This window comes from Mus caroli, unplaced genomic scaffold (assembly GCF_978045245.1).
Source record: "Mus caroli unplaced genomic scaffold, Mus_caroli_1 scaffold_11, whole genome shotgun sequence".
Classification (NCBI taxonomy): domain Eukaryota; kingdom Metazoa; phylum Chordata; class Mammalia; order Rodentia; family Muridae; genus Mus; species Mus caroli.
This window is the reverse complement of record NW_028227266.1, coordinates 54,264,898-54,336,986: the sequence shown is the minus strand read 5'-3', so window position 1 is coordinate 54,336,986 and position 72,089 is coordinate 54,264,898. Positions and strand designations below refer to the sequence as shown.

Sequence of the window (72,089 nt, the reverse complement as noted above, 5' to 3'; positions counted from 1 at the left end):
ATTTATGAAAAATGTGTATTTCCTGTAAGTGTTGTCTTTGTGCTCTCCTGCAGTATTCTATGATTTGGATGGGATGAGCAGGTTTTTTGAGGCTTTGCTGTGCTAGAAACTTCCTATGTCAATCATAGGAACATTGAGGTCACCCGAGTTTTAAAACATGAAAGTTAGTGTAGGTAATTTGAGCATGGAGGCACCCCTTTTTTAACATAACATTTTTTTTGATTCTCTGTGACTTTCACTTCCTGCTCTTTGATGACATTCACTTCCCAGTCCCTCCATGTCTTCCTTCCTGCCAAGAAAAGTAAATATAAATATAATAATAATGAAAAGCAAGTCCAATTTTTGTCATTTATAAACTCACTGGAGCATGGTCAACTCTGATGGCAAGCCCCTTATCTAGAACTGAGTCACCCCCCCCTACCCATCCCAGAAGCTATGAATTGTGGTCAGCTACACTTCAGCATTCTCATCACCCTTCTTAAAAGAGTTCAATTCTGTCGCTTCCTGTCTAGGCTGTTAGTTTTGGGTAAGGGTTGAGGTTGGGGTGAGGGCAGGGGTTGTCAGAGAAGCTCCCATATCCCTCCTCAACTGTGCATCTGTGGTCATCCATATCACTTCATAGGAACCTCTTTCTTCACAGCCAGGGGCACACAGATCATGGGCCATGGATGCACTCATTAAAGGGGACTCATAAGGACAGGTTGTTACTAAGTTTCTTTGCCCTGTGACAGTGTAGCATCCAGAACCCTTAACAGGGTGATAGGGTGGTCTGATTTGGGCTGTATCAGGGAGTGTGAAAAATAGTTCTGTCACAGAGTATCCAAGTTCAGACAGATGTTTTTACATCAAAATCATATGACTAATACAGAATCTTTGTCTTGACTCGTCGTTCCCATCCTAATTATAATTACATAAGTACGAAAAGAGGAAGTAAACCATTTAGAATTGGAACTCCCTGTGTTCGGGACCTAAGAGTTTCTTTTCTCTAAATTGTAGGTGCAGCCAATCAAGAAACGATATCGTATGTATTGTGGAGCTATTTCCTTAAGACCTATTTATGATGAGAGTTGTATAAGCACTGCCCATCTTTTGTCAGGTGTCTGTTTCTATCACCAGCTGGCAGGGACTGTCAAAACTTTCATTTAAAGAAACACCCCCATCCTCCCCAAACAAACCTATAAAGTGATATCCTAAGGAAGAAATTGTGAGCATGTGTACTCTGCATGCATTTAGTTGTGATAAACATAGTTTGAGATCTTATGCATCAGAATGTATGTATATCTATATGTCTCCTAGATAGAAATCCCAATTTTTAAAAACCAATTCCTATTCTTTTCTTTTATCATTTCTTTTCTTCTCTTTTCTTTTCTTTCTCTATTTCTGTCTCTTTCTTTCTTTCTTTCTTTCTTTCTTTCTTTCTTTCTTTCTTTCTTTCTTTTTCTTTCTTTTTAAAGATTTATTTGTTTGTCTTATATATGTGAGTACACTGTAACTGTCTCCTGACACACCAGAAAAAGGCAACAGATCCTATTACAGATAGATGTGACCCACCATGTGATTGCTAGGAATTAAACTGAGTACCTATAAAAGAGCACTCAGTGCTCTTGCACTCTTAACTGCTGAGCCATCTCTCCAGTCCCTAAACCCGAATTCTAACATCGATTTTCTCAATAAAGAAAGTACACACTTTCCCTACATTAGTTCAGACCTCATCACAGTCTTGTATGCTGGCTCTATTTGTTTGTGTATTGCTCCATTGAAGTAACCAAGACACAGAGGTAAGTGAGTTGTCTACCTTCATAGGCCAAGATCACCATTGTGTACACAATATGGGCTCCAGTATCAGTATATGAAATCAAACTTCCACTGACTGCCTTATCATGATTCCGTCAGTCAAAATAGATGAATTTCAGCCATTAGATGTACCTGGATCAAGTCAAATATGCAGAGATAGAAAACCATAACAAAATCCCACTTAAGCATCCATTTACCTGGGTGCAGACTTTGCACAAGTGTGAGAGACAGAGAGAACCCACATATGCTGGAAAACAGCTTTTATGGTAAAGTGCATACTTGGGATGTAGGAGGCCCTCAGTGTGAGCTTCAGTGCCACACGAATCTGAGTGGTAGTCTCATGACCATTATCTCAGCACCCCAGAGGCAGAAGCATGGGATCTGGACTCCATGGTTATTTGCAATGCTACAGTTTCTGGGCATCATGGGCTGTCCAATAGTCCATGCCTAACAACAACAAGAACAACAAGAAAATAGGAAACAAAAATGACAAACAGGGAATGAATGAGCTGACCTGTCTAGTGAGAGCATTCCTTGTAAGAATGTAAGATCCAGCAAAGAAGGCAAACTGCATGTGTGTCCCATCTTAATTTCATTTGTTGTAACAGATCACAGTAAGAACTGGTGACAGACTTTAGGTTGTCATCATGAGCTCAAAGCATCACACAGTTTAGAGCCCAACTCCAATCAATGCAGTTGGAAATCTAGTCACAAGAATTCTTTTAACTGGCCCCATTTAAAGACCAGCTAGACTCTGCTTTAAACATATTTTCTTTTACTGTTAGTCAGTCTCCATGTTGAGACTTACTAGCAAGTAAGATCAGAGGAATCTCATCCATCCAGTATATGTACCCAGCACTGAAGACATGGCTGCAGGTCATACCAAGGTGTGTCTGCATGTCTAGGCATCAGCAAAGGAGGCTTTGAGTTCAGGGGAAGCAAGGGAAGTTCTACCCCTGGGTAGAGAGTGAATGGAAACTCATCTTGTATAGTAGAAGCTGGACTTACTGAGGAAGAAGTGACCAGGGCATGTGCACACTCAGTGTGAGTGCAGCCATGGCCCTTGCTCTTGGTAGGCCTGACCTGGCTATAGAATAGTTGCTAAGGTAATGATCCCTGAGAGGCAGAATGCACACACTCAGTTTATTGAGCAACAGTTGTCGAGGCATCTTGTCTTGTCAGTTTATGTTGAGGGTTTATTTAGAGTGAATCAGTTGAAAGATAGTGCTATTTCCCTGCCAACCACCAAGTGATAATCTGGTGTCTGAGTCGTTGTGGTAGATATGATCCCAAAGCACTGATAGGCAGCTTGAGGCTGGTGGTGGTGGGAGGTGTACTTATACCCACAAGGCCCCTGGATTGCTTCTTTTGCAAACTCATATTCTGTGTCAGGGATTCGAAAGTAGAACATCCCCCCACATCTTACTTTTTACTTCTGTCAGGCAATTTGTTCACAGTGACATAAAAGCAAGTGCTCCAGTAGCTTCCAGTGAAATGTAAGCCATGTAATATAATTTTCTCCTGCTGTGGCCCACTGCAGGCAATACTATATGTTCTCCATGATCTGGGAAACATCATGCTGAGTTAAGAATGAGAAGCAAGCAATCACTGTCCTTTTGGCTCAAGGCCACGCAACCAACCCTTCTGCATGCACCCTGTCTAAACTCGCTGCTGGGTCTTGTCTGTTCCTTTCTCATACTTAACAAATGTCATGAGATTTCTGTGTTGCCAGTGCTTTTAATTAAACCTCTATTATTAGGTATTTTCAGACTCATAAGGCTTATGAAGAGTCCTTCATTTCCAGTGCCCTAGTGCAAAGCTTAGAGGAAGAAGGAATTGTCTAAACCTCATTGCATGCATGTGGTTTTTCAAGTGCTCTAGATACTGGTCATCTGGATTATACTGTTGCCACACTGATTCATGCTGCTTTTCTCTTGGTCCTGACCTTACCTATATTGACCATGTGATGTCTACACCAAGTGTACACTGATCTCTGTGATGATCCAGAAGGAAGCAATGAGATAAAATATTTAAACTCAGAGCAATGCTTATCTGCCCTCTGTCATTTTTATGCCTTTAAGGTTGAACTTCATTGTTGGGTCTTCATTTCTTTTTCAGGTAAGAAAAAAAGAATGTTGAGGGATGTCCAGCCCTCAGGAGGCAGTGCAGAATTTATAAAGGGGCCTGATGGAGATATAGGAAACTCTAGCAGCAGCAGCAGTGAAGGTACGGTGAAACTCAGTAGCCAGGGAGTTATTTGCTGCCATTGTAAATGGTGTCGGATCCCATCTGTAAAATGATAATACCCATGGGTATTTTCTTTTTAACATGCTTAGAAACACTCATGGAGGGATAGCTGACAGCGTGAAGGTAGTGGTAGGAGATGGCTACATAGCTGAGCTGACAAAGGTCTCTCATTCCTGTTTTTATTTTATTTTTTGTAACTGTTTTCATTTCTGGGATTGAGAAGTAGAACATTCATCCTCATCTGTTCTTTTCCCCTCTGCATGACATAAATGTAGCAACTAACATGATATCTGCAGGTTGAAAGTAAGAGATGTAGTGTTCATGAATGTAAAGTACCTTGGGTAGGTAAAGAATGCTAAGAAACAACCTCTTGAGACACAAAATCCAACAGGGGATTAAGCTACTGCTCTCTAGTGGATTCCCCTGGCACTTCCCAAACACTGTAGAGCACTTTTGTGGGGTGAGGGACTGTAAAGAAAAGATTGACATGATTTGCTTTTGTAGATTCATCAAGCTTAGTGTGAGTTGTTGGGGAACTGTGGCTTCATAGTGCCAAGAATAGAGAAGTGAGGAGCTGCACAAAGTTCACAGAGGTCTGACTCTTATATCGAGTTGCATGCTGGCCGTCCTGTACGCTCAGTTCACAGGGCCCCTCTGTTGATCCTGTGTCATCTCCATGAATAGAGACCTTTCCTACAGTGACCATGTCATACCTGCCATTAGGGTACACAGATGTCTGAGATGGTTCAGGAATAATGCCCGAATCAGAAGGATGTGCTTGGAAATAAGTAATGAGATGTATGGTAACATACAGCTTGATCTTTAATTTACTTGTTTGTCTGCTCTGCAGCTGACCTCCTTTTGTTGTGCTTGCATTCCAGGACATTCTCTGGCAAGAAGAGCAGTATATAGAAACAGGAGACTGCGTACTCAGAGCATAATATCAGAGTTAACGAGAGTATGTACAGCAGAGAAGTCCCGCGGCCCTGCTGATGGTACTGTGGCCACTTGATAATTACTTTGAGTAACCAAATTGTAGTTGTAGATTATGTTGTCTTTTCTGTATAAAAAGAATTAAGATTCCTCGCACTGTTTTTTCATAGTGACATATTAATCTCCCTAATTCACCAGTAGAACTACAACCAAAAAATGTAAAAATCACATAAAAGTAAACTTCTCTTTCGGTTCTCAGTGAGTGATATAACCCAAAAGAAGTTGAGTTTGTTCTCATGTGAGGCAGGGTGGCTTCACAAACTACTAGGATCACCAAGGTGTGGGTCATTTACTGTCTCCATTTGCTTTCTTCCAGATATTCATATGTTCAAAGAAAACACTGATGTTGACTTGGGTAGGGAGAACAGCCTTCAAAGCAATGATCTTGGGAGTGGGAGATAATGGCATTCCTGGTGAGAATCAACTCTTCACTGATTTTCTTCCAGATGTAAGTTCTTTTCATAACGCCAGCATCGAGAATGACTCGTCAGGAGAGAGCAGCCTTGGAAGCAGTTATGCTGGTAGTAGTGGTAGGTAATGGCAGTCCTGGCCAAATCCAATGGGAGGGTCTAGGATCATTTGGGTTTTTCCTATTCCTTCTCTTTGGGTATCTACAGATGACTGTCAGTTTGAAGGGTCTTCCAACCAGTTAAGAAGCAATGATAAAACTCTATTATTGAATCATTATAGTTAATTCACCTCCTTATTATGAGGAAATTCCTGAGAAGAAGCATTTTAGTTGACAATGACTTTTTTTGTGGCATATAGTTAAAGAGATGATCCCACTGTGGTGGAGAAGATATGGCAGCTGGCAGGGAAGGTATCCTAGCCAGTTCAGGGGCTAGTCAGTCACATCATATTCACAGTCAAGAGGTAGTGAGTTAAGAGAAATGAGACTGGGCTCTAAAGCCTAAAATGTCCTCAGTGACTCACTTTCTCCAGGGAAGATCTACCTGTGCTGGAGCCAACCCTTCACAAGAGGCACTGCCAGCTGAGGACCAAGTGTTTGAACACTTGAGGCTATGTGGAACATTTCCCACTCAACCCAAATCACACAGTATAGTTTAAGGCCTTGTGTAAATGGATCCTCTCTTGCCACATAATCTGGACAGAAGGTAGAAAGACAAGGGTCCAGTTTCTTATTTTTTCCCTGCTACAAAGGAAGATAATATACTCCAAGGACAGAGGCATGACCATGACATTTGTCCCAGACTTTAATATAGGTTGTCATTATCTAGGTGCTCCTTTCCTGTGTCTTATGTTTTCTCTAGATATTCTCTGTGTCTGCCTTTATCAAAGGTACACTGTTCTACTTTGCTTCCCGTTGCTCTGAGACACACAAGAGCAAGAGAAACTTGGGGAAGAAAAGATTTATTTCATTGTATTTTAAAGTCTTAGACCATCATTGAGACGAGTTAAGACAGGAACCTTGAGACAGGAAGGTAAACAGAGATCATGGGCAACACTCCTTTCTGACTTGATCTCTGGCTTGCTAAGACACCTTTAATATACTTCTAAAGCCATGCTATTCAAGAATAGCACGCCACTCACATTTGGCTAGGACCTCCTATATCAAGTAGCAATCAAGACAAGCCCCACACAGATTTCTACAGGCCAATCTGATGGAGACATTTCTCCAATTTAGGCTCCTTCTTTTCAGGTGAGTGAGGCTGACAGTGACGATTAACCAATACCAGTCACCAGTTACAACTTGATACCCAAACACATTGCTGTTAAATTCAAATCATAATCTTCTCTTTCTTGCTTGTCCCCAAGATCTCACATTAATATCATATTACAAAAAAGTCCCATGGCCTTCAAATAATTCTAACCATTTGAAAGCTCTTGTTCTTCTTAGAAATCCAAAGCCCTTTAGCCATAAGCTCTTCTTTTCTATGTAAAAGAGGTCATATACCTTGTTTCGCTTAGAAGGAAGAAACTTAGAATAAAAACACAATATAAACCCCAGAGTCTAAGACACATGCAATGCTCAATATGTATAACTCACTCATCTCCTGAATCCTGGGTAAGTTGTCCCTCTGTGGTTCTATGAGCAGTAGCAGGTCTTGTCTTGTAGATAAGAGAGCTCCACTTCACACCTGATAGTAATCCCAGTAGAGTCTCTGCTGCTGTATGAAACAACTCAGGCCTACACTGTCTGCCCTTCAGCAGGATCTTATAACCTGTAGCCCACCTATGAAGCTCTGAGGACTCAATGGCTGAAGTCGAGTTCCAGATGCTTCCACAATCCTCAAAATAAACTAGTCAGTTGGATCGCAACAACATAGAGTTTTTCCTGCCACCCATTTCTGTATTAGTTTCTTTTGGGTTTCAATAACAAAACAGCAGCTGCAAAAGGAACTTATGGAAAAAAAGAATGCATCTTGTCTTGCAGTTCCATAGGTAGAACCTTTAATGGTAGGACAATCTGGGGATCAGAAAAGCCAGAACAGGAAGTTGAGAGATCAATTCTTCAACCAGATGTAGAAATTAGAACAGGCCTGCAAGTGGGGGTGAGGCTATCCACTTTTAAAACATACTCCCAGTGATGCAGTTTGGTCAGGAAGACTTCCAGACCGTAACATGCTATAACCTTCCTAAAATCCCACCTTCAACTGGGGACCCAAATGTTTAAATACATCTATTTTGAGATGTATTTCCTCTGGAAACCACCATATTCTGCTGCTGTCCCCACTTTCCCATGGAAAAGTGATGTTGAAGAAGGCATGAAAGTCCCGAGATTCGACTGATGGTATTGAGGGGACCCATTGTTTACATTTTGTGTTAATAATAGTTGTATATTTTCTGGTATCTCCTCTGTGAATAAGATGAAGATATCTTGAAAATTCTTTTGATATGTGAAGTGTTAATTTCCCTAACTTACATGGAGAAGAACAAACATGGGACTTAAAACATTAAAATTACTATTGTGGTGCTCACTGAATGATAAAACCAAAAGGAAAGCTGAGATTGATATTTTGCAATGCATGTGTAATCCACTACAGGTACCAATATGTGACTCACTCTCTCCACTTACTATCTTCTAGATACTGATGATATGGTCGGCAGGGATGCTCCCAGCAGCCCAAGTGAAACATCTTTGGACAGCCAAATTTGGGAGAAATATTTTAGTGGTAAGTAATGACATTCCTGGTCATCTCAGATGGTCTAGGCACAGTCATGTTATTCTTTCTCCATGGCTTATAGTCAATTTAAGAGTCTTCCGAATAGGCAGAACCAATGATGAGGGTGTGTTGCTAAATCATTCTTTATGCTCTTCTCAATGCTTTGACCAAATATTTTATTATTCATTCTTATTCTTTCACCCTTTGTAATTAGAAAGTGTACTCGTTAGACAAAGAAATGGCCATGCCATCTAGTCCAGAGTTTAATGTAGTTTGTAACTGTCATCTAATAGCTGAGCCAAACTTGTTTCCTTCCCATGTTTCTGTCCTGCTGGTGTGTAGTGGCTATTCTTGGTTGTCAACTTGACTATATTTGGAATGAACTACAATCCAGAATTGGAAGGCTCACCAGTGACCCTTATCTGGAGGCTTGGAGATCCTTATCTGGATCTTGGTATGGAGATCTTGAGACATAGTGGCTATGGATTCCAGAAGATTAAATCTCCTAGTTTAAGGAGATTTAATCTGGGCTACACCTTTCATCTGGGATTAAAGGTGTGGTGGAACACACCTTTAATCTGGGCTACACCTTCTGCTGGAGACAATATAAGGACATTGGAAGAAGGGAGTCTAGCTCTTGCTCCTTCGCCTGCTTGCCGTGTGAGACTGAGTAACTGCTAGATCCTTGAACTTCCATTCACAGCTGCGACTGAACCATTGTTGGGAATTGGGCTGCCGACTGTAAGTCATCAATAAATTCTTTTACTATATAGAGACTATCCATAAGTTCTGTGACTCTAGAGAACCCTGACTAATACAGAATTTGGTACTGGGAGTGGTTCTAGAGTAACAGAAGTACAAGGATGAATCTTTTAAAATACTGGAATTGGCTTGTTGAGCCACCAGCACTTTCAACTACTGAAACCTCTCCAGATTCTCTCCCTCCTGGGAGCTCAGAGAATTTTGAAGACCCATGGTTGAAACTATTTTTCAAACTTAAAGAAGCTAATGCCCTTGATTTTCTTAATGAATTAGGTGATTCAGTGCACAAAGCTTTCTACAAGATGGGGAAAAAATCAGAAAATGATTTTACTGGCTGGCTGCTCTTAGTTTCTGGGGAAAAAATGATGAATGAAAGGAAGGAGTTGTGTGATAAAATCGAAAGGCTCCAGACACAAGTAAACGATCTAAAAGTTGCTAAGTGTGTCCTTGAAGAGAATCTTCTCTCTTGCAGCAATAGAGCTCAAGTTGCAGAAAATCAAACTGAAACCCTCATTATAAGGTTGGCTGAACTACAGCGAAAATTTAAGTCTCAGCCTCAGAATGTGTCGACAGTTAAAGTAAGAGCACTAATTGGCAAAGAATGGGATCCTATAACTTGGGACGGGGATGTGTGGGAAGACCATGTTGAAGCTGAGAATTTTGAATCTTCAGATTCTCAAGGGTTTGCCCCACCTGAGGAAGTAGTACCCTCAGCCCCACCCCTTGAAATAATGCCTTCCCCACATGAGGAAATTAATTTTGCAGAGTCTGATAAACCAGCAATGACTTTCACTACTGATGTTTCTCAAGGCCCACCAATAGTTTCTTCTAGACCTGTAACCAGACTCAAAGCAAAACAGGCTCCTAGAGGGGAGGTAGAAAGTGTAGTCCATGAGGAAATTCGCTACACTACTAAGGAGCTTAATGAGTTTGCTAATTCATTCAAACAGCAACCTGGTGAATATGTGTGGGAATGGATTTTAAGGGTGTGGGATAAGGGTGGAAGGAACATAAAACTAGAGCAGGCTGAGTTTATTGACATGGGCCCTCTGAGTAGAGATTCTAGGTTTAATACGGAAGCTCGCATGGTTAAAAAAGGTGTCAAAAGTTTGTTTGAATGGTTGGCTGAGGTGTTTATCAAAAGATGGCCTACTGGAAATGACTTGGAGATGCCTGATATTCCATGGCTTAGTGTTGATGAAGGGATTTTAAGACTTAGGGAAATTGCAATGCTAGAGTGGATATATTGTGTAAAGCCTAATTGTCCACAATGGGAAGGTCCAGAAGATATGCCCTTCACCAGCTCTATAAGACGCAAATTGGTGAGAGGGGCACCAGCACATTTGAAGGGTTTTGTTCTTTCCCTTTTCCTTGTGCCAGATCTTAGCATTGGAGATGCTTCTGCTCAATTAGATGAATTAAATTCACTGGGTTTAGTTGGATTCCGAGGTAACAAGGGCCAGGTGGCAGCATTGAATCGCCGGAGACAAGGTGATCCTAGTTATTATAATGGACAGCGTAGGCAAAAGAATGTTTATAATGACAGACCCAGTAACGGTCAGCACAGGAAAGGTGAAATTTATAATGGCATGACTCGCTTGGACCTTTGGTACTGGCTAGTCAATCATGGTGTTTCCAGGAATGAAATACATAAGAAGCCTACTGCATATTTGTTTGATTTGTATAAGCAAAAAAATTCTCAAACAAATGAAAGAAAGGCTACATTAGATCGTGGTAAACAGCAATCTCGGCCAGTGAATCAATTTCCAGACTTGAGCCAGTTTGCAGATCCGGAACCCCTTGAATGAAGGGGTGGCCAGGTTCCCCTGAGGAAGGATCCTGATAAGACACCCAAAGGTTTTGCTGTTACCCTTTCTCCAGTTCTTCCCCAGAGGGACCTACGGCCTTTTACAAGGGTAACTGTACACTGGGGAAAAGGAAATAATCAGACTTTTCGGGGTCTCCTGGATACTGGTTCTGAGTTGACACTGATCCCAGGAGATCCCAAGAAACATTGTGGCCCTCCAGTTAAAGTAGGGGCCTATGGAGGGCAGGTGACTAATGGAGTTTTGACTGATGTCCGACTCACAGTAGGTCCAGTAGGTCCCCGGACACATCCTGTGGTGATTTCCCCAGTTCCAGAATGTATAATTGGGATAGATATACTCAGAAACTGGCAGAATTCTCATATTGGTTCCCTGAACTGTAGAGTTAGGGCTATTATGGTTGGAAAGGCCAAATGGAAGCCTTTAGAGTTGCCTCTGCCAAAGAAAATAGTGAATCAAAAACAGTATCGCATTCCTGGAGGCATTGCAGAAATTACTGCCACTATCAAGGACTTGAAAGATGCAGGGGTGGTGGTTCCCACCACATCGCCATTTAACTCTCCTATCTGGCCAGTGCAGAAAACAGATGGATCGTGGAGAATGACAGTTGATTATCGAAAACTAAATCAGGTAGTAACTCCAATTGCAGCTGCTGTACCAGATGTAGTTTCGTTACTTGAGCAAATTAACACATCTCCTGGCACCTGGTATGCGGCTATTGATCTGGCAAATGCCTTCTTCTCAGTACCTGTCCATAAGGACCACCAGAAGCAATTTGCTTTCAGTTGGCAAGGCCAACAGTATACCTTCACAGTTTTGCCTCAAGGATATATTAACTCTCCTGCCCTGTGTCATAATTTAGTTAGAAGGGATCTTGATCGTTTGGATATTCCACAAAATATCACATTGGTGCACTATATTGATGACATTATGCTGATTGGACCAAGTGAGCGGGAAGTAGCAACCACTTTGAACTCATTGGTAACACATATGCGTATCAGAGGATGGGAAATAAATCCAACCAAAATTCAAGGACCATCTACCTCAGTGAAATTCTTAGGAGTCCAGTGGTGTGGGGCATGCAGAGATATTCCTTCTAAGGTGAAAGATAAGTTATTGCACCTGGCCCCTCCTACAACCAAGAAAGAAGCACAACGTTTAGTGGGTCTATTTGGATTCTGGAGACAACACATCCCTCACTTGGGTGTGTTACTTAGGCCTATTTACCAAGTGACTCGGAAAGCTGCTAGCTTTGTGTGGGGCCTGGAACAGGAGAAGGCCCTTCAACAGGTCCAGGCTGCTGTGCAGGCTGCTCTACCACTTGGACCATATGACTCAGCAGACCCGATGGTACTTGAGGTGTCTGTGGCTGATAGAGATGCTGTTTGGAGCCTCTGGCAGGCCCCTGTAGGTGAATCACAGAAAAGACCTTTGGGATTTTGGAGCAAAGCTCTACCATCATCTGCAGACAACTATTCTCCCTTTGAAAAACAGCTCTTGGCCTGCTATTGGGCCTTAGTGGAAACTGAACGTTTGACAATAGGACACCAAGTTACTATGCGACCTGAATTACCCATCATGAGCTGGGTACTATCAGACCCTGCAAGTCATAAAGTGGGACGCGCACAGCAGCAGTCTATTATCAAATGGAAGTGGTATATACGTGATCGGGCCAGAGCAGGTCCTGAAGGCACAAGCAAGTTACATGAAGAAGTTGCTCAAATGCCTATGGTTTCTACTCCTGTTACAATGCCATCTGCTGCCAAGCATGCGCCTATAGCCTCATGGGGTGTTCCCTATGATCAACTGACCGAAGAGGAAAAGACTAGGGCCTGGTTTACTGATGGCTCTGCACGTTATACAGGCACCACCCAGAAATGGACAGCTGCAGCATTACAACCCCTTTCTGGGACAACTCTGAAAGACACAGGTGAAGGGAAATCTTCACAGTGGGCAGAACTTAGGGCAGTACACATGGTATTACAGTTTGTTTGCAAGAAGAAATGGCCAGATGTACGATTATTCACTGACTCATGGGCTGTAGCCAATGGATTGGCTGGATGGTCAGGGACTTGGAAAGATCACAATTGGAAAATTGGTGAAAAAGACATCTGGGGAAGAAGTATGTGGATAGATCTCTCCAAATGGGCAAAGGATGTGAAGATATTTGTGTCCCATGTAAATGCTCACCAAAAGGTGACTTCAGCTGAGGAGGAGTTCAATAATCAAGTGGATAAGATGACCCGTTCTGTGGACAGTCAGCCTCTCTCCCCAGCCATCCCTGTCATTGCTCAATGGGCACATGAACAAAGTGGCCATGGTGGTCGAGATGGAGGTTATGCTTGGGCTCAGCAACACGGGCTTCCACTCACCAAGGCTGACCTGGCTACAGCTGCTGCTGATTGCCAGATCTGCCAACAGCAGAAACCAACACTGAGCCCCAGATATGGCACCATTCCTCGAGGTGACCAGCCAGCAACCTGGTGGCAGGTTGACTACATTGGACCACTTCCTTCGTGGAAAGGACAGCGTTTTGTTCTTACTGGAGTAGATACTTATTCTGGTTATGGATTTGCCTTCCCTGCACGTAAGGCCTCTGCTAAAACCACCATTCATGGGCTGACAGAATGCCTTATCTATCGTCATGGTATTCCACACAGTATTGCTTCTGACCAAGGAACTCATTTCACAGCCAGAGAAGTACGACAGTGGGCCCACGATCATGGAATTCACTGGTCTTACCACATTCCCCATCATCCTGAAGCAGCTGGCCTGATAGAAAGATGGAATGGCCTTTTGAAGACGCAGTTACAGCGCCAATTAGGTGGTAACAGCTTGGAAGGCTGGGGTAGAGTTCTTCAGAAGGCAGTATATGCTTTGAATCAGCGCTCGATATATGGTACAGTTTCACCCATAGCCAGGATTCATGGGTCCAGGAATCAAGGGGTGGAAAAGGGAATAGTTCCACTTACTATCACTCCTAGTGACCCTCTAGGAAAATTTTTGCTTCCTGTCCCCATAACTCTAGGTTCTGCTGGCCTAGAAGTTTTGGCTCCAGAGAGGGGAGTGCTCCTACCAGGAGCTACAACAAACATTCCATTGAATTGGAAGCTCAGACTTCCCCCTGGTCATTTTGGGCTTCTAATGCCCTTAAACCAACAGGCTAAAAAAGGAATAACCGTGTTAGGAGGAGTGATAGATCCAGATTACCATGGGGAAATTGGATTACCTCTTCACAATGGAGGTAAGCAAGATTATGTCTGGAGTGTAGGAGATCCCTTAGGGCGTCTTCTAGTACTACCATGTCCTGTGATTAAAGTCAATGGGAAACTACAACAGCCTAATCCAAGCAGGATGACAAAGGACGCAGACCCATCAGGAATGAAGGTATGGGTCAATCCTCCAGGAAAAGAGCCAAGACCTGCTGAGGTGCTGGCCGAAGGTGAAGGAAATACAGAATGGGTAGTAGAGGAAGGTAGTTATAAATACCAATTAAGGCCACGTAACCAGTTGCAGAAACGAGGATTATAAAGTAATATGAATGCCCAATTGTAAATTTACAAATGCGTTTGCGATTGTACGAGGGATAGTTATATCATGTTAGGCGTATTCACAACCTTGTTATTGTTTCATGTAAACATGGGATATTATTTGTGTCAAGTTGACAAGGGGTGGATTGTAGTGGCTATTCTTGGTTGTCAACTTGACTATATTTGGAATGAACTACAATCCAGAATTGGAAGGCTCACCAGTGACCCTTATCTGGAGGCTTGGAGATCCTTATCTGGATCTTGGTATGGAGATCTTGAGACATAGTGGCTATGGATTCCAGAAGATTAAATCTCCTAGTTTAAGGAGATTTAATCTGGGCTACACCTTTCATCTGGGATTAAAGGTGTGGTGGAACACACCTTTAATCTGGGCTACACCTTCTGCTGGAGACAATATAAGGACATTGGAAGAAGGGAGTCTAGCTCTTGCTCCTTCGCCTGCTTGCCGTGTGAGACTGAGTAACTGCTAGATCCTTGAACTTCCATTCACAGCTGCGACTGAACCATTGTTGGGAATTGGGCTGCCGACTGTAAGTCATCAATAAATTCTTTTACTATATAGAGACTATCCATAAGTTCTGTGACTCTAGAGAACCCTGACTAATACATGGTGTATTCATTAATAAGTATTTTTAGTTATTTTCTGTGTCCTACATCTTGTCAAAGGTACCTGTTAGACTTTGCTTTCCCCTAGTATGATAAACATATTGACTAAAAGTACCTTTTAGGAAGAGGCTCATTTCATCTTTGAGTTACAGGACACTACCAAGGAAAGTGAAGTCAGGGGCTCAAGACAGCAAGCTGGAGGCAGGAACATAAGCAGAGGTCATGAAGGAATGCTGCTTACTGAGTTGCTTTCTCTGGGTTGCTCAGTCACTATTCTTACAGAAGACTGCCACATCTGACTAAGGATTAACACCACCCATAGTGCTCTGGACCCTCCAATGTCAAGTAGCAATAAAGAATTTGCCCATAGTCATATTCACAAGCCAATCTGCTGGAAGCAACTCCTCAGGTTTGATTCCATCTTCCTAGGTGTGGGAGTAGACGATGAGGATTAAATGGCACTGTTCATATCAAAATGACACAGAAGCACGCCACTGTTGAATCATCGCCCTGCCTGGCTTTCTATGTAGTCTCATGTTGATATAAAATAGTGTACAGTGTTAAACGTCCCCAGTCTTCAAATAATGCCAACCATTTAAAATTCAAGTTGTCCTAAAACTTCCAATCTCTTAACTTCAGTTTCCTGGGAAAACTCAACTTTTAAATGCTCCTAGTTCAAAGAAGCAATAAGAAGGCCACAGCGAAAAGAAAGGAAAACAAAACAAAACTCACAAGAAAATAATACCAGAAGGTCAATATTCAACATGGAGGAAGTACTCCTCCTCTTCTGCTTTTAAAAGCTTTCAGAGTTGTGTTTCGCAGACAAACACCCACAGCACATGTGCCTCCTATTGGAGGCTCATGCCAGCTCCACTCCAAGTTCACTGCTTTCGGTATCCTGTCATCTCCAATATACAGAGGTCTCCCTGGAATTAGCTTGGATTTTCCCCCCATGGCCTTGCTTAGCCTCTCTTTAGGGACTCTGACCCACCCACTTCGTGCCACACCACAGCTTCTTTCCATGTGTGCTTCAATCCTGAAGCTTTTATGCTACCACAGCAAGTAGCACATTAGAAACTTACACATTACCAAGTTTCGGTGCCACTCGAGATTCATGCTTGGCCTCTCTGAGCCAGTGCTTCTGTGTGCTGACTTCAAGGACAAACTTCTTGGAAGATTTCACCTCAGGGTCCATGCTGGTTCTCTATTCATCTCATTTCCCAGCCCTGGCTACCCAAGAGCTATTATCCCTGTAAAGCACAGGGCTCTCTTCCAGAGTCCTAACCCAAACTTCATTCAAGTAGCTCCAAGGAGACTTTGCTGCTCTCTGAAACCCCACAAACCAAGATTTCTTCCTTGTCTTTCTTTTAGCATTATTTTCCAACATCCTACTCATGAGCTTATTCCATTTTAAACACTCAATGGTTCTTTCATGTCAAAGTTCTACATATCCATAATCCTCCATCAAGGAACATGGTCAGGTTTGTCACATCCATGCCTCAGCTTTCTGGTACCAATTTCTGCATTGGTTCTTTTTTGTTACTGTCATAAGATATCACAATCAAAAACAGAAGAAAAAACCTGTTTTGGCTTTTGTTCCAGTCCTACAATCTATTTGGGGGGAGGCTTGGAATAGATGGGGCAGAAAAACAAGCCAAGATCCCATTTTCAACTATATCCAGAAAACAGAAAAGATTGGATGGAAGTGGGGTGAGGCTACAACCTTACAAAGTTCAGACCTAATGATGTACTTCGCCAAGTAAGGCTTCAAGTCCACCAAGTACCACCACCTATGGAATTGAATATAGAAATGCATGAACTTTGAGTGACATTTGTTATCCAAAGCACTGTATTCTACCCTTGGCCCATAAGAATGTAAATAGGCATTGAGACATAAGCATGCCAGGGTTAATCAAAGTCATGCCTGTTTTTCTCCAAGATCCCATTTTGGTGTAATATAAAATAGTATACAATGTTAAAAGTCCCACAGTTTTCAAATAGTGTCAGCCACTTAAAAGTTCAACTTTTCTTTCAAAGTCCATAGAAGCAGTAAGCGGCTTCAGTAGAAGGACATGTACACGGGCATCTGATAGAGAATAGAGCAGCAAAGTCATGCAGCACCACTGATGCATGGGGATGCTGTAGTCAGTTTGTTATTAATAGTACTTGTGATTATACAACAATTTTGTGAAAAGAATGTGAAAATTATCTTGCAGGTTATTTCTGGCTTACCTGTACAAGTTCAGCTGCACAATGTAAAAGTGTTTAAACTCTTAGTTTGGTTTTGATTGCATGATATGAACAAAGGAGAGCTGACGTGGTTCTTGTGTGAGGCAGTGTGGCTTTTCCTACTATAGGCACCTACCATAGACTCTCTCCACTGGCTGTCTCCCAGATTCCATATGGAAGAGCCTGAAAATTGCTTATGTATGGAGACTAGCCTTCAAGGAAATGACCATGGTAGGGGTAGATATTGGCCTTCCTAGTCAGATCCAGTGAGAAGGTCTGGGTGCAGTAGGGCTATTTCTTTGCTTGGGTGGTTGAGGCAGAGAGAATGGCAATTAAAGGTCTTCCAAGTGGGCAGAGGTGGTGACTGAACCATGGCATATTAGTTGCTTTCCTGTTGCTGCCAAACTACCTGACTGAAAGCTTGGTAAGATTCCTGCTTATAGTACAAGGGGATCAGTGCACCACAGTGGAAAAGAGACACAAGGGGCTTTAGCAACTATAGCAGCTCCTTTTGAAATGTAATACTATTAGTCTTTTCAACTTTGTATATATTTATTTTTTTATTTTATTTTATCCAGGGAGCAATGCCATTTTATTTTTAGTTTTGATTTTTTTGATTAGATATTTTCTTCATTTACATTTCAAATGCTATCCTGAAAGTTCCCTATACCCTGCCGCCCTCCCCACCCTGCTCCCCAATACATCCACTCCTGCTTCTTGGTCCTGGCATTCCCCTGTACTGAGGCATATGATCTTCAGAAAACCAAGGGCCTCTCCTCCCATTGATGTCCAACTAGGCCATCTTCTGATACATATGCAACTAGAGACACAGTTCTATGGGGTACTGGTTAGTTCATATTGTTGATCCTCCAATAGTGTTGCTGACCCCTTTAGCTCCTTGGGTACTTTCTCTAGCTCCTTGATTAGGGGCCCTGTGTTCCATCCAATAGATGACTGTGAGCCTCCACTTCTGTATCTGCCAGGCACTGGCATAGCCTCACAAGAGACAGCTATATCAGGGTCATGCCAGTAGTATCTTGCTGGCATATGCAACAGTGTCTGTGTTTGGTGGTTGATTATGGTATGGGTCCTCAGATGGGGCAGTCTCTGCATGGTCCTTTCTTCCTGCTCAGCTCCAAACTTTGTCTCTGTAACTCCTTACATGGATATTTTGTTCCTCATTCTAAGGAGGGATGAAGTATCCACACTTTGTTCTTCCTTCCTCTTCAGTTTCATTTGTTTTGCAAATTGTATATTGGGTATTCTAAGTTTCCGGGCTAATATCCACTTATCAGTGAGTGCATATCATGTGAGTTCTTTTGTGATTGGGTTACCCCACTCAGGATGATATCCTCCAGATCCATCCCTTTGCCTAAGAATTTCATGAATTCATTGTTTTTAATAGCTTAGTAGTACTCCATTGTGTAAATGTACCACATTTTCTGTATCTATTCCTCTGTTGAGGGACATCGGGTTCTTTCCAGCTTCTGGCTATTATAAGTGAGGCTGCTGTGAACATAGTGGAGCATGTGTTCTTATTACCAGTTGGAACATCTTCTGGGTATATGCCCAGAGGAGGTATTGCTGGATCTTCTGGTAGCACTATGTCCAATTTTCTGAGGAACCGCCAAAATGATTTCCAGAGTGGTTGTACAAGCTTGCAATCCCACCAAGCAATGGAGGAGTGTTCCTCTTTCTCCACATCGTTGCCAGCATTTGCTGTCACTTGAAATTTTGATCTTAGCCATTCTGACTAGTGTGAGGTGGAATCTCAGGCTTGTTTTGATTTGCATTTCCGTGATGATTAAGGATGTTGAACATTGTCTCAGGTGCTTCTCAGCTATTATGCATTACTTCAGTTTCATGGCATCAAATACACTGTGCTAACCTGTGATATCATCAGCCATGGAATTGGTGCACATCCATACAGGCACTCCAGGCACTCAGATAGACATTCAAACAAAACAAAAGAAAACAAAGCTAAACAAAAACAAAAACAAACAAAACAAAAATTTAACCAATATGACTACCTGTCTTGATTTGCAGATTTCATGTAATCCATGAAGGAGAAATGAAATTCTATAAAGTTGTCTTCTGGACCTACATAATATATAGCATGAAGAAGCACACACTGCATTTACACAAACACACAATACAATATTAAGGTCACACATCATTAAAAATCATATACATTTAATGCATGTGGGATCTAGATGCTGGACAATGGAGTTAAAAGAGGTCTGACTGATACCTAGAAGGAAGTAGCAGCTGTCCTGATGTCAAAGTATTTTGAAGAAGTAGCAGAAACCTATCATTAACATTTATTTCATTGTCTCCTCAATAAAATGTTTTCAGGTAGCTTCAGATTCACATTATATATAAGGGCAAAACTTAGGTTCTATTTCTCTAGTTCTTCTCTTAAAATTGTTTTCCAGCCAAGAGGGTGATTTTGCATTAGCGTGACCATATTTATTTATTTATTTATTTTTAGGAGGAAACAAAAAGCCATAATTATTAAAACTCGAAGTACTCTTAAGAATATAACAATATCAACAATCAATCATAATAACTACCACACTCATATTTCAATAGAAATTTTAACTAATAAAAGGATAGGAAAGTATATTCTAATCAAATGGGGACAGGAACCAAGTACATGTTGGTACCCTTCTATCTAATAAAACAGACTTCAAACTGAAATTAATCCAGAGATAAACACTGCATGCTAATTAGGTTATTTAATTAAATAATTAATTAAACTAGTTAAACAGTTAATCAAGAAGTCCTTATTATTCCAATTCTATATACAGCAAAATATGGTATGCCCAATTTCATAGAAAAGATTCTATTGGACTTAAAGATACAGAGTAACATCAGTGAATCAATATTAGGTGATTTTGGTATTCTCCTTTTTCCAATGGACAGGTTATATAAAGAGACGTGACCATATTTATTAATGAACTATGTTCATTCAGCCTGATTGTTTAGACTAAATCCAAAGAATTCTGTCAACATCAAGCCAAGAGCCCCTGTTATGCACTAAGTGGTATAACTATGCAATAGCTAGAGCTATTTTGTGTTCTTCTAGTGGTGTCTGTCGACCGCCAGGTGAACCTTCCCCAAGTCATAGAGACACGTACATCTCTAATGAAGGTAAAATACCTTTTTCCTTTTCCTAAGACACAGAAAGGCAAGGTTTAGGATTCCTTTATATTCTATTTTATGCCAGCAGAGTGATGAATCAGGTAACATACACTGTAGGTATTCAAGAATAATTTCAGTAAGAGGAGGATCTGGGACAGGACCCTGTCATTCTTAATGAAGGACTATATACAAAAATGCCAGTGCCACCTTCTACAGATTGTTTTCAGGGAGCCTTTCTTATGACAGAAGGTTTTTTTGTTTAGATTAAAACTAGAGCTGTTTTCACTCTAAAGTTGGCCCATATTACCTGTTAAAAGTTTGTTTCTCTCAAAGTATCCTCTTAACTTTCTTCAGGAGATTTCTAAGACTAAGGCAGTTGGAAAGTATTTCCCCAAAGATTGATGTGGTAAAAGATTTTTATGTCCATGATAAGGATATCGAGGCACTGGGATTTTAAAGCATGAGGTTAGGGTAAATAATCCAGACACAGAGGCACCCCTTAATAAACAGGGATTCATCTTCCAAGAGCAGGCTCTCATAATAGTTTTCTGCTGTATCCCAACAAATCTTTAAGAATCTCCTAGTATAGGACAAAGAGGTAAGATTGTCTGATATGGGCTAAATGGGCTGCAGTGTGAAAAATCCTATTTTTATTTAAACTGTACCCATCCTCAGGTGCTTTGTCATAGTATCACACAATGAGACTAATATAGAATCTTTCACTTGGCTACTCTTCCCAGTCCTGTCTACCACTGCTCAAAGTGTCTACAAGAACCATAGACAAACATAACTCAATATGATCTGATCCTAAGAGATTTTTCTCTAAATTGCAGATTCAGTCCAGGAAGCAGAGAGTCCGTATGTATTCTAGAATGTCTTTCTTAAGACACATTGTAGATATGAATTAAGCACTTACTAGACCATTTTCTGAGTGACCTGATAGCCAAGAGAAGGGCAAGCATAATTTAGAAAACCTGGTATTCCAAGAGACACGCAGACGGTCATGTGTTTTTAGTTCTGTCATTTCTTTAGTAGCCTTTGGATTTTGTTCATTTACTTTCTAAGATTCATCATGCTAAATGTAAGTGCTTGGGCTATAGTGGTCATAGCACCAACAATGCTGTACCCAGAAGTTGTGTAAGTCTCACTAGGTTTACATGGATCTAAATGGATACCTCACACACTGTGTCCCATTGATACTCTGTAAATACTATGTCATTCCCATGAACTGAGACCTTACCATGCCATACTTCTGTTAAATGTACACTGATATTGTGATATTCTGAAAGTAACACTATTTCAGAAAAGTATGCTTGAAAGTCACTATTGAGATCACATGGTATCCACATACCAGTTGTTAGATTTTCTTGGTTTTGTTTGTTTGGTTTTTTTAAATTCCATTGATCTGAACCTTATTTGTTCTGAATGCATTCCAGTTAATGCTATATTGCGAAGGCTTCGTCTTAGGCCCACCGAGTCCTCCAATATGGTTCTTGAAAGATCAGTTGCGGACATCGCAAGAAAGGACTGTGCAATTAATAAAGGTACGGTTGATATTCAATACTTGGTGTGAAGTACGTGCAATACTAATGCTAAGATGGAAGAGGAGACTCTGAGAGCCCCACCAATATGTAAGGAAGTGTAGACTCCTGGAGAGTAAGAGAACAGGAGAAACCGTCTTCTTCAAAGATGAACTCCTCCCTCTACCCCTGACCTCATTGTCGGATAATGAGCGATCAGCTCTGAAAATCATATCCATACAAGTAGCATCACATAGACTGAACAGTTTGTATTTACATCCACCTCACAAAAGGATGACCCAGGAAAGGAAAACTAGCAGGAGTGAAAAAGTGTGTGATGGTTATTTTTAAAATGTAAAAATGTCAGTATCTTGCACTCATCAATAATGTATTGTGGATCAAAGGTGAATAATTTAGTGTCATTACATCTTGTGCCTGATAGTACATTAAATTTCTTGAACAATATGTACATGTCAAGATCCAAATTCTATATGCTATAGTATTAATAGTCTATGTAAAAATATGATAATGTGGCTAGCTGTATATTTCTTACAGTTCGTGGGACCTGAGTGAGAGTTCTCAGATCAATATGAAGGTGAAGGACAGAATCAACTCCACAACTTGTCCTTGACCCCAGACAGAAGCTACATAGCATGCATTCTTACATATACACTTTGGATGTGTACCTCCACGCACAGTGATAAATGAGCAAAGTAAAAACATAAGATGATGGTAAATGATTACAGAATCTACTTATGTTGTTGTGTAGAGGTCGGAAGAAGTTAGGGGAGATCTAGAAGGACTTGAAAGCTTCCAGAAAGTGATAATAATCTGTCATTCAACACAAGCTTTACTTAGTGTTGACTGTATCCAAGGTGGATTATGTGCCAGGGCTTTTAGAGTCATCTTATTTAGGAGAACAACATTTCTTCTGGAGATCTTGCACTGCTCTCCTTTTTCCAGGCTGTGAGTATGGTTTTATAGAGCTTCAACCATGTTTGTTAATTATACACACTGAGGCAAAACATTCAGACTATATCCAGATGTCCCTGTCCCTGCCAACATGAAAACCCCTACCCATGACAAGTGATGTCATGAGCTGAAAGTTCTTTCTGCCCCCTAGATTTGAATGGGGAGGAGCGAATGGAGGCAATACCACTGGATACTAAGGTCAGATGGCTTTTCCTTTTTCTTAGAAAGATTACTTTCATGAGACAACTTCTAGTTTAGATGAAATCATGTATAAGAGGCTGACAGGTTATTGTATGGGGAAAGGTCCAGTTTCTTCTGCAACTGTCCTCTTGTCTTTCTGCTGGGTGTCTTCTAAGATTAATACAGGTGGAGTGAGTTTCCCAAAATATTGATGTGGTAGAAGATTCTGAGGTCCATTAAAGGACAGTGAGGCAGTTAGACCTTTCAAGGATGAAGTTAGAGTAGATAATTGGGCTGCAGAGGCACTCCTTAGAAGGGATTCATCTCAGAGCACCAGGTTGTCATAATGTTTCCTTGCCATGTTCCAAAGTAGCTTTGAGGGAATTCTTAGCAGGGGAAAAGGGGATAGGTTTGCCTGACCTGGGCTAAATGGGCAAAAGTGTAAAAAACTACTTATTTTCTGCACACAGTACCCAGCCTCAGGTGTTTTCTAAGAGTATCAAGCAAAAGACTAATATAGAACTTTTGACTTTGCTATTCTTTCCAGTCCTGTTTACCACTTCCCTGAGACACTAGGAAAACCAAAAACCTGTGCAAACATCTCATTATGATCTCGGCCTAAGTGTGTTTTCTCTAAATTTCAGGTCCATACAAGGAAGAACCGATTCTGTACGTATTCTGGAGTGCCTTTCTCAGGACATACTGTAGATAAGATATGTGCTCTTACTCGTTGTCTTTGTCAAGTTCTCCACTCTGTATTTCCTTATAAACAGATTTATTTCCATTTTCGAGAAATAATCTTGTTTCCCTTTCCCATTTCCTTTAATCTCTCCCTCAACCTCCAACCGATCCAACTTAGTGCACTTTTCAATCATTCCTTGGAAAACAGACAGGCAGGAAAAACAGAATAAAAATAAATAAAACAAAGAAAAAGCATGAGAAACACACACACAACTGCTGAAACACAGAATGAGAAACCATAACATACGAAATATACAAAAAGATTATTAAGATAGAACAAAACAACATGAGACCAAAAAATCTACAAAAATGTCAGTGAGTTATTAATTTTTTTGTTTTTTAGTGTGTGTGCATGTGTGTGTGTGTGTTTGTGTGTGTGTTGGATCTATTGTTGGGCACAGGGCATATCCGAAGTGTGGTTTATATATCCAGTGAGACTCCGTTGCAGAAAGCTAATTTTTCCCTTGTAAGTGGTTGCAGTTGCAGAGAGCTTCTTGGTTAGTAACTGGAGCCCATGTCCACTTCCCCTCTAGACCCAGGGACTTGTCTGGTTTGAACCTGTGGATGCTGCCACCATGTCTGTGGGGTCCTATTGGCTTCTTATTCTTTTCAAAGCAACCGAATATCAATAAGATTGTGAAGTTAGGTAAAACAACAACGGATACACATCCTGGTCATGTGTATGTTGTTCCTGCATTCACCTTAGTGGCCTTGAGATTTCCTGTATCAGAAAATGTCTTTATGTGTTTTCTCCCAAAAGATATGCCAATTACTCCTGCCAATTTTGTCAATGAAAATATCAGAGACTATGCTTTACCTGCATTACTTAGTTAAAAGCTCATCATAGCCATGTATGGTGGGTTCATTTCTCTGTATACCCTGCTATAGAATCACCACCCAGGACAGGAGGTGAGTGTCCAGTACAAGAGCAAAATGTGTTCTCAGTTACTTGGTATAAACGTGACATTTTTAGTCATAAACTCAACTTATCTCCTCATGGAGACATGAGCTGTTATATTTCAAGGATCCATTCAGCTTTCCAGCCCGTACCCAGAAATAATCCCACCTATAGAAAACATGAGCAGTTCCTTGTCTGTTTCAGTGATCAAAACCCACAGGTAGGAGCTGGGGATCAGGTGACAGTCATTCACAACTGTGAATGATGGAAAGCTATGGTGTGCAGGTTTTGTGGTTTTGTTTGTGTTTTTGATATGTTATTGGAATACCAGACTTTCACTCAGGGCCCTCTGGGTTTGATATTCAATAGTGCATAATGTGGACTGGATGTTCATAGGTTTATTCACCTCCCACTCTAGCAGGGGATCTGGGATTATCAGGAAGTCAATCTCATTTTCAGATACTGTCCTTTTCCCAGCCAGGCAAGCCCCAAGACAATACCTGAAAGACCTACTCACTATGGTCCCTTACACTACTTCTTTGGGAGGAATGGTGACGTTTTGTAGGAGGATTTGAAAAGTGGGGCATCCATGTTTGTTTGTTTGTTTATTATGAGCTACTTTGTCACAGAGTCATTAACTTCTCAGGTAATGTCTACAGTGCCTTCATGTTATAACTCATGTCATAGTAGGAGGTGTTGAGTGCTTTCCACTCTACTGATGCCTTTCTTCTGTGAAGATAATACTTCTATGTCTGTGAACTATAAAGTGTTACATTGTGTAAATAATGAGAGACACAAGCATAGTTCCTTTCCAGAAGCCAACCAAATACAGTCTGTGGTTCTAACCATCACCATCCAGCTGATTTTCTGGCATCCCCAAACACAATAGAACACCTTTGTGGTGCCAGTGTTTGCTGTTAGGGACTTTTTCTTCATTTGCCTTTTTAGCTTCCTTAGAGTTAATATGCATTCCTAGGAAACTGTATTGTTATATTTACAGAGTGTAGAACTGAGCAATTGCACAGAAATCAGTGTGTTCACATGGCTCTGAGAGTGATGTGGATGTTGGCTATCTCTCACATTCACACTGCTCTGTTGATAACTGTCTCTCATCCATGTGAGTTGAGACCTCCCCTACACTGACCATGCCACATCTCTATTAAGTGGACACTGACTTCCATAACTTTCCAGAGGTGACATTCTGAATCAGACGAGCATGCCTGCAAATCAGTAATGAGATCAAACGTTAAAGACAGAACAATTTTTTGTTTCTTGTTTGTCTCTAGTAAATCCCATGGACCTAAGGAAATTAGGTCCTTAACTAATTTCTGTTGTTTGTGCATTCCAGTTGCTGCTATGATGAGAAACCTTGGAATTAGCTGCTCCGTCATCAACTGCATAAGACCTGTAACATCGACTGTGATTTTAGCAGAAGAGGCCCATGGCCCTAAACATGGTACTGTGTAAATTTAATCATTACATTTATTATCAATAGTTGTGGATGATATTGTATCCCCACTATAAAAAGAATGAAGGTAACTTGTAGTAGTTTTAGTATGGAAGTTGTTCATGTACCTAGCCCACCAGTAGAAGTACAACCACAGAACTCAAAACCACATTTAGATGTCTCTTTTGGTTCTGATTACATGATAAGGAACCAAAGGAAAGCTGAGATGGTTCTTGTGTGAGACATTGTGGGTTCATCTGTGATCTGTGTGAGTCACTCTGTCCCCTGGCTCTCTTTCAGTCATAAGTGGCAGTGATATCAACTCCAATTTGTCTAGTCATGACGTCCTGAAAAGCAAAAACCAGTTTATGGTTGGACATGGCACTGGTTGGATGCTGAGTGAGGGCCTTCCAGACAGACAGACAGACAGACAGACACCATGATGTAACTCTCAGGGGATCATTCTGTTTTGTTGTTTTCCTCCTTGCTGTGCACTAAGAAGAAGTACTGACAGAAGGAAGTGTTTTCTGTCATGTTTGAATCCCTGGCACTCGCAAGGATGGCTGGGAGGCCTTGTTTGTACAAGACCACTTTGTCTAGTTGCATCCACACCGAGGAGGAAACCTAATAAGCAGAAGTTGGCCCAGGCTCCAGAACCTGAAGTTTTGTCCCTTGTACTCTTAACCACTGATCCATCCCTCCAGCCAAGGATGCTCCTTGGAACTCGCTAACTCAGCACAGGCCCCACACCCTAAAGCTTCAGCACTCTCCTGGGGTAGCGTCTTGTGCAGACCCAAACCAGAACACACAGAGATTGCCCATGTCATGCCCTATAAGATAGAGACAAGGTAGAAATCCAAGGACACACTTTCTTTTATTGCCTTTCTGTCACCCTTTTTCCACAAAGGAAGAAAGCAAATTCCAAGTAAAAAGAAATGACTATGTTGTATGGTCAATTGGTTTTCTGTGTGTGTGTATGTTAGTAAACCAAAACCCATTTTCTCTGCCTCCTTGTCCTCCAATTGCTTTCATTAATGATTATTTTAGTTCTTTCTATCATGCCCCAATTATGGGAATCATGCTTAGGGAATAGGGACTCTATTTTGACAAAGCTCAAATCAGAATGAACATATTTCACACAAGGAAACTTTTTGGAATCTTACAAAAATATTGTCTAGGGACTGGTAAATAGGATGGAAAGACTTATTTGTTGTATAAAAACTCAATCAACAATAAAAGAATATTGATTCATATATCCCTTTTACTATGTTTTTGAGGGCTAAGGGCATCTCATTTGAAAAAATTCTTGCTTTGCAAACCTTCAACAATTGGCCCACATCTAGAGGGAATAGCCCTCATATCTGTGAGGCCTTAATAATGTAAGATGGAAAATTTTCTTTGCCTTACAATACTGGAAATCATAATATACCATGACAATCCATTGTATGTTCTGAGGTTCATTTCATTCAAAACGAAATCTATGGACCTTAGTTAGGCAAGTGCACCCGTCTGTGGAACAGTGCTGGACTGACTATTAAGAATAGATACTCTTGCCAATGCAGGAGTTATTTTTAAACTTTTATCCAATTCTGCCAAACCTGAATCTGTGTGAAAGTAAAATTAATATTTTCCAGGAAAAGCAGAGATAACTCGTAGAATACCAATCACTGCAGTGCTCTGTCAGAGTACCGACACCCCACTCCTGTGCTCATTAGATCTCACACTAAAAGGACAGACACATGTCCTTCAGTTGTGACATGTGTGCCCCTCATGGAGTCAGCCAGAGATAGTGAGGCACATATCTGAGCTCCTGAAGCTCTTAGGTGAAGTAGCCAACCTGGGAATCAGTATGTGACTCTTAATTCTCAGTTTCTAAACTTGACCTGTGCTCATAATTCAGGCCTTGTGGTCTTTAGCCACTATACCAGATAGATCATCTATCTTATGAGTAAATTTCTGCAGTCTATAGAAATACACACGATAAGGTGAATCCAAAGCAACCTAGCCCAGGGCATATTTTGCTACTGAAATGTCTCAGTTCACCATTGTCCTGATGTTCAAATCCCATAGGAATATCCAAATGAGATAGGGATTGTGAAGTCTCACCATTTGTGATGCTCACACTGAGTCCTGGGTCACTCCTTTCCCATGCTCTAAAGCTATTTAAGAATGGAGACACCCTTTAGTAATATTCAAAGTCAGAGTAACTGTGACCTTACAAGAGCTCTGTAGCTCTGTGAACTGAATACTCTGGGAGAGTGGCGGTATAATAATAAATAGGTAGTTCAGTATTAAATGATGGCTCTCCCTTGTGGAGAGTCTCATGGGGAGCTCCCTTATCAATCCTCAGTGGCCCATGGGTGCCACATCACCATACTTCCTCCATTTAGTGTGAGTTGGCTGGATGAACCTGGGCAGCTGCGTCACACAATGAATAGAAGTCATGGCACGGTAAAGGGAAAGCAGAGGGAGAAATAAATGATATGCTATGTAGCTAGATTCAGTATGTAATGATATCAGTATGTTGCACCACTCAATAAGACATTGTGGATCAAGGAATGAATACTTGAGTATCATTACATCTCCTGGATGATATATTCATATACCTTGAACAATAGTGTGCGAAAATTACCATCCTATGTGCCAATCCTAGGTTGGCAAGATGGCTGAACTGGGTAAACATGCTTGCTTTCTAACATTCATGACCTCAGTTTGATTCCAAGGACCCATATAAAAATTGAAGAAAAGAAACAACTCCCCAAAGTTCGTCTCTGACTCACACACATTTTATGATATGTAGATACATACACATCATATGCACACATATGCATAATAATAATAATAATAATGAGAATGTAATTTTTCAAAAAGTTTTGCTTATTTTATACATAGATACAGGCTATATTAATATTGGTCTGTGATGCTTAAAATACATTTTGTGAATACCTAGAAAGTATTGTCATTTTTCTTGACTTAAAAATGGTCTGAAGAAGTAATTGAAATCTGTAATTTAACATAATATTTATTACAGTGTTTAGCAAATTATCCTAGGGTTTTTTTTTTCCACCAATGCCAAAAGGAGCTTGGGATGGAAAGGGTTTATTTAGCTCACACTTCTAGATCACAGTTCATCATACAGGAAACTCATGGCTGGTGCTCAAACAGGAATCAATAGGCAGAAACTGAGGCAGGGACCTAGGAAGACCATGCTTACTGGCTTGCTTTTCCACACGACCAAAGGAGTCTTTAGAAACTGTTGGTTCTATCCAGTTGGACGACCACTATATTTATCTCCAAGCCTGCTAGAGAAATTCATTTTTACAACTTCTCTTTCTCTAAGCCACTTGTGGTACTACAATGTTTGTTGTGTTACACACACACACACACACACACACACACACACACACAGCAATGGCAGCATCTGCAGGGCACATCCACATGGTGGCAATGGAGAAGCCATGCCTCCATCACACTGCAAAATACCTTCCTCCTTCCATCTGTCTTTTCATCTAGGCTGCTATCAGAGCAGGCATTCTCATAATGCCGGGTGGATCTTCTGGCATTAAATAAGGCAATCAAGACAATTCTCTAGGTGAGGCTTGCTATTTATGTGATTCTAATTTGTGACAAACAGGCATTAAAATCTACCTTAATACCAAATGTCAACTATCAATTTGATATTGCTTTTATTTCCATTGTTTAGGACAGCCATAGTTCTTCCAGTATAGAAGCCATAGTCCAGTATACATATCAGTATAAGAATCCTTGACCATGACAAGTGCTGTCATGAGGTGAAAGTTCTTTTTGTTCCTGTAGAAATGGACGATGAACAAACGAAGGCTTCAGGAAGACAGGTAACACCACCATTTACTGAGGTAAGATGGCTTTCTTTTTCCTCAGACAGAGAGGTTACTCTCATGATACTTTAGTTTTGTGACTATCCCATCTCAGTAATAAAACCACTCACACACTATGGGTATTAAGTATTTACATAGGAAGAAGAACTAAGTCACCCATGATATGACACAGCATGATAGGGAAGTATAAGTCATGTCAGGTGCCATAGTTCATGTCAGGGAGGTCTCCTGCCAACTATTTCCCGTTTAGATGAACATAGGCATAAGAAGCTGACAGCCTATTGTATGGGGAAAGTTCCTGTTTCTTCTGCTCTGCAACTGTTGTCTTGCCTTTCTGCTGGGCGTCTTCTAAGATTAACACAGGTGGATGAGTTTCCACAAATATTGATGTGGCAGAAGATTCTGAGGTCCATTAAAGAACATTGAGGCAGTGAGACTTTCAAGTATAAAGTAGGAGTAGATAATTGGGCTGCAGAGGCACTCCTTAGAAGGGATTCATCTCAGAGCACCAGGTTGTCATAATGTTTCCCTGCCATGTTTCCCATGTTTCAAAGTAGCTTTGAGGGAATTCTTAGCAGGGGAAGAGGGGATAGGTTTGCCTGACCTGGGCTAAATGGGCAAAAGTGTAAAGAATTACTTATTTTCTTGATACAGTACCCAACCTCAGGTGTTTCATAAGACTATCATAAAACACACTAATATAGAATCTATGACATGGCTATTCTTTCCAGTCCTGCTTACCAATTCCCAGAGACACTGGAAAATCAAAGACCTGTGCAAACATAACTGATTATGATCGGGGTCTAAGAGTGTTTTCTCTAAATTTCAGATCCGGTCACAGAGGTGGAGATGCTGTATGTATTGTGGAATTACTTTCTTAGGACACACTTTAGATAAGAACAGTGTACACACTTGTCTTTGTCTTGTTTTCCACTATTTCAAAGATGTCTTCTGGCAATAAGATTGTGAATTTAGCTTAAAACCACCAATGATACCCCAAGAGAGTCATCATGGTCATTTGTATGTCATTCCCTCATTTACACTAGTTGCTGTGACATTTGAATTATGTGTTTTCTTCCCAAAGATAACCCAATTGCTCAACCCAATATTCAGCCAATTTTGTAAATGAACAAAAATGAGAGACCATGCTTTAACTATATTATTTAGTTGAACTCATCATAGCTTGTTTGGTGGAGTCATTTGTCAGCATACCCTGGTACAGAAGAACCAACCATGATTCAGGCATAAAGGTGACATTCCTAGATATAACTTCCATTTATCAAGTCATCAAGACATGGGTATCCAATATAGAAGAGTCCTACCTCTTCATAAAAAAACCCAAACAAGTCTAGCCTATGGAGAGCTCAAGGAACCCCACAGCTGCTCCAGTTGTAGAACCCAACGGTAGTTTCTATGTATCAGGCTGCAGATATTTATGGCTGAAAAAGACAGAGGACGCTCAGGTGTGCTGGGTTTTCTCTTTGTTTTGTTTTGTTTTGTTTTGTTTTCAGCTCATTTAGTTGAATACCAGACTGTCATGAGCAAGATTTGATGCTCAATTTTGGAGAAACAAGGGTGTTGGCATGTAGGTTTGTAGTCCTACTGTACTAGAAGGGATGTGAGGTAGTAGAGTTTACTGTCATCTTCAGCCTTGGTCATTTTCTGATCAGCCTGGGCTGTGCCATGAGACAATGCCTGAAAACGTTAATTATTATTACGACACCACCAGCATCAAAATCAATATCATCAACATCACCAAATGAAGACAAAACCCCCACCTGTTCCTAGCCATATCTATCTGACAATATTATCCTCAACATCAGCAAACTCAGTGAATGCGTATCATAATTTGGTTTTCTTTCAACATATCTGAATCCCAAAGAATTGGTGAAGTGCTTTAACATAACTACAAACTATTCCCATGACTCCAAACCCTACACACTGGTGTAGGGATGCTATCCACTAAGAACTCCAGTCAACACTGGTCTCAGTCATTCTTTTAACTTTTCCAGATGAATTAGACTCTGTCCCTCAAAAGCACTTGTGCTCACTTCTGGCCAGTTCCCATACTGAATGATGACTGAGAACTCAGAGAGTCTATGTGGATTATCCAGTCAGCACTGGATATGGTCATTTTTAAAATGACTGTGGTTCAGGGTGTATCTGTGTGTACAGGTGATAGCCCAGGAAGGTTTTAGTTCAGGAGGCAGTCTGTGTGTACCCTGCCATTGGACTGCATGTGGCCACAGAGTTTTCCTGTGCTAACTGGACTGTGAAGAGGAAGCAGTGACTAGATGTCATAGTTAGGGGGTCTATTGTTGCCATAAAATATCATGACAAAAAAGCAAGTTGGGGAGCAAAGGGTTTATTTGAATTACTCTTCCAGATCATAGTCTATTATTGGAGGAAGTCAGGACAGGAAATCAGGCAGGGCTGGAACATGGAGGCAGGAGTTGATACAGAGGCTGCTTACTGGCTTGCTCAGCCTGCTTCCTTATAGAACCTAGGTTGACCAGGCCAGGGATGTCACCACACACCATGACTGGGCCCTCAGCACCCACCATGTCTAACCTCCCCATGCCCCACTGATCATTAATTGAGGAAATGTCTTACAGCTGGATCTCATGGAGGCATTTTCTCAACTGAGTCTTCTTCTCTGATGATCCTAACTTGTGTCATATTGATGCCCAAACCCAGAGAAGAGCAAACTTAGGTTTAGTGAAGCTTCTGCTCCTTGTTTGTTTTGTTTAGGTGTCACAGACAGTTTGGAGTGCAGTTGTCACCAAGAGTGTGTGTGCACAGGCACAGTTCATTAAATCCTCTATGTTTGGTGATGTGGAGGTGTAAGCACGGTGTGCCAGCTGAAGGGAAGGGACTTTGTTTACACCCCTCTCATGATACCTAAAATAACTTGGAACCTGAGTCTAGTCACTGAGAGAGAGCTGATGGCATGTGGGTGGTGGGGAGGCGTGCCATAGGTTTCCACTCACCAAAGTCCCTTACATTGATTCTTTAGGAGGAATTAGTCTCTTTTGTTGTCAGTGAGTTAAAAATACAGTGTCCATCCCTATTTTATTGTTTCATTGGTTTGGGAATTTGGTCTCGTAGACATAAAGGTAATAATACAGTGTCCACAGATTAAAACTCTTAGGTACAGAAAGCCTCCATCACTAAAGGTGGTAGTACTTGTTGTGCATGAGATAAAAGACAATGGTTAGCTAAACAATGAAAAGAAACAACCATTGTCCACTGTTCTGAGGCCATGCAACACTGATCTGTTGATCCAGTCTGGGATTTCTATCTGATTCTTCTAGTATCCAGAAAATACCATAGAGCACTTGTGTAGACCTAGTATTATTCTTTAAGGGTCTCAATTTACTTACATTTTTAGACTCACTAACCATACTGTGAGTGCTTCAGGAAATTGTAGTGTCAGAGTGTTAAGAATGCAGAACTGTGGAACAGCCCCCATTTCACTGTGTTCACATGACTCCTAAAGAGAGTTGTATGCTGATCTCCCTGCTACACTACCGTTCTGTCAACATTACCTTGTGCACATGAATCGAGAGCTTATCCATGTAAGGACTGACCAGTCCTACGTACAGTAAATGATCATTGGTGCCGGTCATCTTCAAGAATTCTGAATCAGATAAGTTCGGTGTTTAAGCACAGCTATTATTAAAAGATAGGGTTCCTATTTTTTTAATGCAGTTCAGCTGACCTAGCTTTTTGTTGTTGCTGCAAATGCATTTCAGTTTCTGCCATCATGAGAAGACTGGGTTGTGAAAATATACATTCCCAGAAAGAACCTGACACAAAACCCCTCCATTCCGAGGAAAAGGCATGCAGCACTAAAGGTACAGTGGAAGTTCAATCCTTAGTTTGAGTTATTCCCGTGAGTTGTAGGTTTATACTGCATCATCTCTGGGAAAAGAATGTGGCTGTTTTGCAGTATTTTTAAAATGACAAATTTGTTCTCCCAGTACATCTGTAGAACTGCAATCCATGTCTCTTGTGGTTCTCACTAGATGACAAATGTTGTTGTGTGAGGCCGAGTGGCATCCCCTACTATAGGCAGTTATGTGTGAGTCAATCTCTCCACTGACCTTCCCGATATCGATGGCGTGGAGCACAACACTGAGGACACTATTTCTAGTGAGAGAAGTAAGCATTCATGCAAGCAGTGGCATTTCTGGTCAGATTCCATGACAGAGTCTAGGAGTAATTGTGTTGATTTTTCTGCTGGGGAGGCAGAGAAAGCCAACTCAGGAGACTCAACAGTGGGCAAAAGATGAAAAGAACTTAACATGCAATCATCCTATTTCAGTAGCTTTTAGTTTTTGAGATAATAACCTGACATGAAGCATTTTAATGCAGGAAGTGTTTACTCTGGCTTCCAATTCAAGAGGATAGTTCTATTATGGTGAGGAAGATATGGACATGCCCCAGAAGTGTGTTAGGAAACTTCAGTCTTCAACAGGGGCCAAATCACCGCACTCCCTCCCTTTAATATCAGTTTTCTGGTCTGAACCTGGACAGATGCTTTACATAGTGAATACAATTGGTGCCACTGGGAAAACTTTAAGTGTCTCCACCAAATAAGCTATTACTATACAACAAAGCGCAAATAATTTGGCATCATTACATCCTGTGTTTCATAGTACTCTCCCTTTTCTAGAACAATGTTACTCTATCAGTATTGAACTTGTCTGTTTGGTCTGATGAGCTAGTTCCATTGGTAAAGGTGCTTGCCTTTTATAACTGGGACCTGATGGCCTGAGCTTGCCTCCTGGAACCTACATAGAGGTGAAAGGAGAGAGCCATCTCCTCCAAGTTGTTCTGTGACACATGGTACATGTGTGGCATGTTCTCTAACACAAATTCCATGTACATGCACAAGTATAATGACAATAATAATTGAATATAATGGAAAATTATATATCAATAATGAATGCAGTGTGCTAATCATGATCTGTGGTGGATAAAAAATTCCAGATGTCAAGAAATGTTAATTTTCTTCCCTCTAAAATGGCCTGAAGAAATGATAGAGATCTGTCACTTAATCTTAACATGCATTTCTGTTTACCCAATCCAAGATGAATTATTTTATATTACTTTGAGGGAAATTGCTGTTTTTCCTCATTGATTTTTCAGGTCTTCCTTTGCTTTTCCTTTTCCATCTGTGGGATAGTATAGGACAAGCCTAACTTTGTTTCTTCAGTATATTCATCATGTCTAAGTGCTAGTGCAAACATATAAGTAGCTGGTTTTCTTTAACCCACAAGCTCCCAAATTATTGAGGCATGGACTATTAGATTTACTTAATAAGCTTTATGGCACAGTAATTGGGAAGTTATTAATCTAATACTCTAAGGTAATCTGGCTACCTCCCAAGCAATATGCCCAAGATACTTCCATTTTGGTATTGATCTGGCTCTCTCTGCTCCATGTGTTTTCTCATGGTGTCTTCTGGGCTCTCTCCTAGAGACCAATTCTCTCTTCGTCTCTCTTCCACACTCTCTGCTGTGAACAGAAGTCCAGCTCTAGTCTCTCTTCTGCTCAGTTACTGGCCGATTAGGTTTTATTGGGCCAATCAATCTGAGGATAACTGGAGACCAATGTTTATGCAACATCGAGACAGGAGAGTCTTAGAATAAGTATTATAATGCCATATCCAGATTGCAAGAAGTTATAAGGGCTGAGATATCAGCATTTGAATAATACAAGGATAATCATTATACAATGCACCATAACATTATGTGTAAAGCTAGGTCTATAGGCTCAATACATATACTGTTGTCCATCTCAAGCTAAGAACCCTCGGTATATATCAAGCAGTACCATGAGCTCAGGGTCTTTTTGTGTCCTCTAGTGATCTGTGAGCAGAACCAAATGAAAGCTTCACAAGACGATGATGGCAAATCGTCACTAGTTGTGGTAAGATGGCCTCCTCCTTTTCCTAAGATAGGAAAATTAGTTCCACGATTTCTTTATATATTTACAAATACAGCATTCAAATGATGATGCTGACAACTTAAACAGCAGACATTCCCAGGAAGTAGGGGAATTATGCCAAGTCACCCATGGCATGACACACTGTGAGAGAAGACTGTGAATTGTGTCAGATTCCACAGAGAGTGTCAGAAAGCTCTTCTTCCGGCAAACAGTTACCTGTTTAAAGTAAAAGATGTAGAAGGGCTGACAGGCATATGGTATATGAAAATTTTCTTTTTTTTCTCCATTTATTCTCTTGACTTTCCTCCAGAGATTTCTAAGGTTAGCACACTTGGAATGAGTTTCCCTAAATATTGATCTGGTAAAAGTTTCTGATGCCTGTTAAGGGACAATGAGGTAGTAGGTCCTTTAAAGCACGAAGTTTGAGTAGATAACTAGAAGGAAGAACCACTCCTTGGAAGAAATTATTCTCACAAGATCAGACTGTCAACATGTTTCTCTTCCAAGTTCCAAGTAGCTTTTGTACAGGACAAAGACATAGGTTTGCCTGATCCTGCTTGATAGCTAAAAGTGAGAAAATTCTTGTTTCATTACACAATACTTAGACTCAGGTATTTTGTGACAGCATGAAACAGAACAATACATACTTTTTGTGTAGTAGTTCTCTAGCAAAACAAGAGAACCAAAGACCTGTGCAAACATAACTCAGTATGATCTGGGCTTAAGAGTGTTTCCTCTAAATTGCAGGTCCAACCGAGGAAAAGAAGGTGTTGTAAGTATTCTGGAAGGCTTTCTCAGGACACACTGTAGATAAGAACTGTGCACTTACTCATTGTCTTTGTCTGGTTTCCAGGTGTTTTCAGAGCAACCTGCTGGCAAGGAGGATTTAGAGTAGAGTTTAAGATCACAACTGCTGTTCTAAGTGACAAATCATGGTCATGAGTCTGTAGTTACCTCTTTCCCCTTAGTTGCCTTGGGATTTTTGTTATAATGACATGACCATGTGTGTTTCACTTAACTCTTTAAGCCAATTTACAGTGTTAGTTTTGTGAAGCAAAGAAATCAGAGTTCGCCCATTTGCTAAATTAATTAGTTCAGAGCTCATCCAGCCATGTATGGTAGATCAATTTCTTTTCAAGCCATGCTACAGAAGAACCAGCCAGGACAGGAAGATAAGTGACCAAGGTGGATTGCTAGGGAGTATGAGAGCTAAATATGTTCCCAGATATGTGGGCTAAAGATCACACTTCAGTCTATAACCTCTGGCTCTCATTCTATAAAGATATGTATAGAAAGTATGTAGAATTCTCAGCTTTCCAGCACATACCTGGAAGAAGCTTTACTTCCAGAGAATGTAAATAGTAATGTGGCTTTTCCAGTGGTCAAAAACTGAGGGTATCTTCTACGCTGCAGGTTATAGCAGATACCTCAGTGTCTTAGTCAGGGTTTCTATTCCTGCACAAACATCATAACCAAGAAGCAAGTTGGGGAGGAAAGGGTTTATTCAGCTTACACTTCCACACTGCTGTTCATCACCAAAGGAAGTCACGACTGGAACTCAAGCAGGTCAGAAAGCAGGAGCTGATGCAGAGGCCATGGAGGGATGTTCTTTACTGGCTTGCCTCTCCTGGCTTGCTCAGCCTGCTGTCTTATAGAACCAAGACTACCAGCCCAGAGATGGTCCCACCCACAGGTGGCCTTTCCCCCTTGATCACTAATTGCGAAAATGCCTGCCAGTTGTATCTCATGGAGGCATATCCTCAACTGAAGCTCCTTTCTCTGTGATAACTCCAGCTGTGTCAAATTGTCACAAAACTAGCCAATACACTCAGGTATACTGATACAGGGTGTCTTGTCTTGTTCTGTTTTGTTGTGTTCTGTTCTGTTCTGTTTTGCTTTGCTCTGTTTTGTTTTAGCTCAGCTATTGGAATACCAGGCTGTCATGTGTGAGGCCTAGGGAACACTCAACACTGCAGAAACTAGGGTGTTAGCACATAGATTTGTAATCCTAGCATTCCAGAAGGAGATTCAGGATGGCCAAGGATTTAATGGCATCTTCAGTCTCGGGCATTTTCTGAATAGACCAGGTTGTGATACAGACCAATTACCAACTGCACAACAAAAAGAAAAAGTCAACCTCACTGTAAGTCAGAGCCCTCTAACAGTAGGAAACTGTTGGTCAGATGACATGGTGGATGTGTGCCAGGACAGGGTTTCACTTCAGCATGATTGGTTCTAGAGAGAACTGATGAAACACTTCAGCACAATGGAACCCGTTACCTTGAGACCAAAACCCACACAGCTCTGAGCTCCTGCCCACTAAGATCTCCAGTCAGCCCTGATGTTATTGATCTCGTCTCAGCCATTCTTTTGACCATAAATGTCTCAAGTGGATCTAAACCTTGTCCCCCAAAAGTACTCTCACTCAGTGATGGCCAGTCTCCATGTAGGATAGTAAGTAAGACCATGGGGAGCCCAGGCAGTCAATGAATCCACGCAGCCTGCTTTGGAGAGTCATCATTCCTAAGAAGCCCTTTTCCTTAAGGTGTGTTTATATAATGACTCATTAGGGAAAGAGGGCTTTGGTTAAAGAATGAGACTGTGTGTCTTGCTCATCAGTACAGTACAGAAAGAAGATTTTGTAGAGCCGAAACTAGACTCTGAGCAAGGAGGAAGCAAGGTTCGATGCATACTTTGAGCTACTAAAGCCACTGCCTTCTTTTGGGTATATTTAGTCGAGGCTACATAGACAGCACTGAGGGCTATTTTTACCAAGGAAGTAACAATAACCGATTAAATTAGTCCATTAAATCACCAGAATTCTTGGCTTGTCAGTTCAGATTGAGGGCCTAGGCAGGGTTTGTTGATTGAAGGGGGAAGTATCTTTTGGGGGCTCAGACATTGGGTGACAAGTAGGTTAAATTAACTTGGAGTCAGAATCATAATAAGGTCCTCCCCTAGTGTGGTTGCCTGATCTTTAGAAGTTTATACTGAGAGCCCACAGAGAGGGATAACACAGTGGTGAACAAATGCTACACATTTGAGGAACAACCTGGTTCCTCCTATCACTTCTTCAAAAGGAAATAGCTTTTGTTGAAGGCCATTCAAAATCAGAGTTGGAAAAGTGGACCGTGTATCCTTGTTTCTTTTTTCTGTCAGATAACTTGGTCCACACTAGTAAGATAAGTGTTACAGTGTCCTCAGAACAAAGTAGGAAGTAGAGATGGTCCCTTAACAACACCCTTTCCTTTTGGCCATATTATATGTTGTGCACAAACTATAAAACATCTTGTTATGTGAAGACTAAAAAGAAACTACCTTTGCCTGCTGACCTGGCATGTGGTGTCATACATACACTGCCTCTGAATCTAACTATGGACTCTGGCTGATTTTTCTGGTCTTTGGCCTTAGAGCTCCTTTTTCAGTGGTAGTGATTCACTTTAGTTCATGTATTCTTTCAGGCTCCTTAGGCTTAATAGGGGTGCTTAGGAAGGTGTAGGGTCATGTAGTTTCAAGAACAGAGAAGTGAGGAATTGCTCAAGTTCCACTGTGTTCACATGGCTCTTAATGTCATTTGGATGCTGCCCATCTTGCATAATCAGTAAAATGCTCTTTTGTCCATCTCATGTCATCCACATGGATTGAGATATCATCTCCACTGACCATGTTATATGGGTTTAAGGGTTCACTGATGTTCAGAAATGACATTGGGAATCAAACAAATGTGCTTGCAAGTCAGTAATGAGATCAAACGTTTAACTACAGAGCAATGGACAGCCTTCCTTTTATGTGATTCAACTAACCTGTTTTTGTTGTGAATGCATTCCAGTTTCTGCTCTCTTGAATAGACTGGGCCTCAGAAGGGCCCAGGATCATGAATACAGTGGCACACCTCTGAAAAAGAGTGTGCTTAGAGGTGAAAAGACCTGTGGCACCACAAAAGGTACTGTGAAAATTCAATAATGTTTGAATTCTTAAAATTAATCCATTAACTTTTCATGTGTTTTGCCTGCATGTATGTGTGTGTAGGGGAAAGACTCTGAGCCCTGGGTCTCTCACTCTTATATACTATCAATTCCCATCCACTCACAGCAGGCCACATCACCTCACCAGGTACGCAGCTTCAGCTAATCAGGGCAGCAGGGGCATATCTCCACCAAAATGTCTTCGCCAGTAACCTGGTACACCTGTGCAGCTCTCACGATGTTTGTGGCTTATATTCAGATATATGAGGAAGTCAGGTGCAAGTCATAAGACTTAGCTGCAGTCCCTGGCGCCTTTGGAACTGCCGCCACACCCGCTCCCCACATCTCCCCCTTTTTTCTTTTTTGGCAGAGAGAATGTCTTAGATTGCCCCCTGCAGCAATGTCCCTTACCCGTCCTTGGGAGACAAACAGCATTGGTTTGATCCCTGTCTTAGGTTGGTGACATGCCCAGGGAGTCTTATCTGTCACTGACTACTTCTCTATCATGCCAAGCCACACTTGGGGAGATTGTGTTTTGCTTGTGACAGGTGCATCAAAAGGCCAGGATGTTGATTAATCTATGGCCAGATCTTAACTGCTGCAAGCAAGCCTCATGGGTGAAGGTAGAGGTCTGATCCCCAGTGTGCAAGCATAGGGGCCTTTCACAAAACCATCCCTTGGGCTCATCACCCAGAGAGGTCTTGGCCAGCTCCCGTGTCGTTTTTCCTGGGGGAAGGAAACTAGGACACTGAACCTTCATGCAATCAGACATGCCTTCCACAGGATGCCAACAGCAAGCTATCCTCTGTGCAGTGCTTAGCCTCGCAACCCATGGCATAATGCAGCATAATTTCTTTTAGAGTGGCAAACCGAATCTGAGGAGATTGTCCTGTCTCCACTGCAGCAAAAGCTTACGCTACCATGGCGAAAGTGCAGACCTGCACATGCTGCACCTAACACATGTGCCAAACACACAACACACACACTATTACAAGCATACATCCCAGGGCTCTCATCCCCGCTCATCAGCCCTGAAGCAAGGGATAGACAGTTTGTAAACAAAGTAACTTGAAAAGGCAAAGGTACAAAGCAAGGCATCCTAGTCACAACAGCCAAATGATATAACGAATTATCACTACTACAATTAACATTATTCTTCTAAACAATAAACACAAAAGGAGATCACATACAAACAGGCATAGCCAGAAAAGAAACATTCCTTCCTCCAGCAAATTGAAATACAGAAGTTTCAAACTCATTAGAACCATTCCAATAAAATTTGCATTACCCCAGGCTCCTCCCGCCACCTGGCTTAAGGGGGGAAATATCAGTGCAACTACCATTCACCCCACATAACAACCATACATATAAGGGGCACTGCCCAAGGTGGAAGGGAATCAGGAACACTCCTACAAAAAGGAAAGGGGGGCCCATCTAGGTTGAGAGGGTATAGTGCCATTGCCCTTGGATATACTGGCAGGCCACACCCCTCGAATCCAGGTAACATTAATTTTAGTAGATACAGCTGAACACAATCACTCATCTGTGAAATATTTTGAATCATCTGAAAATGCAACAATCCCTTTAGCTGAAGCAACATAGAAAAAAGGCAATTGTAGTGAAGCATTAGATGTAAATAATTGAGGAAACACTTGAATGCGTCAATGACATGGGTTTCAGGAACACAGCCCCAACATAGATCTTCAGTTCTCACTAGCCGAAGCATTCCCACAGGATCATCCACGTCCTCACAGCTCCACCTGCCCTGAATTGCTCTGGTCAGCCACTCCGGGACCTGCAGCTGTTGTCGATGATCCTGAGGAAACACAAACAGACCCTCTCTCCCAAACCAATTGAGAGAGCTCCTCTCTTAACCTGATTCAGCGCCTCATTGTCTCTCTGGAGTTCTGTAACACTGTCAACACCGGTGGGCAATGATTTCCACACCCTTATGGCAATCTGATTCACCTGCTCAAGCACCTGCACTGGATATCCTGTCTGTTATTGTGCAAAGCGACCTTGACTAAGCAGCATATCTCGATCCCATGCTGGATTTCCTGCAGCAACTTTAGCCACTGCCTGTTCATTTGTAAATTCAATAAGGAAGGCTTTCTAATCTAAATACTACCCAGGTGAAAGGCATGCCTTTACCAAGCCTGCCCAATCGGACGGCGTCATGCAGTGTCTATTCAAGGTCTCTTCTTGAGCCACAGTATAGGAGGCAGTTAAGCCGTATGTCCGCACAGACTCAGCCAAATTCCTGATTACTTTGAAATCTAGAGGCTCATATCTCTGCCCTGCTTGGTCGATGAAAATAGGACATCCCAGCAAGGAGAATCTAACCTCTCTCCAAACCTCCAGACAGAAGGTCTGCTTATAGGCAGCTGCCAAGGAGGAATAGGGAGGGGGTGCAGAAGTCAATTTGCCTTCCTCCTCCGCCTCCGCTCTTTTGTTTTGTCCTTTCTGTCCACCGGATAACACTGTGTCTCCTTTTTCTTTTTTCTTTTTAAGCCCTTCTCCTCTTCTGATATACTTTCTTGTTGCTCTGTAAGGATTTTCTGACCTGTCTTGACTGCCTGACAATTCAAACAGTAACAGAGTCCATATATCAGAACAAACAAGACCAATATTATCAGACCTACCCACAAAGGGTCAATGGGAGAAAAAAGCATAACTACACAGCGAGGATCTGTTGATCACTAAGGTTATCATAGTTCCTTAACTTGTCCCAAAACCATGAATCTTAATTTGTCCCAAAGCTGGGAACCTTAACTTGTCCCAAAGCCGGGAACCTTATCATTACTGCCGAGAGGAAACAGGACGTCTCCCGTTTTCCTTCTGTCCCTAGGAGAGCTCTGAAATAGCTTATTTTCACTTTTCTCTTCTTATATTTCTTATTTTACTTATATTTCTGCACATGCCTTCTTTTTCATTTCTCTCTGTTTCTGATATGCTTCCCTGGTACTCCAGCAAAAGTTGCTACCCTTATCAAGGCAAGCGACAATTACCGGACCTACTGCGTAAGAAAGCATACCTCTCAGAGACTCACATTAATTTCTTTTTACTTACCGGTACCACTGTTCCCCAGCTGAAGAGTTCTGAATCCATGCAGTTGAATCCTTCTCAACAGTCTGTGTTGCGGGAACACTTCATTAACCGCTCCTTCCCCGTGATGCAGTTCTGAATCCTCCCTGTAACAGGGGGTCTTTGCTCGAGCCTGAAGATGTTACTTCCCGGGTTTCCTCACCATTTGTGTAGGCGAAAGACTCCGAGCCCTGGGTCTCTCACTCTTATATACTATCAGTTCCCATCCACTCACAGCAGGCCACATCACCTCACCAGGTACGCAGCTTCAGCTAATCAGGGCAGCAGGGGCATATCTCCACCAAAATGGCTTCGCCAGTAACCTGGTACACCTGTGCAGCTCTCACGATGTTTGTGGCTTATATTCAGATGTATGAGGAAGTCAGGTGCAAGTCATAAGACTTAGCTGCAGTCCCTGGCGCCTTTGGAACTGCCGCCACACCCGCTCCCCACATATGTGGGTGCACTACATGTTCTGTCCTACCAGTGGAGGGGAGAGAGGACATGAAACCCTCCCAAATTGGAGGAACAAATGGTCATGAACAGCCATGGTATTGTAGAAATAGTTAATCTCAATCCAGGACTTCTACATGGCCTTTGACCATTCAGTTCCTGGAGGAAAGAAACACAACCTTTATATTCATAATAAGCCTCGATCACCACTACATCTATGCAGATATCCACCCATCCTGCCATTAGAATCTATTTCCGCATCTATAAGCCCAAGTTATACCTTGCCATGTTCCATTTGGGCAGCTCATATCTTCAATAGTCTACCACCATGGCTGTGTTGCCATGATCTACATACCCCATGGGAGCTTCTCCCTCTCTCTACCCCTTCTTCCTGTCCTTGTGGTTCTACTCTGACCCCAAGGCTGGGGAACCCCAAGGCCTGCCTATATCAATTCTGCCCATATGTCTATAAGCTTTATCTATTGGCTATATGCTATAGTTTATAGGGTGCAGGCATCTTTACCCACCAATCAGGAACAACTTGGAGGGCAAGGTCTCATAGTGTCACTTGGGTCTATGTTCAGATTCTTATGTCCTTCAGGTAACTGGTCCTCAGAGGGCAGTATTTAGCAGTATAATACATAGCAAAAGTCCAAACTTCAACACCATGGAAGTGTTGGGAATTAAACCTTAGTCCTTTGGAAGAGCAGTGCTCTCATCTCTAGAGCCATCTCTCAAGTACCTAGTTTACTATTGACAGGATCTGTGTAAGTAAGATTGTAGCACCTCTGTCAAAAGAATTAAGATGTTTTGCAGTATTTTTAATATGGAAGGTATTACTCTGTGCCAGTAGTAGATGGGTATTGTGGTACTCAGTGAATGATATGACCCAAAGGATGTTGAACTTGTTTTTATGTGAGGCAGTGTGGCTTCACCTACTACAGTCACCAAGGTAAAAGTCACTCACTGTCTCCGTTGACTTTCTTCCAGACGTTGATATGTTTGAAGACAGCACTGATGATGATTTGGGTAAGAAGAACAGCCTCTAAAGCTTGACCTTGATTGTAGTAGTTACTGGTATTCATGGTCACATCCAACTCTTCCCTTCCCTTTCTTCCAGATATTGATTATTTGGATGATGACGAGGTTGAGAATGAGTTGGGTAAGGAGAACAGCCTTCAAAGAGATGGTCTTGGTAGTCCATTGCTGGCCAGATCCAGTTATCCACTGAATTTCTTCCAGAAATCCCCAACATATATGAGGATAACAGGGAGAATGACTTGGGCAGTGTCACCAGTGTGCACACCTTTGAACTTGATACTGGTAGGTAATGGTGTTCCTGGTCACATATTATGAACAGTGTCCTAGTGTGGGGTTAACTTCTTTGAACAGGCACCATGACCAAGGCAATTCTTATAAAAACAACATTTATTTAGGGCTTTCTTACAGGTTCAGAGGTTCAGTCCAGTATCATCAAGGCAAGAGCCTGGCTCTGTCCAGGCAGGCATTGTGCAGCAGGACGTGAGAGTTCTACATCTTCTCCCAGGGTAAACAGGAAAAGACTAGCTCCCTGGCAGCTAGGAAGAGGGTTTTAAAGCCCACATCTACAGTGACACTCTAACTCCAACAAGGCCACACCTACAAAGAGTGTCACTTCCTGGGCCAAACATATTCAAACCACTACAAACTGCCTAGCTATCATTAGGTCATTCCTTCTGCTTAGAGGGTAGAGGAAGAAAGAACATCAATTCAAGGGTCTTCCAAATGGACAGAAGTGATGACCAGAATCTAATACTGGATCGCTGTGTTTTAATTCTTTTCATTGCTCTGCCAAAATAAGTTGGCAAGAAACAATTAAATGGAGGAAGGATTTTTTGTGGCTTGTTGTTATAGTGAATCACTGAATCATGTTAAAGAAGACATGCAAGCTAACAGGGAAGAGGAATTTGTAGGTACAGGTTCTAGCTGGTCACATTGTAATCACAATCCATAATCAGAAGGCAGAGAGTAAACAGACGTGCAGCCTGCTTCAAAGCCTAATGGTCCTCCATAGTGGTTCACTTCATCCAAGGAGGCTCCATCTTTAAGAATTCTAAGCTCGTCCCAAAAAGGCACTCCTGGCTCCATAGTACACGTTTAAACACACAAAGCTCTGAGGCATTTGATATTCAGACTAGAACCCATAATATTTAAGTCTATGGCCTTGTATGAATTAACCACATCAGGTCATGAATGTGAAATCTAAACAAAAATGACACAGTTCCTAAATTATTCTTCATCTGTTATCTTTTTCCCCAGAAAGGAATATAATGCCCAAAGCAAGAAGACAATGTCGTTTTGCTGTTTGTTGTAATTTAGTTCCTTAAATGAAAGCTCATTTTCTCCCATGTCCTTGTGCTGACGTTTTTCAGTATTCCATACTTTAGTCATTTCTATGGGTCACGTTTTGCTGAAACCATAAGGTATAGAGATTCCAGAGGGAAGGAATCTACATTACAAACACTGTGGGGATTTGGTCTTTATATGTAATGTCATAGCCAATGAAGGTGAAAAATGTTATGTAAAACTATTAGACATTTACCCAAAAAGCAATTGTTTCTATCTTTCTTTATGCCCCTGTGTGTCTGTGTGGGTAGCTCAGGAGATACAGAGCTTTACTTGAAGAACAAACACTTTCCTCTGAGTTGGCTGATTGCTAAACAGAAGCCCAATTTATGAGACAATAATAATGGATGATGGTAGAGTTTCCACGTGTAACCAAAGTAGGCATTTTAATATATAATTTCAATGGACCCAGTCTATCTGAGTTCTCACTGAAACAAAGAAATCTGTAGCATATAGAATAGTGGTGACTTATGTTAGGAATAGACACCAAGTACCCACTCAGGACAAGTTAGGAACTATTTTTAAGCTTTTGTTTATAACTATCCAACACAAGTACATGTGAAATTAAAATGAGACCCTTCACAGCCTGCAAGGTTAGGTTCCAGAAGAACAACTATTTGAGAGAGTATTATCTGTGGGTTTGCCTGTCTATGCACCCAAGTTATTTGGTCTGTGACAACACAATTTGCGAATACCTGACCTTCCTCAGCATTTACCCCACATGATTCGTGTTCACCAAGGAACAGCACTCTAGCATGTCTTCTTCAGTTAGGCATATCCTCTGGGTGGAGTCAAGGAGACACAGTGATGGATGGACTCAGGCTTGTGATTGTCTTAGGTGAAAAGGCCAAGGTGGAAGTACCACATATAGTTCCAGATTCTGTGGTTAGCATTAGCCTGTGGGCTCATTAACCACCATACAAGGGTTCTGTATTATATGTATGCTTGCGGATCTCTGAAACCTATAGAAGTCCATGATAAGGTAGAGTCTGAGGTAACATAGCTTAGGTAGGGATTGCTACAGGAATTCTGATTTTCAACATTGTGGTGATGTGAAAGGCATAAAGAACCAATGCTGATATGGAGTGAGGAGGCCAACATCCTGTGAGAACCAAATCACTCCTCATCCCTGCCCTAAAGCCATCTAGAAATGTGAACATCCTTTAGTGATATGTAAAGGCAGTATAGGTGTCACCTAGAAGTTGTGAGGCTGTGTGAGCTACACACAATGAGACAGAATCAGATAACCACTCAGAGCAGGGCATAAGTGCTTAAATTGTTGTATACTGGTATTTTGAAAATTCTATGTATGTTCCATGACAGACGAAAACTGGTGTTGATATTGTGGGAACTAGTATGCCTTCACCTGGCACAGGCAGGTATGAGAGAGCTGGCCTCCATTCTTTATTTCCCATAAAGCAGTTCGAGGAGGTTGGGATATAACTACCCTTGAGAGGCAGGAAGAGATTGAGCTAAAGTCAAAGCATCCCTGTGTAATGCAGCAAGAAGGCCCAGCAACAGCCAGGTCACTCCTTGTGCTTCAGAGGCAAGGGAGCAGAGAAGGTGGTGAGATATGTGGAGGTTCGTGAGCTTTTCCTTTTCAAGGTATAACGTGAGCAGTGCAGTCTGTGCGTTCTACTGTGTCTGCTGTGTGCTCTGCCATTTAAACACAGTCTGTGCCGGCACACCCGCTTCCTCCTGTCTCCTTTGTTGTGTATCATAAAGATCTAGTCAAGTGTGTCCATAATAGTTTGACTTTGGGAAACTGACCTGTGACAGAGGGAACCCACCTAGTGGGGACACAACTCTCTCCTGGACACTTGGCACAAACCTGGAGACGTGAGTCTTATGGATTGGACCATCAGTCCAAGGCAAGGAGACCTCACTGTGCTCTGTCCATACATGGAGAAGCACATGCAGCTTTCTTTCTGTCCTTTTGGTCCTTGTAGCCCCATTTTATAAGACACACGTAGAGCCAGAGCAGAGCACTCTTGCCTTTGCTCACTGTAGCATCTGGTAGGTGAGCACAGAGCTTGCACCACATTGACACCCAGTGCTCTGCGAACTTGAGGGGCTTGTGGAGGTTCCATGCAAGGGGGTTAGGGGATGGTCTGTTCATTGGGGAAGTCATGAGGGATATGGCCTTTGGGTCCCATTCAGCCTGTTTCTCAAATAATCTTTCTTAGGATTATAATTTTTCTTAAGTTCATAAGATGAAGAGGACTGTGGAGTCCTCCCCACAACCATAGTAGGTATTTAACAGAGCTAAAACACATGGACACTTCGCCACCACCTCTCCTTGAAACTGAGGCCACAGACTCACACATGCCGAGTCCTCAACTATCCTACCACCATCTTCTACTATCCCATTGTCGTGGCTGCCTGAGACCACTAGCTGTCCCTTGGTGTCTGTGGAGCTTCTGTGTCTTCCTCTTGAGAAAATCTCTGAGGTGTTTCTTGAGTCCTGTAGGCAGTAGTTTGTAAGCTGAGTGTGATTTCCTCCATTGTCTTCCCAGGAGCCTTTGCAGTAATGTCATAGGCTTTGCTTCTCATAAAGAGTGATGACCACAATCTCTCATTGTCCATGCACTTAGTCTGTACTGTGTGTCCTGCCTAGCCCCCAGAGCCTGACAACCTGCAATCACCTTTCTCTGATTATCTCTTACTCTGAGTCTCCTCTTCCTTCTGCTTTCTTAGGCTATGGTGGCACTGGGTTCTCTGCCTGGCAGTCCAAAGAGACTCTGGGATCTTTTTCACTGGCTCCCTTGTCCTGACATTTTGTCCCTACTCTCTTTACTTCCTTGACCTAAAGTAAACCTCTACTCTGTGTTTCCTCAGACAGAGAAGTGAGTGTTTTATTAATAGTTCTTCACTTACCTGCTATCTGTCTGTCAGAGTACATTGTGCCTCATGAATCATGGCCCTACCTGACTCCCTGACAAAGGTGTTCACATAGACTTGAGCCTAACAGTGTGAAGATAGAACTGAGCACTTCATAGAAATATTCCTAGGGAGACAGCCATTTGAGACTTGGTATGTCACCTCAGTTGCTCCTTTCGCTGGGGAGCAGTTATGAAGTTTGCTGGTGACCAGCTGTTCAAGCAGGAGAACTGCACCAAGAGGGAAGAGTTCAATTCCCTGAGAATTGTAATTCCCAGCTTGAGAATGGACCCAGAGAAAGAATCAAAACCAGCAGAAATGTTCCCCATACATGGGGAGAGCAGGAAAGAAGGCATCTTGATCCATCCAGGGCACTGTGAGAAAACCTTGGTCACAAACTCATCTCTGTCTCTTCTGCTTCCCGTTTCAGATTCAGATTCTGAGGAGATAAAGACTGTTCCCGTTGGGCCTCCAAACAGGAGGACAAGGATGTGGAGAAGAGACCGTTCCTAACTGGGAGAGATGGCCCAGCCTGTAAAGGCCAGGGTCACAAAAATATTATCGGAAGTGACTGTTCATCATGTATTGCCTAGGATCCTGGAAGTGGCACCAGTATTTTTATTTTTCTTTTTTTTTTTTTTTCCTTTTCTTTTTTTTTTTTTTTTCACGGCATCCAAAATTTATTCTTTGGTTCTTGTACAGTATTTCTGGTATAATGAAATAAAGTTCCAATATTTCTTCAAGTAAGTGACCAGCACAGACTTTAAAAAAGAACATAAGTTGTGATACCTATATGCACCTAAAATGTAAAAAATTCCATTTATTTATTTATTTTTTTTCTTGCTCACCCAGAATTATTTTAATTAGGTATTTTCTTCATTTACATTTCCAATTCTATCCCCAAATTCCCCCATACCCTCCCCACTCCCACTCCCTGGTGTACCCCTGTACTGAGGCATATAAAGTTTGCAAAACCAATGGGCCTCTCTTTCCAAAGATGGCTGACTAGGCCATCTTCTGATACATATGCAGCTAGAAACACCAGCTCTGGAAGGGGGGGGGTACTGGTTAATTCGTATTGTTGTTCCATCTATAGGGTTGCAGACCCCTTTAGCTCCTTGGGTATTTTCTCTAGCTCCATGGCCCTGTGATCCATCCAATAGCTGACTGTGAGCATTCACTTCTATGTTTGCTAGGCCTCAGCATAGCCTCACAAGAGACAGCTATATCTGGGTCCTTTCAGCAAAATCTTGCTAGTGTATGCAATGGTGTTAGTGTTTGGAGGCTGATTATAGGATGGATCCTCGGGTATGGCAGTCTCTAGATGGTCCATCCTTTCATCTCAGCTCCAAACTTTGTCTCTGTAACTCCTTCCATGGGTGTTTTGTTCCCAATATTAAGAAGGGGCAAAGTGTTCACATTTTGGTCTTTGTTCTTCTTGAGTTTCATGTGTTTTGCAGATTGTATCTTATATCTTGGGTATTCTAAGTTTCTGGGCTAATATCCACTTATCAGTGAGAACATATCATTTGCGTTCTTTTGTGATCCATTTGCCTAGGAATTTCATAAATTCATTCTTTTTAATAGCTGAGTAGTACTCCATTGTGTAAATGTAGCACATTTTCTCTATCCATTCCTCTGATGAGGGACATCTGGGTTCTTTCTAGCTTCTGGCTATTATAAATAAGGCTGCTATGAACATAGTGGAGCATGTGTCCGGCTTACCATTTGGAACATCTTCTGGATATATGCCCAAGAAAGGTATTGCTGGATCCTCCAGTAGTACTATGTCCGATTTTCTGAGTAACCATCAGACTGATTTCCAGAGTGGTTGTACAAGCTTGCAATCCCACCAGCAATGGAGGACTGTTCCTCTTTCTCCACATCCTCGCCAGCATCTGCTGTCACCTGAATTTTTGATCTTAGCCATTCTGACTGGTGTGAGGTGGAATCTCAGGGTTTTTTTGAGTTGCATTTCCCTGATGATTAAGGATGTTGAACATATTTTCAGGTGCTTCTCTGCCATTCGGTATTCCTCAGGTGAGAATTCTTTGTTCAGTTCTGAGCCCCATTTTTTAATGGGGTTATTTGATTTTCTGGAGTCCAGCTTCTTGAGCTCTTTGTATATTTTGGATATTAGTCCCCTATCTGATTTAGGATAGGTAAAGATCCTTTCCCAATCTGTTGGTGGCCTTTTTGTCTTATTGACGGTGTCTTTTGCCCTACAGAAGCTTTGCAATTTTATGAGGTGCCATTTGTCTATTCTCGATCTACAGCACAAGCCATTGCTGTTCTATTCAGGAATTTTTCCCCTGTGCCCATATCTTCGAGGCTTTTCCCCACTTTCTCCTCTATAAGTTTCAGTGTCTCTGGTTTTATGTGGAGTTCCTTAATCCACTTAGATTTGACCTTAGTACAAGCAGATAGGAATGGATCAATTCGCATTCTTCTACATGATAACCACCAGTTCTGCCAGCACCATTTGTTGAAAATGCTGTCTTTCTTCTATTGGATGGTTTTAGCTCCCTTGTCAAAGATCAAGTGACCAAAGGTGTATGGGTTCATATCTGGGTCTTCAGTTCTATTCCATTGGTCTACTTGTCTGTCTCTATACCAGTACCATGCAGTTTTTGTTTGTTTGTTTGTTTTTGTTTTTTTTTTTGTTTTTTTTTTTTGTTTTTTTTTTTATCACAATTGCTCTGTAGTACAGATTTAGGTTGGGCCTGGTGATTCCCCCAGAGGTTCTTTTATCCTTGAGAAGAGTTTTTGCTATCCTAGTTTTTTTGTTATTCCAGATGAATTTGCGGATTGCCCTTTCTAATTGTTGAGAATTGAGTTGGAATTTTGATGGGGATTGCATTGAATGTGTAGATTGCTTTTGACAATATAGCCATTTTTACTATATTGATCCTGCTAATCCATGAGCATGGGAGATCTTTCCATCTTCTGAGATCTTCTTTAATTTCTTTCTTCAGAGACTTGAAATTCTTTTTTTTTAAAATATTTTTTATTATGTATTTTCCTCAATTACATTTCTAATGCTATCCCAAAAGTCCCCCATACCCTCCCCCCCCCTACCCACCCATTCCCACTTTTTGGCCCTGGTGTTCCCTGTACTGGAGCATATAAAGTTGCATGTCCAATGGGCCTCTCTTTCCAGTGATGGCCGACTAGGCCATCTTTTGATACATATGCAGCTAGAGTCAAGAGCTCTGGGGTACTGGTTAGTTCATAATGTTGTTGAACCTACAGGGTTGCAGATCTCTTTAGCTCCTTGGATACTTTCTCTAGCTCCTCCATTGGGGGCCCTGTGATCCAACCAATAGCTGACTGTGAGCATCCACTTATGTGTTTGCTAGGCCCCGGCATAGTCTCACAAGGGACAGCTATATCTGGGTCCTTTCAGCAAACACTTGCTAGTATATGCAATGGTGTCATCGTTTGGAGGCTAATTATGGGATGGATCCCTGGATATGGCAGTCTCTAGATGGTCCATCCTTTTGTCTCAACTCCAAACTTTGTCTCTGTAACTCCTTCCATGGGTGATTGTTCCCAATTCTAAGAAGGGGCAAAGTGTCCATACTTTGGTCTTTGTTCTTCTTTAGTTTCATGTGTTTTGCAAATTGTATCTTATATTTCAGGTATACTAAGTTTCTGGGTTAATATCCATTTATCAGTGAGTACATATCATTTGAGTTCTTTTGTGATTGTGTTACCTCACTCAGGATGATGCCCTCCAGGTCCAACCATTTGTCTAGGAATTTCATAAATTCATTCCTTTTAATAGTTGAGTAGTACTCCATTGTGTAAATGTACCACATTTTTTGTATCCATTCCTCTGTTGAGGGGCATCTGGGTTCTTTCCAGCTTCTGGCTATTATAAATAAGGCTGCTATGAACATAGTGGAGCATGTGTCCTGCTTACCAGTTGGAACATCTTCTGGATATATGCCCAGGAGAGGTATTGTGGGATCCTCTGGTAGTACTATGTCCAATTTTCTGAGGAACCGCCAGACTGATTTCCAGAGTGGTTGTACAAGCTTGCAATCCCACCAACAATGGAGGAGTGTTCCTCTTTCTCCACATCCTCGCCAGCATCTGCTGTCTCCTGAAATTTTGATCTTAGCAATTCTGACTGGTGTGAGATGGAATCTCAGGGTTGTTTTGATTTGCATTTCTCTGATGATTAAGGATGTTGAACATTTTTTCAGGTGCTTCTCTGCCATTCGGTATTCCTCTGGTGAGAATTCTTTGTTTAGCTCTGAGCCCCATTTTTTAATGGGGTTATTTGATTTTCTGGAGTCCACCTTCTTGAGTTCTTTATATATATTGGATATTTTTGGGAAGCCATATGTGCTGTTGCAGGGTGGCGCTGGCTACTGCTGGCCACCACACATACATAGGCAGTAAAGGTTCTTTTGCCAAGATGAGGTTTTGAGAATTAACCAGAGTTAACCAATCAGATGAGAGAGACATTAACCAATCAGATGAGAGACAAGTTAACCAATCAGATGAGAGACAAGTTAACCAATCAGATGTAGGCATGCAAATGAGGTGGTAAGCATAACCCAAGCACAACCAATCCGGGTGTGAGACATGCCTCTCCTAATCCTATATAAGCAGCACCAGTTCTGGGCTTGGGGTCTCTTCGCCTCCCAATCAAGTACTCAAGCTCTCCCAATAAACGTGTACGGAAGGACCCTGTTGTGGCGTCTGCTTTGCTGGTGAGCCAGGGTGCACACAAGAGATATTAGTCCCCTATCTGATTTAGGATAGGTAAAGATCTTTTCCCAATCTGTTGGTGGCCTTTTTGTCTTATTGACGGTGTCTTTTGCCCTACAGAAGATTTGCAATTTTATGAGGTGCCATTTGTCGATGCTCAATCTTACAGCATAAGCCATTGCTGTTCTATTCAGGAATTTTTCCCCTGTGCCCATATTTTCCAGGCTTTCCCACACTTTCTCCTCTATAAGTTTCAGTGTCTCTGGTTTTATGTGGAGTTCCTTGATCCACTTAGATTTGACCATAGTACAAGGAGATAGGAATGGATCAATTCGCATTCTTCTACATGATAACCACCAGTTCTGCCAGCACCATTTGTTGAAAATGCTGTCTTTCTTCTATTGGATGGTTTTAGCTCCCTTGTCAAAGATCAAGTGACCATAGGTGTGTGGTTCATTTCTGGATCTTCAATTCTATTCCATTGGCCTACTTGTCTGTCATTATACCAGTACCATGTAGTTTTTATCACAATTGCTCTGTAGTAAAGCTTTAGACCAGGCATGGTGATTCCACCAGAGGTTCTTTTATCCTTGAGAAGAGTTTATGCTATCCTAGTTTTTTTTTTGTTTTTGTTTTTTTTTATTCCAGATGAATTTGCAGATTGCTCTTTCTAATTCGTTGAAGAATTGAGTTGGAATTTTGATGGGGATTGCACTGAATGTGTAGATTGCTTTTGGCAAGATAGCCATTTTTACTATATTGATCCTGCCAATCCATGAGCATGGGAGATCTTTCCATCTTCTGAGATCTTCTTTAGTTTCTTTCTTCAGAGACTTGAAATTCTTATCATACAGATCTTTCACTTCCGTAGTTAGAGTCATGCCAAGGTATTTTATATTATTTGTGACCATTGTGAAGGGTGTTTTCCTAATTTCTTTCTCAGCCTGTTTATCCTTTGTGTAGAGAAAGGCCATTGACTTGTTTGAGTTAATTTTATATCCAGCTACTTCACTGAAGGTGTTTATCAGTTTTAGGAGTTCTCTGGTGGAATTTTTAGGGTCACTTATATATACTATCATATCATCTGCAAAAAGTGATATTTTGATTTCTTCCTTTCCAATTTGTATCCCCTTGATCTCCTTTTGTTGTCGAATTGCTCTAGCTAGGACTTCAAGTACTATGTTGAATAGGTAGGGAGAAAGTGGGCAGCATTGTCTAGTCCCTGATTTTAGTGGGATTGTTTTCAGCTTCTCACCATTTACTTTGATGTTGGATACTGGTTTGCTGTAGATTGCTTTTTATCATGTTTAGGTATGGGCCTTCAATTCCTGATCTTTCCAAGACTTTTATCATGAATGGGTATTGGATTTTGTCAAATGCTTTCTCTTCATCTAACGAGATGATCATGTGGTTTTTGTCTTTGTGTTTGTTTATGTAGTGGATTATGTTGATGGATTTGCATATATTAAACCATCCCTGCCTCCCTGGAATGAAACCTACCTGGTCAGGATGGATGATTGTTTTGATGTGTTCTTGGATTCGGTGAGCGAGAATTTTATTGAGTATTTTAACATCGATATTCATAAGGGAAATTGGTCTGAAGTCCTCTATCTTAGTTGGGTCATTTTGTGGTTTTGGTATCAGAGTTATTGTGGCTTCATAAAATGAATTGGGTAGAGTACCTTCTGCTTCTATTTTGTGAAATAGTTTGTGAAGAACTGGAATTAGATCTTCTTTGAAGGTCTGATAGAACTCTGCACTAAACCCATCTGGTCCTGGGCTTTTTTTGGTTGGGAGACTATTAATGACTGTTTCTATTACTTAAGGGGATTTAGGACTGTTTAGATCATTAACCTGATCCTGATTTAACTTTGGTACCTGGTATCTGTGTAGAAACTTGTCCATTTCATCCAGGTTTTCCAGTTTTGTTGAGTATAGCCTTTTGTAGAAGGATCTGATGGTGTTTTGGATTTCTTCAGGATCTGTTGTTATGTCTCCCTTTTCATTTCTGATTTTGTTAATTAGGATGCTGTCCTTGTGCCCTCTAGTGATTCTGGCTAAGGGTTTATCTATCTTGTTGATTTTCTCAAGAACCAGCTCCTTGTTTGGTTGATTCTTTGAATAGTTCTTCTTGTTTCCACTTGGTTGAATTCGCCCCTGAGTTTGATTATTTCCTGCCATCTACTCCTTTTGGTTGAATTTGCTTCCTTTTGTTCTAGAGCTTTTAGGTGTGTTGTCAAGCTGCTAGTGTGTGCTCTCTCTACTTTCTATTTGGAGGCACTCAGAGCTATGAGTTTTCCTCTTAAAAATGCTTTCATTGTGTCCCATAAGTTTGGATATATTGTGGCTACATTTTCATTAAACTCTAAAAAGTCTTTAATATCTTTCTTTATTCCTTCCTTGACCAAGGTATCATTGAGAAGAATGTTGTTCAGTTTCCACGTGAATGTTGGCTTTCTAATATGTATGTTGTTTTTGAAGATCAGCCTTAGTCCATGATGATCTGATAGGATGCATGGGACAATTTCAATATTTTTGTATCTGTTGAGGCCTGTTTTGTTACCAATTATATGGTCAATTTTGGAAAAGGTACCATGAGGTGCTGAGAAGAAGGTATATCCTTTTGTTTTAGGATAAAATGTTGTGTAGATATCTGTTAAATCCATTTGTTTCATAACTTCTGTTAGTTTCATCGTGTCCCTGTTTAGTTTCTTTTTCCATGATTTGTCCATTGATGAAAGTGGTGTGTTGAAGTCTCCCACTATTATTGTGTGAGGTGCAATGTGTGCTTTGAGCTTTACTAAAGTTTCTTTAATGAATGTGGCTGCCCTTGTATTTGGAGCATAGATATTCAGAATTGAGAGTTCCTCTTGGAAGATTTTACCTTTGATTTGTATGAAGTGTCCCTCCTTGTCTTTTTTGATAACTTTGGGGTGGAAGTCGATTTTATTAGATATCAGAATGGCTACTCCAGATTGTTTCTTCAGACCATTTGCTTGGAAAATTATTTTCCAGCCTTTCATTCTGAGGTAGTGTGTGTCTTTTTCCCTGAGATGGGTTTCAGCAAAATGTTGGGTGCTGTTTTTGTAGCCAGTCTGTTATTCTAGGTCTTTATTGGGGAATTGAGTCCATTGATATTAAGATTCCTAGGCAAATGGTTGGACCTGGAGGGCATTATCCTGAGTGAGGTAACCCAATCACAGAAGAACTCAAATGATATGCACTCACTGATAAGTGGATATTAGCCCAGAAACTTAGAATACCCAAGATATAAGTTACAATTTGCAAAACACATGAAACTCAAGAAGATCAAGACCAAAATGTGGACACTTTGCCCCTTCTTAGAATTGGGAACAAAACACTCATGGAAGGAGTTACAAAGTCTGGAGCTGTGACAAAAGGATGGACCATCTAGAGACTGCCATATCCGGGGATCCATCCCATAATCAGCTTCCAAACACTGACACCATTGCATACACTAGCAAGATTTTGCTGAAAGGACCCAGATAGAGCTGTCTCTTGTGAGACTATGCCGGGGCCTAGCAAACACAGAAGTGGATGCTCACAGTCAGCTATTGGATGGATCACAGGGCTCCCAATGGAGGAGCTAGAGAAAGTACCCAAGGATCTAAAGGGATCTGCAACCCTATAGGTGGAACAACATTATGAACTAACCAATACCCCGGAGCTCTTGACTCTAGCTGCATATGTATCAAAAGATGGCCTGGTCGGCCATCACTGGAAAGAGAGGCCCATTGGACTTGCAAACTTTATATGCCCCATTACAGGGGAACGCCTGGGCCAAAAAGTGGGAGTGGGTGGGTAGGGGAGTGGGGGGGGGAGGGTATGGGGGACTTTTGGGATAGCATTGGAAATGTAATTGAGGAAAATACCTAATTAAAGAAAAAAAACAAAGAGGCCCATTGGACTTGCAAACTTTATATGCCCCATTACAGGGGAACGCCTGGGCCAAAAAGTGGGAGTGGGTGGATAGGGGAGTGTGGGGGAGGGTATGGGGGACTTTTGGGATAGCATTGGAAATGTAATTGAGGAAAATACCTAATAAAAATATTAAATAAAATAAAATAAAATAAATCAGAAAAAAAGAATAGTAATTGTTGCTTTCCATTATTTTTGTCGTTAGAGTTGGCATTCTGTTCTTGTGGCTGTCTTCTTTTAGGTTTGTTGAAGGATTACTTTCTTGCTTTTCCTAGGGCATGATTTCCATCCTTGTTTTTTTTCTGTTATTATCCTTTGAAGGGCTGGATTCATGCAAAGATAATGTGTGAATTTGGTTTTGTCATGGAATACTTTGGTTTCTCCATCTACAGTAATTGTAAGTTTGGTTGGGTATAGTAGCCTGGGCTGGCATTTGTGTTCTCTTAGTGTCTGTATAACATCTGTCCAGGATCTTCTGGCTTTCATAGTCTCTGGTGAAAAGTCTGGTGTAATTCTGATAGGCCTGCCTTCATATGTTACTTAACCCTTTTCCCTTACTGCTTTTAATATTCTATCTTTATTTAGTGCATTTGTTGTTCTGATTATTATGTGTCAGGAGGAATTTCTTTTCTGGTTCAGTCTATTTGGAGTTCTGTAGGTTTCTTGTATGTTCATCAGCATCTCTTTCTATAGGTTTGGGAAGTTTTCTATAATTTTGTTGAAGATATTTGCTGGCCCTTTGAGTTGAAAATCTTAATTCTCATCTACTCCTATTATCCATAGGTTTGGTCTTCTCATTGTGTCCTGGATTTCCTGTATATTTTGAGTTAGGATCTTTTTGCATTTTGCATTTTCTTTGATTTTTGTGCAGATGTTCTCTATGGAATCTTATGCACCTGAGATTCTCTCTTCCATCTCTTGTATTCTGTTGCTGATGCTCACATCTATGGTTCCAGATTTCTTTCCTAGGGTTTCTATCTCCAGCGTTGCCTCACTTTGGGTTTTATTTATTGTGTCTACTTCCCTTTTTAGATCTAGTATGCTTTTGTTCATTTCCATCATCTGTTTGGATGTGTTTTACTGTTTTTCTATAAGGACTTGCAACTCTTTAGCAGTGTTCTCCTGTATTTTTAAGTGAGTTATTACAGACCTTCTTGATGTCCTCTACCATCATCATGAGATATGCTTTTAAATCTGGATCTAGCTTTTCGGGTGTGTTGGGTAATCTCTGGAGTTAGTTATTATAGTTGTCTCTGGTTAGAGATTGTTCCTCTCATGATTCTGTTAGCCTCTATCAGAAGACCTGGGAGAGTAACTCTCTCCTCTGAATTTCAGTGGTCAGAGCACTCTCTGCACGCAAGCTCTCCTCTTACAGGGTAGCTGCACGGATATCTGGCATTCGGACCTCCCTCCTGGCCGAAGATGAAGGCCTGAAACAGGACCTGTCCCAGAAGCTGTGTTACTTCGGCCTGCCACAGAAGCTGTTAGCTTCTGTAGTCCGCACTCTCACCTGTACAGACTAGTCTCGGGGGATCTGGGAACCAAGATTGCTCCCCCAGGTGCTCCAGCAAAGCCCTCCCGGGCAGGGCAGACACCTCTCCTCTGGCAGGGAAGGTGCCCGGATGTCTGGAGCCCGAAACAGGGTCTATCTCAGAAGCTGTCCTCTAGAGACCTTAAGGGTGTCCGCTGACTCTGCGCCCAGGTAACTCATTGCTGGTGCCGACCGGAAGAGACTTGTGACCCTGGTCAGGCCGGGTTTCCTGCTTCCCTAATGCTGTCTCAGGTCCCGTGTGATTGGATTGGAACAGAAGTTGTGTTCTACTCACCGGTGGTCCTAAGATTGCATGAAGAGTCCTCTGGGGGATCTTCGGGGTGTCCACCGACTCCCCGCCCAAGGTGACCCAGTGCTGGAGCTGACTGGAAGGGCCAGTATTTTTCATTATCAAACGTTAATCTCACCTTGCTCTCTCATAGCCCGTCAGTCCACATGATGAGATATTCCTGTTTTGAGAACTATTAGGTAATGAGTCACTCACACACCTTTGTGATACCATGTATGGCTTGCTGTTAATAGAGAAACTGCAGCATAGCTTGAGACAGTTGGGTTGTAGAACTGTTTGTACATCAGGACTGCCAGCATTTGGAGCTACCTGTAAAGCTGCTGTCCCAGATGCAGTGTTTCACATGCACAGAACAGTGCACCTCTCCCATTCACAAGATATGTGTGCCCAGGCTCCAGATAGAAAACAATCACCTCTTTTCCATGCTGCCAACAATTACTGGGTACCAATTCTGACACAAGCACCATGTGCAGCTTGTCTACCACCCTGGTGGAAGAAAAAGCTTCAGAAATGCACTCTGCATACTGCATGGCACACATATGAAGCTGCTGCCATGCTGCTAAACAGCTTCCTTGACCTTCTGGGCATGAAATGGAAGGACTGTTTGCCAGCAGCTTGGTAAGCATGGGGCATCCCTATAGCCACTCGAGATATTTATGAAGTTATGGGTAACAAGTGTGTGGGCTATGTGGATGAATAAAATTTAGGAGGGCTGCTTGACTCTATGACCTTAAACTGGGTAAGGGTGGGGTTTCCCAGGACATTATGGCTCCCCTCACCCTCGAGACTTGGTAACATCAAGTGTAAATTCTTTCCTGGAGTCCCACTTCCTGAACTTATACCTTCTGTCTTGTGTAGGCTTCTTTGGGGGCCTTTGGCCAGGTTGTTTTCTGCATCTGAACTTTTTCATGTTTTCCTGCTTCTTAGCTTTAGTCCCAAATAACTCATTGCATGCTGGCTGTTGGTTTTAGGGCCTCCCACTGTGTCCTCATCACTGTCCACAGGCCTCAGCTTACTTTCTGCCTGTGGTCTTTCCAATCCTGGGGCAGCATCCCTGTTCACCTCTGCTTACCTAGGATGTGGCAGAGCTCCACCCTCCTTCCCACACATAGCTGAAGTTTGAATGTACATTTCTCTGTCTCTTTACTCTTGTATGCATGGGAATGATGCCCTGAGGAGTATGTTTCTCTTTTCCTTTCAATGATGCACTGTTGTGGCTTTCTGGCTCGGCTTTTCTCCTTCTCCTTAGACAACAGTGTCTCACTAAATAACTCAAATCAGCCTGAAACTCATGCTGTTCCTCCTCCCCAGGACTTGGTAAGCATGGGGCATCCCTGTACTGAGAGATGTGTGTCATGAAATTCAGCCTTGTAGCTTACTTTTTTCATATTTTTTGTTTTAATCTTTTATTATTTAATATTGTTGGAACATTCTATGGTGGGGAATCTCATGCCACCTCAGTGACCTAACTAGGAATTAGTAAGGTGGTTTGGTCCTTTCCATTTGGGGGAATTGGTTGTATGACCCTTAGCCTATGGACTTTGTTGCCTGCAGCCCCACATTACAACCATCTAGACTCTGACTAACCGTTCCCAGCATGATGTAATCCAGTACCCTTCCCAACTGGATGCTTTGATATGGGTTTCTTGTAGTTCAGAATGTAGAACTTCTCAGGTAAAGTACTAGCATGGAACTTGAGGTCAGGCTCTCCCATATTGCTGGTCCCACATTTTCATTTGGGTGAAGCTGAAATGCCAGCATTAGTGTTCTACTGAGTGTGGGTAGCTCATGGTCACCTGGGGACTCAGCTGATCTCATCTTTATGGCCTTAGTCTCTGGGACCTGGAGAGGTCAGGTCCCTTTCCTTGGGCTGCCTGCTCACTGGGAATCTGAGCCTGAGTGTTGAGTTGCCTGCCTGTATTTGGATTTGAAGACCATGCTCCCTGCCTGGCTTACGGATGTGTCTAGAGTGTTGCCCTTCACCTCTTCTGAATCTCTGTGCTTCCCTTCCTGCCTTCTGACACGTCCTCTATTCTAGAACAGTTTGGGGGCCAATGTCTTCGTTGTGCTTGCTGCTTGCCCAGGGTTTCATGTCAGGACGATGATGGATGGCTTCCAGAGTATGACTGTCATCTTTCTCCAGGTCTCAGTTTAACCTACTGGGTGGTAGGGCATTGGAGCCAGCCATTGCTTCTTGGTTTTCAGGACTCTGTTCCTCTTGCTACCATTCCCAAGCAGCTTACTCTGAGTTGTTTTCTTATCAGATGGAGCTTGGTGGCCCTTGGAAAGGAATGTGTCTTTTCAGCAAGCTCCCAATGAGGAGCCTCTCTGTTCCCATGTGAGGAAAAGCTGTCTGGGATAGTGCTGTAATGTGGGTGCCCTCTGATGGTTTTTGTTATGTGCTCTGGTCGAGTCAGCTTGACAAGCTGAGAGGCTTCAAAGTCACTCATGAGGCAAAGAGTTTCAAAGAAGTTCTCTTCCTAGAGTCTGGCATTTTCTCTAAACCATACATTATTTTTTTATTTTTGTGTTAGTCTAGTGTATGGATCTATGTGTTCTCTTTTAATATTATCTTATTATAAGTGCCTTTTCAGATTGAATTTTGACATAGCTAAAGCCTTTTGGTAGTGTTTTAACAGTCTTAAAACGTCCTTGAGCAAGACCATGGACTTAAAATTTAGTAAGAATGTTGTTAATCAAAATAGCCTCTGGTTCTACACTATCACTTTGAATAAAAGGTAGGTTACTCCCTTACACAGGAATTTACCATCACTAAAGAAGAAGGAAGTTTTAGACCAAAGGAGAAACCAAAATAGATACTTAGAACTATAGTGAAGTTACACCCATACACACGTATTTACAATGGCCTAACAAAAGGTGAACTATACAATAGAGTAAAATAGGAACTATGGCAAGGGCGCGAAGCCCTTAACCCTAGCTTTTAAGATTACTGAATCTTAGGTGGAGCCCTCATTGATCCCAATTGTTATCAATGAATTCTATCCCACATGGTTCCCTTTAGACCTTTTGGGTTTGCATTCTTCTGTTTTAAGTAAGATTCCGGTTACCTCATTTGTACCTTGTGAATATGTCACCCAACTTCCTTATTGTCTTCTGCATAAAAAGTCTGATGCTCGATTGGAAAAATACATTCAGATCCAACACAACCTCTCCTGTGTGCATCTGTTTGTCAATTCATCCTGCACTTTGTCCACCCGAGACTAGAGACCTGTTCCACACAGACAAAGGGGCCCAGAGAGTCTGCGACAGGTTTTGAGTAAGCAGAGCTCCCTTGCTTGGCGGCTTTGAGCTGGGACTTTGACATGTAAAGTTTCTGATAACTCTTGTTCCTTTTCTAGGTGTCTATGACATTGAAGACAGAATGTCCTCATCAGAAAACAATGAACATTACAGACGAGCCAGAAAGCTACAACCTGGCTCCGAAGATGCCAATCCTGGAAACTGGAAGGCAGGGTGAAGAATCTACTACTTTCCTGGAGAAAACAGAGAGAAGCAATGGGTTTTGGGTTATGTGTTCTCTCACCTGCCTCTTCCAGCACCAGCCCGAATGGTCCCATACTGAAGTTTCACCAGTAGTGCTTGTTGGAGCTTACTGGGCCAGTGCCTCAGCACCGTCTACTTGGGGCCAGGAGGCTTCAGGACTGGCCTTCCCCTCAGTTTCAGCTCCTCAGCATCCAAAGCCAACTTTCGTGTGACTGCTCCAGAGCTGTAGTAGATCCTGGATTTATGCCCATGCGACTGTGTTTAGAGCACCTATGCTTTTTATTATTTTTCAAATAAAAGTAAATTTATTTAAAACTTGGCCAGAGTTAGAGACAGAAACATTCTTAGCCTCTCTCCTGCTTTCTTTGTAGTTGTGTAACAATGCCAGGTATAATATCTACCTCAATGTTCAGCTCCTATGTATTGGTTTCTTTTTTTTTCTGTAATATTTTTAAAATATGGGAATTTCACATCATGACCCCCAAGCACCCTCACATTCCAGTACTTCCAGGTCCACTCCTCCTCTTTGGACTTTTTCCTCGTCCCGCATCCAAAAAGAGTAGAAAAATTCACAATTTGTGTTGCCCATATACTCACTAAAGCATGGTCAAACTCTCCGGGGTCACCTCCATAAGGAAAACTCAGTCCTCTCCCATTCAAACCCTGACCAGGAACCATAAAATGACAATTACCCCTTAGAAATTCTTCAACGGAATACAAAGCAATTGCCTTGCACTAAATATTTCCCTCAAATGAAACAAATATCTGTCCAAATAGTCAAATTTAATGAGAGCTTCCTCCCCTATTTTTGGCAATTCACATTTATGGCCCCCTGCCACTTTCCCTGGTCCATCTTTGGCTCTAAAGTCAGTAGTTATTAGACAGAGTATCTTTCCTACTTTGTTCCCTATAGCCATAGGGTGTCCTATGTAATCTACACATCCCAGCAGATCTGATATTATTAATGACACACCTTATATACTCAAACATACCTCAGAAGGTATAGTATTTGGAAGAAGATAAAGTGTATGGTAGTCTTAATTGTGAGCCTTATATTCAAGCTGTCTAGCTCCCTCCCTAGGCTCCTCCCTTTATCCCTGTGCTTTTATTAAGTCCCAAGAATCTAATCCTATAGCTTTTAAACACAGGTGCTTGAAGCTTTAGTTAATCTAATTAGCAGGGAAATAGGTGATAAAGAAGGGGGTAGAAGATGACAAAAGATGGCAATAAGAGAACAAAGAAAGAAAGCGATACAATGTAGCTTAAGCAAGACATCTCATCCTCAGTAGTAATTACTAATCACACTTGATATATAACTGACCAGAGTGTGCTGTGTATAATGTGTGCATGCATGCCTGGGTGTGTTTGCATGTTTTGTGTGTGTGTGCTCCATTGATGATGCTGTAGCTAAAAACCTGAGCCAGGAATACTTTTTTATATTTATAAAGGACTGAAATGTATGTCTTTAGTTCTGGAAGAAGAGCAGTCTAAAGTTAAGGTGCCAGCAGAATTAGGATCCAGGGAGGACTGTTCTGCCTCCAAGATGGCACAATGTGTGAGAGCCAGGCATGCTGAGTCCTCACAGGTACACAATAGCTTTCACTGGGCAGAACCTCAAGACTCAATACCTCCTAAAGTTGCCATCTTTTAAAACACAATGCTGCTTAGGGAATTAAATTTCCACATGAATTTGAGTAGGGGAGGTTCATTGCAGATAGATAAGCCTCATACTAAAATAGATGACAGCTGGTGATAACAGGATGTTAGGAAGCTAGTATCGATGCAGGGGAACATGGACCAGACTGACCTAAGAGGCCTAGAAACACACCCCACATTCTCAGTACATGTCCACATTGCTTTTGAAAACAATTCTTATTCAGTCTTTGAAAATTTCATATATGCATGTTATGGATTTTGATCGTATTCATCCTCTGTTATCTTATGACCTTACTACTTCCTGTGGACCTCCTCTTTTCCCAACGTAGTTGTCCTCCTTTCATGTTTTCTTCTTCTTTTTAAAATAACCCATTGAGCTGAGTTAGGACTGCTTGACTGCATGTTTGGAGGGTAATTTATTTCATCATGAACAACTTAGCAATACAATTTACCTTACACTTCTCAAGGCAAAATGACTCTTAACCCCCAACAGCCATTAACAATCAATAGCTCCTCACCTGGAGGGAAAGGATTCATCTCCTTCTAAGGCTGGGAAATATCCACATTTCATCCCTGAACATCTGCTGACCAACACACGGCTAATTTCCACAATAGCACCTTACTAAACATGGACTCACAAGTGTATTCTGTTGTATGTTGACTTCATTTTTTTGTGTGTCTATGACCAGCAGTGATACAGCTGGACAATTTGGTTGTTTTTAGGGTTTTTTTTGTGAGGGGGGGAACATTCATGCTGCTTTTCATAGTGGTTGGACTAATTTATATTCATTGTCTACATCCTCACTACTGTCAATTAATTAATAAGCTAATTAATTAATTAATAGTAGCTATTCTAAGTGGGGTGACAACTTATCTCATCCTGAATTGTAGTTTTTAATATTTTAAAAAAGTTTATTTTCATTTTATATATATGAAATTTTTGCGAATGTGCATGTATCTTTTTAAAGCCCACAGAGGCCAGAAGGCAGCATTGGATCCCCTGGAAATTGAGTTACAGATGATTGTGAGCCAACTTATGGGTGCTAGTGTGACCTGAGAATTCCACATCTTCATTTGAAGGCCAGTAGGAGAAGACTAGCTCCCATGTGGTGGGGGGAGGGGCTCATTTCCCACTTCCCCACTGACACACTTCCTCCAACAAGGTCACACCTACTTTAACAGGGCCACACCCACTTCAAGAACGGCCACACCCACTCCAACAAGGCCATACTTACTCCAACAAGGCCACACCCACTTAAGTCCACATCCACTCAAGGCCACACATATGAATAGTGCCACTACTTGGGCCAAGAATATTTAAACCACCACAAGTGGGCTAGGGGAGGGAAAGGGTAAGTATTATTTAATTGTCACCACATTTCTGTTTGAAATATTGAGGTTTTTAGAATTTTACAATAGTAGCATACCACACAGCAATGAGAGTGTGCTTATGCCTCCAAAACTGTGCACATAAGATAAACTTTTGTTATGCATCTTTAAGCACAATAAGAAAATTAAATTAAAAATTATTTTTAAAATGGTAACAGCTAGGGGTGGGCAGATGGCTCAGTGTTTGGGAGCACCTGCTGTTCTTGCAGAGAACCTGGGTTCCATTCCTGGTACCTAAATAGAGGCTCACAACTGTCTGTAATTCCAGTTTCAGGAGATTCAGTGCCTTCTTCTGGCTTCCATGAGCACAGGCAAGCATATCGTAAGCTTATATACATTCATGCAAGACCCCTATGCATATGAAATAAAGATAAGTAATTCTGCTTTAAAAAATAGTAAAGAGGAGTAAGTTGTTCAGTGGGTTTAATACACACACACACACACACATACACACGTTTCTTTTATTGGTTACCTCTGGCTCCTATAAATTAAAAGAAGGTTAGTACCTTAAACTGCATGGCATGTGTGTGTAGATGGGGTGGGGGTGTGGAGTATATAGCAAACTCCAACTTCAGGCACACTAGGCTGAAGTGTCTTGTTATTAAGCCTCACTCCCAGATCTTTGTTTTGTTTGGTTTTATTTTTTCATTATTATTTACATTCATTTCATGTCTCCTGTTTGTACACTCATTACTGAACACAATTAGAATGCAAACAAATGTACAAACACCATAATGAGCAGTATAAGCTAAAAGAACTAGTGGTATCTAAGCAGATTAATGGAAGCAGTGAGGAAAATGACAGTACAGGATTGTAGCCTGCACATTTTCCTTCTTTATCAAAAGAAAATGCTCAGAGGTACCATAATGGTAACACTTAGAGGAAACACCTAAGGTGGAGTACTTGACCACTATGAGGTCAGTCTGTCATGAGAGTTGTGTGGGAAGTCAGTAATGCAGGCAGTATTTTGGCCAACCTCTGCTCGTGTCAGCTGAACATCTCCTGTAAACAAAAGCCAAAGAAAACAAAGCCACACATTGACCTTTTATGTAAGCTTGGTGCAAGCTCTGCATTGTTTTGATTTCATGGTTCAAAAAGATATTCATGTTAAAAGTTGAGGTTGTGTAATGTTAAATTTTCTAAAGGCTGCATGTGTCTTTGTAGGTGAATAGTTTTTCAGTGCAGTTAATAATCACATTCATGTTTACCTATTTGCTGTATTTGTCTATATTATCCTAGGTGACTTGAGGAGACATTATGGGAAATGGTAGAGCAAAATCCTCAAATGAGGAGGCTCATAAAATCCAGTCCCTCTCAAAGGCATCAAGAATCAAAGGGCACTAACTTGCCTCAGTGACAGGTGACAGTAATACTTACATCCTAACAGGATTGTCTTCTGCTGATGTCAGTCCCTTAGTTACCTACTCTTACCTTCTTCTTCTAAAATGGCAACAACCACACTAGAGATATGTAACAGTACCAAGTGTTTCTGCTTCAGAGTTGTGCAAAAACTGTCCTGATCTTGCCCAAATGTCTAAGTATCTGAATGGTTACCAATGGGCAGCATTAAGCCTGATATCTACATTGCATATGAAGAAATGAAATTCAGCTCAGTTATGAAGAGTAATGTTATCAAGAGGGTCATATACCGAGTAATCGGCCAAGTTCCATCCTTTAGTGACTTCAATAAAATGTCACTAACACTTACCCCTAAGCCTCCATTTTCCTTAACAATGCCATAGAACAGTGTTAGTGTCTCATGATTACAAATTAAGCCAATTTTCTATCTCAATACAGCTGTATGTGCATCAAGCAGTGTTTTATTCTGGTACGAACACTTTAAAGCCTTCATGTCATAATTTGGTAATTAATACCACCATGAAACACAATGCTTTGCTAGACATATAAATTGTATTTGCATTACAATTATAAAACCTGGCTTTTGCTGGTAACTTAAGATTAACAGTCACAGATGGTTCAACCAGCTCCCAACAAGGTTGTTCAGTGGTTCTTTCTCTGCAGCATTCATGGGCCTACACCGTAGTGTGGACAGCAACTTTCAAGTCTGCTGTCTGGTGTGAGTGGTCATTATTTGTCTCTCTCAGTGCATCACCATCCACCATCATCTTCCCCCAACGTCAGTTGGTGCCATGCTCGTCTGCTGCATGGATGGACTGTGGGACTTCTGAACAGGAAGCAGTTTTGGAAAGCAGAGCACTGCTGCACTGGTGTGGTGAATGTTTCAGCCCATCCTTTTCTACCTCAGGAAGGGTGTTCACAGCTGGGAAGTGGGCGTGGCAACCCCTGGAATGGTGACTACAGGAAATTCTCATACTTTCTAAGTAAGAAGAATGACTGCAGTGGGAGACTGCTACAGATTGCAAGTTGTCACTCAGGGATGGCACCGCAAACTCACTTAAGTGTGTGCTTTGTGGCTGTAACAACTGTCATCCATGTCCTCTCCGGTCTCATTGATCTTCATGTTACCCTTTTCCCTCAGTTTACCACTTTTTGACTTTTTTCCTCTTGTTGCTTCCTTGGACCACTCGGTAGCACTGGATTTACCTTCAGGCAAGCCACTATATGACCTGCCCATGTGGCCTTGGGCAGCACCACTGTCATCCACACTGCTGCTTCCACGGCTGAGTTGGAACTTGAATGGCTTTGATTCAATATCCACTTGCACTTCCATACTGTTACCTTCTCTGTCCAGAGGGATGTAGGAGTTCAGAATGGATCCTGCCATTGCTTTGGTGCTGCCGTTATTACAAATTCTTCCCAAACTCACTGTGCCAGATTCTCTACTGAGACTACACCTTTCTTTCTGTACCTTGTCTTGAACTTGCAAATTGCTGAAACAGTTCATCATGGCACTTCCTGACAGACTGCCTTTGATACTAGCTCCAGCTAAGGCTATGGTACTGACTGTCTCACTCAGGTTGTTGCCAATAGTGCCTATTCCATCCATGTGGCTTCCACTTGCACTCAAACTGCCAGTCAGGCCGCTGACACTTCCCTCTCCTATGCTAGTGTTGTGCTTTGCTTCTGCTACTGATGTTGTATCTGTGGCTGTGTTAGTCCCACCTATGTTTATGTCATTCTCATCATCAAACTCAATCCTTACTCCTTTCCCATTTCCTGCAGACACTCCACAATCTCTGTTTCTGCAGAGGGAAATTGGGACCACACCATAGACATAAGCTAGCATGGTAGGAACACCAATGCCTATAATCACTGCAGCTACCACGGGAGAGACGATTATAGACAGGGTAACACCACTTGCTATGGCCAGATTCCACTTGTGTTTTGAAACATCTCTGCCTTCATAGCAATCATGAATCTTGAGGCCCACATACACAGGAATGCCAATGATCATGGCAGGAAGGGCAATGCTGGCTATGAGAGCAATCCCTACAGGAGCACCAACAAGGGTTCCCAGCTGCCACAGGATTTTCTACTTTCGGCTCCAGGGTTTCTTCCCCCGTAAACTACAACCCAAGGGACTTAGATAATGTAAATTGGAGATTTCTTTCATGCACAACCAACAAAACTCACAACCACAGACAGCACATGTCATATGATTGCAACTCCCATCCTCAATCTTGATTATATAAGCAGCACATCGTCGACATGGCTTTATGTCATCAGCTTCTGCTCTAGGTTCCTGTCTGTAACTAATAGGTGAAAAGCGTATAGTTCTTAAGCATAAACGCTGGGCTCTTTCCCAGAGAGCAGCCTCACAGGTCTGTTTGGGATGCCAGATTTGTTCACAGTGGTAGCAAAACTCTGTTCCACAGCCTTTTCGCCCACAAGTTAATTGTGGACACCGGGCACATCCAAATGCTATCACAGCGTATCCACAGTCTGCAGCCGGACACCACCTACAGTCAGGATCTGCAACGAGCCACTGTCGAAGCATAAATTCTTCATATTTTCCCATGAAGACATCATCACTTAATATCAAGCGAATGTCATGGGGATTAAACCGTTCCTTGCATTCTGGACAACTGATGTTAACTCGACTTTCAGAGATTTCTATCCTTATGTATTGTTGTAAGCAATCCACACAAGATCTATGGTGACATGTCATGATATCAGGAAATCTGTCCTGAGAAAGCCATAAAAGGCACAAAGGACAGTCCTTAAAGTCTCCAGTTTGTTTGCTGATGGAAGTCAATCCATTGTCAGAAGAGGTATTTGTTGAGAAAATGGAGTTCTTATGAGCACACATTTCAGAATGTATCCTCTCAATACTTGCCATTGCTTCCACCCCACCACTGAGCTCCCTTGATTTTCGTTTGCTGTCCATCTTCCTCCGAAAAAGAGAGCCTATTGAAATTCTTCTCTGTTTGGGTGCCTTTTTGACACAAGGCAAGCTCACAGATGAAGCAGAAGGTTGAAGATCTCTCTGTGAACCCATTTGCTGATGTAAACTCATGTCTAAAATGCTCATCAGAACTGAGTCAGAGTCATTTTAAAACTAAAACTTATTTCTTGTTCTTGCATTCAGATGAAGTCATGATGTCAAAAAGATCCCATTGGCTTCTTCAGAGAACTTGAAAAAGTTCAAGAGAAGACTCATCCGTCTTCAGGGGCATTGTGCGAGCAGGTCCATCCTGCGGAGGCAGAAAAGGAGGAAGAACGGAGGAGGACAGCCCTTCAGCATTGCCCCAGCGGAACCTTCTCAGCTAGGGCGAGAGCTACCAGTGAACGGTTGCCAGTGAACAAGAGAGGGAGAGCGAGCAGCTGCTTTCCCGAACTCCACTCAGTGACTCCTTCGGGATTGACCTTCGCAGCCCGGAACCAACACAGGAAGTGCCAGTCTCCAGATCTCTGTTTTTATAGTCCTAGATTTGAGAAGTCTGAATCAATTTCCCTGAGTCAGAATTAACAATTCGGCAAGGCTGTATCCCCTGTGGAAGCTGTCGGGAAGAATCAGTCTTCCTGTGGTTTACAGCTTCCAGAGATTCATTTCTCATAGGCCCTGTGTGACTAAGAACCATTCCTCAGTATTTCATGCATGCAATATTGATTCTTACCTCAACTCTCACCATTGATTGAGTTAAAAAAAAATCCTATTTTCTGTATCAATCTCCCCTTGTCTTCTGCTAGACTCACAGTTAAGCATTATGTAGAGAATCATGGATTTCTACTGTCTTACATTGTAACATTCACAGGTTCTAGGGACCGGGATACCTTTGGAGGTCATTATTCAGCCAACTACCATTCTTTTATGTCTCGGCTATTTTCAGTTCTTACCATCTTTAAAGGCCCTTTTGGCCTCTAAACCAATGCTGTACAGTGGAACTATAATATTAAGTCTATGTGTGCGATTTTAATTTATCCAGGAGCCATAATAATAAGGTAGAAAGATGCTGAGTCAGTGAACAGTGAGGTTGATCCCTAGCACCTAAGTTAAAAATGGAGCATCGCTCACACATAAAAGCTGGCTGTGGTGACCTATACCTACAATCCCAATTCTGGAGTGGCAGAGACAGAAGGACCTGTGGGACTTGCTGGCCAGGCAGTCTAACCAAATATGCAAGCTTTAGGTTCAGTGAGAGCCTCTGTCAAAAATTAGGTGGAGAGCAGTTGAAGAAGATAGCTGAATTCAATCTCTAGGGCGCGCGCGTACACACACACACACACACACAATCACACACAAGTGTGCACATGTGAGGACTTAAAAAGAAAACAGAAACAGGTAAATTTAATTTTATTCATAGAGTACATTTAATCTAATATATCCAAAACACCATCAATGACCTTGATATGAAATCTATTGTGGCGGTGTACTTTTTGTCCCAAGGCTTTGAAATCGGTATGTAGTTTGCTTTTGGTGTAATTATTAATTCAGATGAACCACATTTCTACTCCGTTGTGTTCTGGTACAGCACAATAGAGTTATGAAATTATAAGGAACTAGGGCTGATTGGAGCACACTCACAGCTCCTATTTTAGTGGCTATTTTCATCATCTCTGGCAATCTATTCTGACTATATCCACCGTTAAGATAATAAATGCTGGCTCAAATTCTTCTTGGTGTTCTGAGGCTGCCTCGTGAGGGATTAATATACACCCGAAGAACCAGACAGGCCAGGATTGACATTAGGTTAGGAGTGAACTAGATTCATCATGAGAACACAATCCACTATAGGTCTGAACGGAAGAAATTAAATTTAAGGCATTGTTATATCAGCTTATGGAAGAGCAAAAAAGCCAAAAAACAGACAAGGAGACACATCTCAGACCAGTGCCTGCAAGGAGCCTGTGCTCCTTAGGAATGGAGAGACAGCAGGCAGGTGAAGGTGCCATTATCTGAGTTGTAAACTGGCATTGCTAGAAAACTAGTGCTGCGGGTTAGAAATGGATACAATGGGAGAACAGAGGGGCTACTAGACATGCTATTGTGGAGGGAAGGAAA

At 41.7% G+C, this 72,089-nt stretch overlaps 2 pseudogenes; one reads left to right on the top strand and one right to left on the bottom strand.

Moving 5' to 3' along the window:
- The first annotated feature begins 30,731 nt into the window (after nucleotides 1-30,731).
- Nucleotides 30,732-62,594, top strand: LOC147002029 (uncharacterized; annotated as a pseudogene).
- Nucleotides 62,595-67,698: 5,104 nt separating this feature from the next.
- On the bottom strand, nucleotides 67,699-70,171 carry LOC147002028 (E3 ubiquitin-protein ligase RNF19A pseudogene; annotated as a pseudogene).
- Nucleotides 70,172-72,089: the final 1,918 nt, after the last annotated feature.